The 67,811-nt window shown below is 35.5% G+C and overlaps 3 protein-coding genes across 4 annotated transcripts in view; 2 read left to right on the forward strand and 1 right to left on the reverse strand.

Annotated features, from left to right (window-relative positions):
- Positions 1 to 37,466: 37,466 nt before the first annotated feature.
- Positions 37,467 to 39,079, forward strand: LOC108984624 (epoxide hydrolase A-like). The gene is made up of 3 exons (XM_018956647.2): positions 37,467 to 38,002; positions 38,127 to 38,365; positions 38,628 to 39,079. Exons 1-3 carry the CDS (start codon positions 37,538 to 37,540, stop codon positions 38,872 to 38,874), a joined length of 951 nt encoding a protein of 316 aa, XP_018812192.2. The 5' UTR covers positions 37,467 to 37,537; the 3' UTR covers positions 38,875 to 39,079.
- Positions 39,080 to 50,729: 11,650 nt separating this feature from the next.
- LOC118349292 (epoxide hydrolase A-like) lies at positions 50,730 to 58,976 on the forward strand. Of its 2 annotated transcripts, XM_035693440.1 has the most exons (5): positions 50,730 to 51,194; positions 51,446 to 51,673; positions 55,132 to 55,147; positions 58,479 to 58,484; positions 58,741 to 58,976. In XM_035693440.1, exons 1-5 carry the CDS (start codon positions 50,730 to 50,732, stop codon positions 58,974 to 58,976), a joined length of 951 nt encoding a protein of 316 aa, XP_035549333.1. The 2 variants fall into 2 exon arrangements, with proteins under 2 accessions (XP_035549333.1, XP_035549332.1); XM_035693439.1 differs by lacking the exons at positions 55,132 to 55,147; positions 58,479 to 58,484 and adding an exon at positions 53,864 to 53,872 and having other exon boundaries at positions 51,446 to 51,684; positions 58,739 to 58,976.
- An 8,496-nt stretch (positions 58,977 to 67,472) lies between these two features.
- The window catches only part of LOC108980661 (60S ribosomal protein L18-2-like), a 2,884-nt gene continuing 2,545 nt past the window's right edge, over positions 67,473 to 67,811 (reverse strand). Inside the window, exon 5 of the mRNA XM_018951661.2 lies at positions 67,473 to 67,811. This exon is cut by the window's right edge and continues 162 nt beyond it. The gene's annotated coding sequence lies outside the window, so the exon portion shown is untranslated.

A 67,811-nucleotide genomic window follows, 5' to 3' on the forward strand; every position in this document is an offset into this window, starting at 1 on the left:
CTCGTAATGTCAGACTTGGTCTAGCAAGTGATAGGTTCAACCCATTCAATAACATGAGCAAACCGTACAGCATTTGGCCAGTGCTACTTGTGCCTTACAACTTGCCCCATTGGTCATGCATGAAAGATCCATACTTGATGATGTCATTGTTAATCCCCGGACCAAAAGCACCGGGAAATGATATTGATGTGTTCCTGCGTCCCCTAATAGATGAGTTGACAGAACTATGGGAAGAGGGAATTCGTACGTATGATGCAAACAAACGAGAATCGTTTCAATTGAGGGAAGCGTTGCTCTGGACCATCAATGATTTTCCTGCATATGCAAATCTTTTAGGCTGGAGCACAAAGGGTAAGATGGCATGCCCTACATGTAACTTAGAAACAGATTCACTATGGCTTGTGCATGGACGAAAACATTGCTATATGGGTCATCGTCGGTGGTTGGTGCCAGATCATAGTTGGAGAAGGAAAAAAAATCCTTTTAATGGTAAGGAGGAACACCGTCTCCAACCTAAAATGAAAGCGGGACAAGCCTTAATGGAGCAATTACATGAGGTCTCAAACGTGCAGTTTGGTAAATCAACAAAGAAGAGGAAACGTATGCCCAATGAACTTAATTGGACAAAAAAATGTATCTTCTTTGAGCTTTCTTACTGGTTAGATTTGGGATTGCAACATAACTTGGACGTCATGCATATTGAAAAAAATATTTGTGATTCAATCCTGGGAACCTTGATGAATATGGAAGGCAAAAGTAAAGACAGTGCCAATGCGCGTAGGGATTTGGAAGATCTTGGACTAAGAAAATAATTACATTTACAGCATGATGGTAATCATACTTCTATGAGTCTTGCATGTTACATGTTAAATGTAACTGAGCGAAGGAGTTTTTGTGCGCGTTTGTCAAAAGTCAAATTTCCATATGGTTTTGCCTCAAATATTGCCAGGTGTGTCAACATTACTGAAGGAAAAATCATGGGGATGAAGAGCCATGATTGTCATATCTTTATGTAATATTTGTTGCCAGTTGTTATTGGTGGGTACCAACGACCCAATATTAGGGGAGCTTTAATAGAGTTCTGCTCCTTTTTCAAAGAATTATGTTCACGAACACTAGACATAATAGTGTTGGAACGGCTTCAAGCTAATGTCCCCATCATTCTTTGCAAATTAGAAATGATATTCCCACCTGCATTTTTCGATATCATGGTGCATCTTGCCATTCATCTGCCAGATGAGGCATTACTAGCAGGACATGTTTAATACAGGTGGATGTACCCTTTCAAGAGGTATCTGGGTAAGTTCAAGTGATATGTCCGCAACAGAGCCCGTCCAGAAGGCTCAATTGCTGAGGCATATGTTCATGTCGAGTGCCTGACATTTTGCTCTATGTACCTTAATGATATCGAGACTAGATATAACTGAGAGGAACGGAACATTGACTTGCTTGGGCAAACATCTCAAGTGCCAAGTTTATCTGTTTTCTCCCAAAAGTTGCGCTCGTTAGGGGCAGCAAGAATGAAAAAATTACCCGATGCACTTTTGGCCAAGGCCGAGTGGTATGTCCTTAATAATTGCGCAGAGATTGAGGAGTATATAGAGTAAGTGCACCCTCTATATCCAATTCAGCATTTTATTTTGTTTTATTGTAAGTGGATAACTTATTAACACATTTAGTTTTTGTAGTGATCACTATAACAAAATGAAAGAAGAGGACCCCAGTAACATCGAGCGTAGGCACCAAAGTCAATTCCCAATGTGGTTCCAAACACGCGTAAGAATTCCCTTTTTCACTTATAAACATATCCCTTTATAGAACCTTCGAATTTCTTCCTTAATGTTCTCCTTTGTCAAATATCCATGTTAGATTGCTGAGTTGCATGCGAAGACTCCTCCCGAGGTGACCGATGACATATATGCATTAGCATGTGGTCCAGATCCATTAGTTGCATCATATGTTGGTTGTATAATGAATGGAATTCGGTTTCACATGAGGGATCTCGAAGGGCGTCACCGCACCCAAAACAGTGGGGTTGTTGTTCATGCCGACCATGAAGGATTGCCAATTGACTTCTACGGTGTGTTGCAGGACATCATAGAATTACGCTATATGGGTTGGCGTAAGTGTTTTTTGTTTAAATGTGATTGGTGGGACATTGGCGACACGAGACGGGGATACACATTAGGGATTATTGACACTTACTTCACGAGTGTCAATACTTCTAGGCAATAGTATAAAGATGAGCCTTTCCCTCTAGCATGCTAAGCGTTGCAAGTGTTTTACATAAAGACACGACTTTGGGGGGAAGTTGGCACGCGGTACACAAGATAACAAATAGGAATGTTTACAATATTTGCCACAAGACATCGGACTTGCATGAAGTTGATGATGATTCTGATGTTGTTGAAACAGAAGACGAGAGTGACACTGATATTAGGAACTATGGTAATGTTAATGAAACTAACCCAGGCATGCTCAATCCATTGACCCGAGTAAATGAAGACCACTTGCCCGTTGATCCATCAACGTTGTCACCAAAGCAATTGGCTGAAGAAAGTGACGATGAGGCCTTCACTGATGATGAAAACATTAATGACGCTTTTTGGATGGAGAACATAGATGAGGGGGATAGCGATGGTACTGAATAAAAACCTCATTTTCATTATTATAGAGATTGTTTCTGATGGTTTATCTTATCCTATTTTAATAATAATGGTTTCTCTAATTATATATAATGTTAATCACTTCCACATAGCTATTTCGGTTATTAAATGTTGTGCCTGACTTTCGATTCCACCATACATGCAAATAGATTCCTGAGGATTTCATATACGTATGTTTTTTATTATTCTATTTTACTACTATTAATTCAGCAGTAAGAGGGTATGTATTTACTTTTGGATTTATATTGTTGACAGACTTGGTTTAAATTTCATCTGTTTGCAGACAACGCCTGACTTTACTCACTGGGAGATCATCTCCACACTTTCAAGAAGTTGCGTATGTGAAGGCATTATTTCGATATAACATGGCCATAGTCTGTATGCTTTCTTTACTTTCACTTGCAATGCTGAAAATTGGTTCTCAACTACAACTGTTCCACCTGATATTCAGCATGTTTCCAAGATATGAAAGCCTTGCATTTTAGAAACCCAACGAGCTTTACTGAATTTAAATTATGAAAGAGTACTCCAACCATCACATTCTTTTAACAATTAATGTCTTTTACATGAGTAAAAGGGGAGCAGCCCTCTTTTACATGAGTAAAAGTGGAGCAGCCCAATACACATGATTGGGCTACTACATAGAGGTCACTACAACAAATCATCCAGATCACATAAGACCACCTAAATTCAAGTAATGAATTTAGTAAGGTACAGATCATGATAGTGCTAGTACTTGGGAAAAACTGAATACGATACAACAAAAAAATGGACTAATCATGCCACTTTATAATACTGACAAGGGAAGACAGATGCGTACAATTGTTCACAGTTTTAGCTGAATGTTAGTTTGCTTGAACTCTAGTCATGAATGGCAGTTAAATACAGCAAGGTATCTACAAATGGACCACATCGAGCAGTCCATACAAGTACTTTATTCACTCATTAACAAATTGAAAGCACCAGGAAAATTACCAAATTTAGTCACTTTTCAAATTGTGATTTTTATAATATTGTGCTTGGGTCTAAAATATACATGGTCGAATCAGACACGTCAATTTTATTTTTTATGATATTGGTGTGGATTTTTAGGCTGTCCATCAAATTCTTACATGAATCCAATGTAGATAATTCTCAATATTATGCTTTACTCTAAATAATTAATTGTCACATCTAGCTCAAAGAAATATATCTTCTCCTACAAATATTCACCATTCTAGTACATAGAAACAATTGTTGGGTTGGAGGACAGTTGCTTAACGTTAATTACACATCCACACCATTGCAAATGCATGCGTGGTGGTAAGGTAAATTTCATATTGTCCTTACCACCATTTTTCAGACCCAATATTTGCGCAGTTATGAATCCAGAGTATAAATGAATGGATACCGCATGTATGGCACATGATTTGAGGAAGCATTTAAAATACACATGAAAAATCTGGACTTACCACTTAAAATGGGATGGGTATCTTGATGATGGGATATTTAATTGAGTATAGGTCTATTTGTTGTCCAGGTGCAAACAGAGGTGGCCAATGTGTATGCACCCATGAACAGATAGGGGAAATACTATATATACTGATGGCCATATATAAACAGTTTTGTTCCCAACAAAACGAATTCTCACATATATGCTCCAAATTTTAATCTTTAACTTGAAAAATAAAGAGTGACACTGAAGTTTAAACTTTCCATACACAAATCTATACTTTGTGAGGAATTGATGTCAGCCATGTAATACCATTTTTATTGCTGTATTGGGCAATAATGATGGCCTAAATATTTCTGTAAGTAAGAGAGCTGTAGCAACTGAATGGGAATATAGAATGTCTAACTCCGTTTCTATAGTATCAAAGCAAAGACACATTCATGGATAAGGCTTTTGATATGGAAAGTTTTATACATGGAAAGTTGAAGTATTAAAGCAATGGTGATACACTTTTCATATTTTACGTGATGTATGGAAGGTTTGATGCCTATGCTATTTAGGAATAAGTTTACAATTTGTTCTAAGACAATGGTGGAATGTTATTTACCAACTTTGTCAAAGCAAAAGCCAAGTATAAGGCGGATTTCAAATATTTAATTCTGAAAATGTACATGCTTAGATCAAACTGTAGAATTGGAAGTGTGTATTCTTTACATGAAAATTGAAATTTTGAGTAGATGGTTTAATTTTATGTCAAGTACTTTGCACTCATAATTGCGTAAAATGGCATGAACGGGACATGTTAAAAGGAAGACATAAACCAATACAAGTAAGAGGCCACCAACGACGACATTCGAATCAAACTCTACAAAAAAATCTCTCACTCCAAGCGAATGACAGTATCGTAACCCATCAAGTAAAGCATAACAACTCGCTAATTGTGTTCGTTGCTTGGCTATAAAATTGAGAAAATCCTGCCAAAACTCTTCCCTATGCATCCCGAATAATTCCTGATCCACCACTCGACATCTCGGGATTACCACAAGATCCACCATCTACATTGACTTGTACGCATCTCACATCCGGCACCATCCATTTAATCAATTTCGAAACTATTACTAGAATTGGAACAATGGGTTTATAATATTTCCTTCATGCACTATAACAAATAGTTTGACTCCAAGTAATTTAGAACTACTGCAACATGCAGCAAGTGAATATCAAAGTGACTTTCACCAGTCAGATATGAATTCTCACATATTGAGTATTTTCCATGCGAAATGAACATCGAAAACGTCATAGTAAACAGGTAATCAAAATTGGAAGAACCCTCGAATCCATATATGTTTGGGGTACAAATCTCATTCACCGGTAATCTTTTTGCCAGATGAACACCCTATTTATATAATCTACCTTGAGAAAAAATTATAAATGTTTTTCATAGACTAATGTAGCTTGTGTCTATGAATTTAATAAAAATCTAGTGGATGCATTCAGTATAAAATACTAGCGTTTTATACTTTAAACACTAAGACATCAACAAAATTCTTTTATTGTAACTGTGACACGATTAAAAAGCTAATGGCCTAGAATGAGTAAAAAGCTTCCCCATTAATGATGATAATAAGATATTTTAACACGTTAGAATTAAAATATCTCATCCAAAACAGGCTGGCCATATGGTTATGAAATTGGGTCCCACTTTATTTTATTAATTTTTCCAATACTTCCCCACAGTTTGGACAATATTGTCCATGTTGGGTAGAGAACTCCAATTTATATGAACGTGCATGTTATATGAATGTGAAATTATTTTTTATTTGCATGTTGCTTTCTATCATATACTAACGTGTGTACCAAATAATGACAGCTATCTTCATTTATGTATTTATCAAAATTAAAGTAGTTCTTGTGATAATATGTTAATATACAATTCACAGTTGGCCCAACCCTTAACAACACATCTGATGCCCGATGTGCATCACAGAAAATTTGAGATATGACCACATGCTGGCTGAGGCATACGCGGGAAAGTAATATTTGGAAAAGGCGGAATTTTAAAGCCTGGAGATAATTGGGTGAACTGGCGCCAGTCTATGACCTCAGAAGTGACAGAAGTTGTCCATCAGTATTTCGTGGGTTCTAAAGGCCAGTTCATGTTGAGTGCTCTGGGTTTCAGAAGGCTAAGTGATTAAGCAAGGAGATTTAGAATCCAAGGTTCTGAATCTGCAGACCAAACTCCAAGTACGCACACCACAGTTTCTGATAATACTAAAGTACCACCACACTTTTGCATCTAGTTTGGCTAAAGAACTAACCAACAAAGACAAGAAAAGGTACAATTTTTTGTGTACCTACAATCATATTCTTGCCTTCATGCAAATAGACACTCTCTTTATGGTTATTCTGTGTGATATAACAATGGTCAAAATCTGAACTTTTTCCAGAGGCATATACTTTGCTAAATCTCTGAATGTTGATCTAAAGACTGTCAAAGTTCATAAATGGTAGGAACTTTGACAGATATTGAGGTATGAAAATTGACACTGGGGTTTAGGGGAAAATAGTACGAAGGATCATGCAGAAAGTTTAGATGAGTTAACATAGAAGTACCTTCTATGTACTTCAACCATGTTGCTAAGTGTATGTGAACCCAGGGAGAAGCATCATACCTGCTGGATGGTGTGTTGCAAACATTGTAATTTTACTTTATGTTTTTTTCTCAAAGTTAAATGTAACAGACTAGATGTTTATGTGATTCACATAATTTAAATGTGATAAGTCATCTGATTTTAACAAGAGAACAGATTGTGCTAACTCCAAAGTTTTTTAAATTCACTTCCTTTGATGATGAAGCCAGAATGTTATGGATATTGTGATTATTGAATGTGGTGATTGGGTTGCACATAAGTTAAAGTAAGAGTGTTCACTGGATTTGCATGTGATAAATGTGTATTAATTGGTGACTAGAGTCATATAGGTATATTTATGCCACCTGCCGGCTAAGATGGCATGTCATTACCAATTATTCAGAATAGAGTCCATATGGTGTGTTAGGGCCCTGGAAAATATGTAAGAATGTCGCTGTTTTTGTGAAAACGTGACTTTATGTTGGATTTTCAATATGTTTTATAACTTGAGGAAGCCATGTATATTTTCATTAACATTCACATTGTGATGTTAACTTAGACAATGATGTTGGTAGGAAATTAGGAGTATATAGTAATTATGCAAAAGCTAACACAACTTGGACTAGTGTTGATAACTAGTTATATGTGGTTATGTTATGGGTTCCATGTTGATTGTTGTATTATAATTACAGGAAATACAACAATGGTGATTAGAGGCAAAAGAGGCCGGGGTCTTCGACACAGACGTCCACTAATTGGTGCCTCCAACAAGGAGCCTAAGAGATGAGGAGGATCCCATAGTTGATGCCTCAACTGAAGCAGTACCAAAGGTGGGTGTAGAAGAGTCCAATCACGATGTACAACATGACAGCAATGAGGGGGATAACATCACAGGCTTGGCAGGTAAAGGTTATGATGTTCACCACAAAAATCTTGACTAGTTTTGCTGTTTATAATCCTTAGCCATGATTATATGACATTAACAAGTTTATTAATGTCATTAATACAGTTCCACCTATTAAAAAACGAGGTCGAGGGCCTGCGAAGGGTACATCATTTGAAAGGTTGAGAAAGTTTGGTAAGATCCCTTTAAACATAAAAGATGGGCATAGGGGTCCATCATGTGAAAATGCTACTATATTCAGTAGTTGAGTGAGCTAGATTATAAGAGTACATGCTGAAATGCAGCATGCTAGTTGGAGTGTGGTAGACGACAAGGAGAAGCACGAGCTCATCAATCGTGTTAGAGTAGGGGTTTAATATATATGCCTAGTCATGTTTATTTCTGATTATGCATGTGATTGATTTTTTCTGATGATATAACGTGTATGTGAACTTGTACAACGCTTTGCAGGGTGATTTTATCCTGGATTGGTCAAAAGACAATCATCGGGAGGCTGTAGTAAACGCACTCGCTGATAAGTACAATGCGTACCATTATGAACTACACAAGCACTACCTTAAATATGCATCACATGAGGAGGCACTAGCTGGTCGAAGATCGTCGGTGGAGCCACATGTTTAGGAGTGGCTATGTGATAGGTGGGCCAGCGGGACATTCAAGGTAAGTATGAATAGTGTTATATCCATGAAAACTACTTGCTGAGTATTGTTTTATTTTTCCTCTTATAGTTGTCATCTATATATATTGTGTGTTTTTTGAGGCATTGAACACCGATGTGTACGTGCATGACAATAAATATCTGGAATTCTTGCAGGAGCAGTCTCGTAGAAACACAAATAATAGGAAAAAATAGAAGGTCAAACATACTGGTGGAAGGAAATCTTTTGTCAGGATTATGGAAGAGAGGGTAAGATATAAAAGTGTTTAAGGTGAGTGTTCTGTATTTTCTGTCCATACAATGCTTTTGAACCTTAATTAACATAAATTGTAAATGAAGGGTGAGGAGGCACCGAATATGATTGCATTTTACAAAGAAACACACTGGTCTAAGGAGAATGGGAAATTCATCAATGCAGCAAGTGAACACAATTATGTGAGTCAGCTGAAAGCAAAGTTGGATGATTTCTAATTATTTACTTTGACTATGCATGGCTGACCTGCATGCAATGATGTTTTTCTTTATGAAATTTCAGAATCTGATGGTAGAGAGGTTGAATGAGAAAGACACTGAAGAGGCTCAAGATACTGATGCTGCTACTGATGTTTTCAAAGAGGTCTTAGGGTATAAATCTGGCTACGCACACGGGCAGGGCCACTCAGTCATTCCTGAGCCCTCCCTTTTTATACAAAAAAATAAGGCATTTAAACGATTGGCTGAGGAGAATGTACGAAACAAGACTTTTGTAGACATTTACAAGACTCAACTAGAGTCACTTTTGGGTGATATGGCTGATCTGCGCAAATAGTTTTCTGAGCATGAAAAACAACTAAACATGATAAACTCACAGTTGGAGTCAAATAGGGAGTCACACTTTTGTGTTTTTTGTTCCCCATATGGAAATGGAAGTTAGTTAAATGTCAATGGTTAAGATGTGTATTGTGGGCAGGTTAGGGTGTTTTGATATAAAGGGTGGGAGGTGGTTATATAAGTGAGCTTCTTGTTTTGGCCATCGGAACCTGGTTTCTTCATGGAAGTAGGTTTTTGCAAACGTTTGGTGATGATATGCATCAGGTAACGGTTTTCATCAACAATATCAGTGAGTATCTTCTCATATACAATGCTGATTATGGTTTGTAGGACTCTATATGTTCTTTACCTGAGTGGGATGGATTGACAATGATCAAGTTTTGTTTTTTTATTCAGGGATACTGTTGCATGCTTGTAGGTAGTTGCATAGTCTGAATGGTTCCAGCAGTGCACAGTTTTGTTAGTATATGACAACTGTCTCATCACAGTCTCCATGAGCTTGACAGTTCACAAAGAGAAGTGAAAAATGTAACTGGATAGGAGCTCCAGATCCAGTACTGATGGTATATACCTTCCTTTTATCTGTTCTTGTTTATTAGTACCCACATTCACATAGTGCATGATGTTAGCATATGGAAATTGGGATAGACCACATGTTTGTTTAAAATAGGTTGGATTTTGGTATTGACCGGTGTATTGAAAGAATAAGTAATTCTTAATTAATAGGTGGTTTTGATGTTGGTGGAAGATAAGAGTCAATTTTTGTAGTAAAATACTTGACGTGGTTCCCTTTTTAACATGGTGTGTATAGTATGTCAATTTTACATCTTTATACATTTTCGAGTTATATATAGGTGATCGAAACAAGAAAGGAAAAAGAATATAAAGTCATGAACTTAAGATCAGTTTGCTTTCAATATTTAAAATGAGGGTTGTGCAAGAAGCAAGTCTGGTCTTCCACGTGTATAGGAAAATAGAGGTGAATTCCATGATGGCCTTGCTACATGGTTGATGCGGTTGCAAGAAATTATATATTGAAGCTGTCATGCCTATTCATTGTTCACATATGAAGTAGTTTTATGTCATATTTCACACATAATTGATGCTGGTGACAATAGCTAATATATTGTTCATATATTAGCTAAACATGTGGTCAACACTTTAGCAGCCAAATGGTGTTCGTAAAGCAATGGTTCTGAATTTTTTTCTATCTTGAAACTGCACTCATAAATGCAGTTTGATCATGCTACAATGACCATAGGATTTTATCTTGCTTTAAGTCAGCCTCTCTGTTATTCATGTGGGAATCAATGATTTGTTGTTCAAATTTGAGATTGAAAACCAAAAAGTAAGTTGGAAATGGGCTAATATCCCTAGAACCATTGTATGATAAACATACTTGAATTATTTTTGCAATAATATTTTGAGTATGGTCAAGCATTTCTGTTTATGGACTATACAGAGTCATTTATTGATGTTTTTGTCAAGAAATTAGCGGACTAAGATATATATATATATATATGCCATCTAATGTGGATGACAATGTTATTGTATACTAATAATGAAGGAGGTGAAAACAGAATGTGAAATTGATATATTAGGATCTAGCTAGGGAAATAGTAAGTATTGGCATAATTATTATTTTTGTAGCTGTAGTTGGACAATTTATAAATTGCTGCAAGTATATATACATTTGCCAGCTTGCTGGAGGATTTTACAATGGTTTTTCCATAGGTTTAATATTGTAAATGCCCAAGTATATTAAGGGAGATGGTACGTGAGGAATTCTTAGTCAGATCACAGTCAGGAACTAATTCGTTGTAGTGTAATGCTTTTTTGGTTGAGGCAAGAGTTTGATGTGATGATAACATCATGTATGCTATCTGCTGGACAGGTCTTCTTCATTCAACATACGGGAATCTGATCTTGATATAGAGGCTGCATTGGTACATGTGGATGAGTGCAATGGAGATATGGGGAGATTTAAATTGGAGCAAAGTTCATCAGATGGATATATGTAGACAAGTTCATATAGTTGTTTTATGGGCTGGATACACAATAGTTGTAACAATCAAGCTGATGACCCTCTCTTGTCCCTCCCACACAGTGAACATTGATGTATTTCTATGCTTTTCCTTATATGAACAATATCAGGTGGTGAATTAAGTTATATATAAATGAACAGTACCAATTATTTTGTATGGCTGTGAGTGTATCTTATCCTATTTTGCCATGTCTCTCAACTAGGTATCAACCTATTTATTCACTCCTTAATTTCCAAGATTGAGGAAAAAATTTAGACAAATTTTAATGTTTTTTCTACGATCCCCTCTTGCTTGTTTTTCCCCAGGAGCAAGCAATCGTGGCAAAAAATTGATACCATATTTGCCAAAATGTTATTGCGACATGATTCCTCCATGGAAAATAACCCATTTGCCACGACCGTGGTTGTGGGATTTATGGACTAAATTGGTTTGATCTAAAATGCATTTCCTACAGACTTCCCTCATGGGAAATTCTACATTCCCTACAAGAGAGTTTTGGTGGGGAAAAGTATTTCATCATTAATGAAAAAGTATTTTCCACATTATCCCTTCATGGAAAGTAGGTTTTTGCCACCATCGATTTTCATGGGTAAGCTATCATGCATATTTAACAAATCCTTATTCCCCACAAACGGTAAGTGTGGGTAATAGTTTTACCCACCGATTGTGCTTGTGGGACATAATCCTTTTACCCACCATCACATTTCATGGGTAAACTGTCATGAATATTAACAGAACCCTATTTCCCACAAACGGTAAGGGTGGGTAATAAATTTACCAACCGATTGTGCTCGTGGGACGTAATCCTTTTACCCACCATCTCATTTAATGGGTAAATTGTCATGAATATGAACACTACCCTATTTCCCACAAACGGTAAGGGTGGGTAATAGTTTTACCTGCCGATTGTACTCGTGGGAGTTTCTCCTTTAACCACGAGCTCAATAGAACTTATATATCCTTGTGACACGAAAATTAAAGTTTTTTCCCATGAAATATGCCATGGAAAAACACAGGTATTATCCACGAGTATTAGTTCTCGTGGATAATAACACTTTTTGCAGCGAAGTATATGCCACGAGACTCCCACGGATAGATTTGGTGGGTAAAAGGTTTTTCCCAGGAGAAACCGCTCTTTTGCAAAGAATTTCCTCCGTGGGAAAACACAGTAATCTTTGTAGTGTTCCCTATCACTTTTCTATTGTATTAAAATAATATTTCCCTATCATCTATTTATTACTTTTTTTCTCTCCCTTTTATTTACATACTTGACTACTCACTCTTTTCTCTTTCTTTCTTATGTTTTCAACTACCTTCTACTTAATTTTGTCAACACAAATCCGATTTTTTTTCCCGGATACAATTTTGGACTTTTTCCTAATGGCTATATTTTTTTAAACGGTATAATTTTTGTGTATAAGTAAAAGGACTTTTGGTTCCATTCACATCTTTAGCAACCTAAGTCTCATTTCATCTTAAGAAAAATTTCTCATTCCAACCTCATTTTCCACTAGTTTCTTAAATGGATAGTTCGTTCTTCCGCAAATTGCTACTTAACTTACCCTCTAGAGATGAGTTTGAGGTTGTTCTTAATGAAGATGGAGGATCAATATCGACTCATCGTGGCAATCGTCAACGTCGTAAGTATATTCGGTGTGATCATATTCAAGGGCATGAACTGCTATTTCGCAACTATTTTGATAGAAGTACTAGTATATCCCTCGAATTGATTTCGTATGAGTCATACTCTATCTCTTCGTATTTAACATGAGGTTGAGGCTTACGAGCCCTATTTCACTTAACTTACTTAAGGGCATGTTCCTCCATTAAATTATTTACTTAATGGCAATAAATACACTATGGGGTACTACCTTGCCAATAGTATTTATCCGAAGTGATCAATCTTTGTGAAGACTGTTCCATCTCCACAAGGGAATAAGAAGAAATATATTGCAACAACAAAGAAATAAGTAAGAAAGGATGTAGAGTGTGCATTTGGTTTCCCTTCAACAACGTTTTGCAATCGTTCATGGAACTGCTCGAATGTTCAAGATCAAGGATCTAACAAATATAATAAAAGGATACATTATTCTACATAACATGATCATCGAAGACGAGCATGATGATAATGGGGGTCTCGAGTTCGAGTATGCATGATCAACTTGATGAGGATCTTCCTCAACTGTTGCACAGACCTACAACTAAATTTATGGAGTTCATTCAACGTCATCATGAAATTAGAGACACTTCGGCTCATCATCAACTCCAATCAAAACTAATTGAGCATCAATGGAAATTATTTTTCCAAAACTAGAATAGTTACAATTCACTAAAATTTATTATGTTATCAGTAGTGACTCAATATTCATACTTGTTCATTTTCATTCCCTAAAAAATGATGGCAGATCAACATTGGCCAAGTAAAGCTGTAATATTTCTTTACCTGTAATATTATAAGCATTTTTAATGTTTTGTTTATCATTTTCTATCCATGCCCAAAATCATTGTCCAAAATATTAAAATTTTCATCTAAAATAAGAATATGTTACAAAGTAAAAAATACTAATATCTCCTACCTGAGCCTCTTGTTCTCTTGTTGTATTTTATACCCCTCCCTTTTTAGATCATATTGCATCTTCTCCTCTTTTCAGACGAAAACACAATTTCTCCTGAGCATATGACTCTTCAAGAGTATACTTCATTTGCCTCTCCAGCTAAATAACATAATTGTCTAGAACATTCTCCACCTCAAGATCATTTACTGAATCTACAAATTTGCTGAGGTACGAGTCAAGATTGGGGTCATCGTCAATCTTCGCTTCGGACCTTCCTTTTAGCAACGCAGAATTCATTCTGGTCGGTCTTTCAACAGGTGCCAACAATCCTCGAATGAAAACAAGGTATTCTGTAGCAATTGGTACATAATCTTCACTTTGTCAAACTTCCAAAAAAGTGACAAACAAAAAATAATTACCAAACTCAATCCAAGATTATATAAGAATAGCAATCTACAAGAGGTTTAAAGTAGTGGATGGTTATACATTGTCTTGCTTGGTCATGCCACTTTGATTCAACCCTTTGACTTGGGCCGGTTTTGCACAAAATTTGTTGGTCACATTTTGAATGGCTGACCACCTATGTATTAAGGTCCCAACGTCCGCTCAGTTGTACTTTGTTTATACTCATTGAAACTAATTTTATCCTAAAGTTGGGCGTGTTTATGGTTTGTTCCCTAGATGGCATCTATGCTAGTATTCAGCCATGTCGAGACAAGTAACTTGTCTTCTTCTTCAGTGAAGTTCGTACCCCAAGCTGATTTTTTTACGGAAAGATTCTCTATTTGGGTTGGCGGTGGAGAGTCTTCAACTGTCACTGGAGATTATTGAGTTTGACTAAGGTAAGTGTGATCAATGCAAGGGTCCTGGCTGTGTAGGGTCGTGATTTACATATGTCCATGATCTTGGGAATCCATCTCTAGCAAATTCTAGACATAACAATTGGCAGACATGTTAGAAACTCAAGAACAATAGAGATGAGATTTTGCAGACCAGCTTAGGAAAGGAATGGAAACATATAGGAAGTGACAACATCTTGAATGGCTACAATAATCAGTTGCCAGTAGTGATTGGCAATCTGTATTACCTCGTCATGGAGTACATGCCAAATTTCTTATGTCCCATTCAACTTTGTCATCATCACAACAAAGGGAGATAGACAAGGAAAATGAAACTAAAGAAGAAACTAATCCAACCAAGAAAATAGAACACTGGACTCCCCTCCACCGTCTGACCCTTCTGAACCCTGGTACAGTCACGCAGTCTCAAACTCATCATCCACTCTCAATCACATCCTCAAGCACTACCCATTGATGTCGGTAAGTCCCTACATTGATTGAAATTTAGGGTTTCTTACATGTTATGTGACTAATTACATGTTATTTTAGTGTTCAAGTCAAGCAAGACTTGGTTGGTGCTCACTGTTCATGATAATACTTTAGATTCCATTGGGATAGACTCCTTTACATTTAGATTTTGAATAAATCCGTAGATAGCTATATGCTTTATCCTACCTTCTCAATTACCTTTTCTCTTGTCTGTTTTCACACTTTATCTCGAAATATGTGTTTGGATTTAACAGATGGCACGACTCTAACTATATATCCCTAATTTTGGTGAAGACTCAATTATACTTTCCTCCATGATATTATTTTCCAAGTCATGTTCATGTAGAGAAGCACATGATATTTTTCTTCCATGTCATCTAGAAGAACATGATATAAGAGACCACATATATTCCTAAATACAGACCCAAGTTCCTAATACAATATATACACATGAGAAAGAAGCCATTCATTTTATATCTCTGGTTTCAAAAAGGAGACTTGAACACAAGTCTTTGGAGTTTGGTATAACTACAAATTAAATTAATGCAGAGTCACAAAAACTTGTCGTACTTCCATGACAAGATTTAGTCACACTCTAAGTAAATAGAAATAAAAATAGAGGATGTTTCTTCAACAACTAGAAAGCTATTGAACGCATGTAAATGAAGGTGATAATAAAAAGTGTCTTCTTACCATATTGTGAGCTTTTAAAGTGGAAGTTTCCAAGAGGTTGGCAACCCCCCACACCTCCAACTACAAGTTATTTGACTCATTGGTAAGAGATTCTTTTCTTGCTCAAGTAACTCCAATTCCTTGCTTGACTCTTGATCAATGCATTTATGATCAGAGCCTTCTAAAAGAAAGGAAAAAAAAGCTTAGTCCTTAATCCTCCTGAAAGAGAAGGTTTATGATTGGGGAGGATTGACAAATATCATCCACACTTTGGGAAGCTATAAGTTTCATTGAGAATGACATGTAATGCTTGTAGGAACGATCAAAACAGTTGAAAAATCATTATTTGATCAACAAGGAAAAACAAAAAAAATAAAATAAATGTTTTTTCTAGTTGATCAGAGAATGATTTTCATCTATTTTGGTAGTTCCTATAAGCATTACATGCCATTCTTAATCTATGAAAGCATAACACTCTACCATCCTCCAGTGCTCTGTTCATTTTTTATTGATGATGTTTGTGCTAGTGAAATCGAACTATATTTAATAAGCTTTGTCAACATTCATGAATAATTATTTTTACGTAGCCATTGTGGCATCACATTTAAATTTTGGAGAAAACACATCATCTAATTTTTTGCTATATACCTCTCTGATTATGGGGCTGTTTTTGTGAGGATGTTTTGAAAGTTTTGTGGGGAGTTAATATTTATGTTGGGCTATGTTTATGTCATACTAAGTAAGTTTTGAATCCTTGGTTGTGAATCTAATCATGAAGCGTTTTTGTTCAGTTCTATTGTGTTTTAGTTTTAAATCATGAATGTTGAAGGTGCAAGCACTCCTACGTCCATCTTTGCATCATGTTCAAAAGGACCACAACAGCATATTGAGGCTTCCATTATCAAAGAGTCTAGTGAGCCATTAGACTCTTCGATTGGCACTCCTAATACCTATTGTTCTACCCCCCTCCCTCCACCAGGTAGTAAAACCCCCAAGAATAGGTCTGAGGTGTGGGATCACTTCACAAGAGTCCCTGACTACGATCCGAATGAACCTACAGCCACTTGTCACCATTGTGGGAGGTTGTGGAAATGTCATCCCAAGAGGCAGGGCACTTCAGCCTTGAAAGCACACATCTCCCTTTGTCCTAAAACCCGTAAGAGTAGATCAGACAAGGGTCAACAATGCTTGATTATGGAGGCAAGAGCTGAAGGCCAGGAGATGTAATGGCACTAAGGATGACGAAGTATAACCATAAACAAATTAAGGCTGCCCTTACTAGGATGGTGATAGTTGATGAGTTTCCTTTTACAGTTGTTAAGGGCCAAGGGTTTTGGGACTACACTAAAGCTCATTTTGGATTGAGAAACACTCTCAACCCATCTCATGCCATGTCATCTTATCATTACAACTTTCACAAATTCTCATATAAAATAATATAAATAATTCAAGTTTTTCAAATATCAAAACAATAATAATATTAAAAACTAATATTCTAACAATATTTTATTCAACTTTTAACTTTCATCTCAACCTAACTCATCTCATTTCAACTCACTATCCAAACCTAAGTTAGATCCCTTGATCCTAGGTTTCCTATTCATTCTCGTTTTACAGTAAGGAGGGATTGTATGAGGCTATTCTTGAGAGAGAATGATAGTCTGAAAAAATAAATTTGACTACTAATCAAACAGTGTGCTTGACATTTGATACTTAGACGTCTATCCAAAACATAAATTACATGTGTGCCTCTCATTTTATTGATAGTAGTTGGAAGTTGCATATGCGGATAATTTCATTTAATCGAATTGGTCATCACAAATGAGCAATGATTAGGAGGGCATTAGAAGAGTGTATGCTTGATGGGGGAATTGACAAAACTCTTACAATAACAACGAACAATGCTTCCTCTAACGACTCCGCAATTGATTGGTTGAGAACAGTTGAAGTTGGAAGATTGGAATGTGTTGCAGATCACGACTTTATTCACATGAGGTGTATTGTGCATATTTTAAACCTTATTGCCCAATAAGGTTTAAAAGAAGTTGATGAGTCAATTACAAAGATCCACACTCTGATTATGTATGTGAAGTCTTCTCCCCAAAGACTTGAAGTGGCAAGTTTTGTGTTGAGAGGTCAAAAGTTTCATATAATAGTTTCTTATGTCTTGAAGTACCTACTAGATGAAATTCGACTTTTCTTATTTCGGATGTGGCTGAGAAGTATAAAAAAGCCTTACAACTTTGGTTTGATGACGAACCATACTCACGGCTTTATTTGTTTGAAGATGGGCATGGGAGAAGAGGATTAGGAGCTCCCATACTTTATGATTGGGAGGCTATAAGAAACTTTTCGAAGTTTCTAGGATTATTTTATAATGTCACATTGCGCATTTCTGGTACATTATATGTCATTGCGAATCTGTATTTTCAAGAGCTCATTAATATTCATGCCAACTTGAATAGTTTTTGTGACAATAATAAACGACGCTTGAGTGCAATGGCCTTTAGAATGAAAACAAAATATGATAAATATTGGGGGGATCTCGGGAAGATAAACAAGTTGTTGTTTGTTGTTACCATCCTTGATCCATGGTACAAGTTGGTTACTCGAGTATATTGATTCAATGAAACATTGGGCGATGAAAAGCATGAGGAATTTGTTGAAATCCTTAAAAGGGATATGAAACTTGTGTATGAAAACAGTATGTTACGTTTTGTGGTGAGTACAAATATGAGTCTAAGTCAAGTATTTCTGACACTCATAATGAGAGTAGTATTTCTGACACTTCAATAGATCTCTAGTTTTTTTTAGAAACTTCTATAAAGAGCGGAAATCAGCAAACTTGATGGACTGTAAGTCAAAGCTAGAACGATATTTGTTGGAGGATATTGAGATCCCTATAGAGAGTTTTGATATTTTAATTTGGTGGATGGTCAACTCCACCGAATATCCAATTCTTGCTATAATGGCAAGAGATATCGTGGTCATTTTGATCACCATTGTAGCATTTGAGTCAGCATTTAGGACAGGAGGCCATGTCCTAGATCCGTTTCGAGTTCTTTGGCTCATATAACTGTGGAGGCTCTTGTATGTGCGCAAAATGGGTTGAAGTCTACTCCCATATGCTTGAATCAAAATTATTTGTATATAATTGATGATGCAGAGAACTATAAGTTAGACTCAGGTAATATATTTCAAATTTAATTAGTTTTGTTTTATATCTTGATTTGTCATTTGTTTACACTAATTTCTTATAATTTAACATCTTAATGTAGAATTGATGATGTGAAATTGTGTAATTTGTTGTTTGTTCAATTTCGTTTTCTTTGTTTTTATAAATTTATGTGGTATGTTATTTCCTCACTAATTTTGTTCTTTTTTCTTTAGGTACAGCTTGGAATGGCACTCACTTTATTGGTTCCTTTGTTGGAATGGGAACAACTTAGTTGTTTGTTTGTTTGTTTTTTTTTTTTTTTTTTTTTGTTGGAATGAGAACTTCTTGTTGATGGATGATGGGTTGGTTGGATAATTTAGGATGATAGATGATGGATGATGAATGGGTTCATGGATGGTAGATGATGGATGTTGTTGGCTTTGTTTGGTTTTGTTTGTTGTTGGAAATTGGAATGAGACAATAACATGGAATTTAAATTGTGTTATTGGTTGTAGTTGGGTTTTAGTTTTGGCTTGTAAGTTTGTGACTTCTTGTTGTAGTAAATTATTACTGATTAATTATAGATTTGGTTATGTTTTTTCAACTCGCAGTGAGTGAATGATTTAGTTTTATAATTTTGGTAATGTATTTTTAATTTGTATGAATGATTTAGCTTTGTAATTTTGGTTATATATTTTTAATTTTTATGAATTATTTATTTTCACAATTTTGTTATGTATGTTTACTTTGTATGAATTATTTATTTTTACAATTTTGGTTATGTTTTAATAAAATTGAAACTTGAAAAAATATTTTTAAAAAAACTAAAATATGGAAGCTCAAATCTGATTAGAAAGAACTCAAATTTGTCAAATTAAAATTCCAAATGGGCTAAGAAAAAAGACAAATAAAAAAGTTCAAATTCTACTTCACTCTGACAAGTCGCAGTCAAAGTCGGATCAAAGGCTATAAGACTCGGAGTTAGAGTCGGAGTTGGAGGTAGGGCACTCCGACTCCAAACATTAAAAATAAGAAAAAAGAAACATATTTTTATATGCAAAAACCAAGAATATAGCTAAAAATATTGCATATGCTATTAAAATGTGAAAAAAAAAACTTTTAAATATTCTAAAAAATACATTTCTAGTGGACACTTTCCCAACCATAATAGTGCCAATTTAAATATATAGTAAGCTCTGACTTCCAAATCAATTAAAAACAATAAAATGATTGTTCAACCATCTCATTGATGTACCAATCTCATTATGCGTGTGAGACATAGTTGACCTACACCCACTTGCGCACTCTTCACCAAGCATAACATACTATTCATACGAGAGCTTCATATCCCTCTTAAAGGTTTCAACAAATTCTTCGCCCTTTCCATTGCCAAATATTGGATTAAAACAATATGCTTGAGTAACCAACTTGTATCGTGGATCAAGATGGTGGCAATAAACAACAAGTTGTTTATCTTTTGAAGATCTCGCCAATATCTATCATACTCTGTTCCCATTCTATAAGCCATTGTACTTAAGCGTGGATCATTATTGTCACAAGATCTATTCAAATTTCCATGAATACTAATAAGCTATTGAAAATAAAAATTCAATGTGACATATAGTGTATCAGAAATACACAATATGACATTGTAAAATACATGTAGGAACTTCGTAAACTTTCTAATATTATCCCAATCATAAAAAAAGGAGCTCCTAATCCCTTTTTCCCAGACCTCCTAAGACAAATAGACATATAGGTATGGATCCTCATCATGCAGAAGTCGGAATGCCTTTTAATATTTCTCAGCCATGTCCAACATAAGATAAGTTGAGTTTCATATAGTAGGCACATCAAGATACAAGAAACTACAATATAGAACATTTGATAGATCAATACAAGACTTAAAAGTGGCAAATCTTTGGGGAGAAGGCTTCACATACCTAATCAGATTGTGGACCTTTATGATTAAGGTCTCGTTTGGGAACCCATCTCATTTCATCTATTTCCATCTCATCTCCTTCCTAAATATCACTAAAAAACAAACACTTTTTAATTTCAAATATTCAAATCTTTCATCTAATTATTGCAATTTTTCTAAGCTTCCAAATAAAACACAAAACACAATTCAAAATTTCAAATTCCAAAACAAAAATTATATTCAAAAATTATATTCTAACAATATTTTAATTTTATAATATTTTTATTCAACTTTTTTCTCTAATTTCCCAAAACCCAATAAAACATTTTAACATAAACTATTTCAATACCATTCAGAGATTTCTCAATTAATCTCATTTTCCAAACAAGGCCTAAGTCATCATGATATTTTAAACATTCACTCACAATAAGGTTTAAAATGTGTGCATTACAACCCATGTTTAAACTGGTGATCCCCTAACACAATCTTCACTTCCTATTTTCTTTTTTCTCAACCAAGCGGGGTCATTAAAGGTAGCATTGTCTACTGTAATTATAAGAATTTTTTGAATACCGCAATGAAGTATACACTCATCCAACTCCCTCCCAATCGTTGCTCCTTTGTGATTGATAATCTAAGTAAATAAAATGATCCACTTATGCAACTTCCAACTACTATCAAAACCCTTAAGTCTCAACAATCATAAACAGTAACTCATCCACTATCACCATCCTAACAAGGGTAACCCTTTTTTTTTTTCTCATTATACTTGGACATTCATAAATTCTCCTCCCCTTTTCCTCCTTCAACTCTTGTTTCCGAGACCAAGAATTGTTGACCCTTGTCCAATGCAATTTTAGACTTACATTTTTAGGACAAAGTTGGATGTATATTCTCATGGCTGAAGTGTCTTGCCTTTTGGGATGGCATTTTCACAACCTTCCACAATGGTGGCAAGTTGTTATAGTTCATCAGGACCACAACCAAGCACTCTTGTGAAGTGGTCCCATACCTCAAACTTATTCTTGGGATTTCTACCAGCTGGTGGAAGGTGGGAGGTAGAACGGAAGGTGGCGGGAGGTAGAATGGAAGGTAGCGGAAGCGCCTAACAAAGAGTCTAGTGGTTTACTAGGCTCTTCGGTTATAAGAGCCCTGACAAGGTATTATAGTTATGGTCCTTCTAGACAATATGCAGAGGTGGACATAAGAGTGTTTCTACCTTCAACATTCAAGATTTAAAAACTAAAACACTACACACAAACGACAAACAAAATAGCATGGTTAATCATACTACAACTCATTTCTTATTATCTAGCAACATATAAAATTATTTGGCATGCCAACCACCACAATAATTATAGATATCTCACTAGGATTGAACCTTTATCTTCATTTTTAAATAAGTAGACTAATTAATTAAATGGATGTGAAATTCTTCATAAAAGCCTTACACCACACATCTCCACCTAATAAACATGTGATTTATCATTTTTGTCCTTCTATCTTAATGCTTAAATATGTGTGTGTTTAAAAGAAATGACAAAAATGACAAATCACATATTGATTAGGTGAAGGTGTGTGGTGTAAGGCTTCCTTGTAGGATTTCTCTAAATGGATGGAGAAAGATTATCCATCCTTGTGTGTCCCATGTATCCATGACTGTGTTCCCAAACCAAAATAAAGTCCTAAAATGATTAAAATTCAAAAGCCAACATGTCCAATTTTTCCTTATATTCTTGAATAGAAGAAAGGAATAAAAAAGAAAAACAAAACAATAGAAGGTACATCTTGTGCAAAGTGGTTTCAAACTAAACAATATAGCTCGAACGCCAAAGATCTTCTTAAGCAAAGGAGTATAGAGAGGAGGTCACAAATTTGTTTAATTTTCCCAGGCCTTTTAACAAACTATCTAAGTATATTTCTCAGTAGTATAGTAGATATTGAAAAAATACCGAGAGGGGAGACGTTAGGGACGCCTGGATGAGAAGGAACCGACGATGAGTGGCAGTGGTGGCTGGCGACTAAATGGTGAGTACAACTTGGCTGAGGCAAAAGAGAGAGTCTATGAATGTGTAGAGAGATGAGATGAAAGGGAGAGGGAGAGAGAGAGAGAGAGGTGAGACAAGTCTGAAACTCTAAGGACGTCGTGCGTGGAGGGGGGGGTTAGAAGTTAAGGTTACATTTTAGCACTACTATAAACAATGCCCTTTTTCATCTAAAAATGACACCTTTTTACTTTAAATGGGTTGGGCAATGGATATATTGATCCAAACTACGCCGTTTAACCCTGAATTTGGGTGGGCTTCCATTGGGTTGTTGTGGTTTTAGGCTTCTAAACCCTCTTTGTTTTTCCTAAACCTTGTTTTGGGCTTTTATTTTTCTTTTCCATAAACCCTAAACCAAAACTTTTTTCTTATCCTTAATTTAATCTCAATCTTCGTTTTAACCTCAAGTATATTATTTCTATACCTGATTGTGTATTGTAGTGATACTATGATGTTTACATATACTAGACTATTAGTCTATTATATTATAGTATAAGTATACTATTTTATAATAATTACACATACTAATATAGTATTGAATTTAACTATATAAGTTCTAGTCTTTTTAAATGAGTAAACATGATCAATATATAAATAATACATATTCTTATAACCTATGTATACTAATAATAGAGTCGAAGGTATAAATACGAAGTTGTAGTCAGACTCGGAATTGGAGTTAGAGTCGAAGTCAAAGCAGAGTCAATCAGAAAACAACTTCAACTTCAACTCCGACTAAAAAAGCAATAAAAACATCGACTCCAACGGTAAAATCAGAGCAGAATCTAACTTAGACTCTGATTTTGGGATTTTTGCACAGCCCTAGCTTCTGCCCACTTTATCCACTACATTGGTGTCGTCTTCCTCTATTTCTTTGAGTATTGAAGATTCTAGCTTGTATCACTTGAAAACTGAAGATTCATCTAGTTATGTGTTGGTTTCTATGGTTCTTACAGGAGATAACTGTCATAGTCGGTGCAAATCAATGGAAATGACTTTAAAAGCCAAGAACAAAATGCGATTCATCAATAGAATGATAACTTAATAAGTCAACCTGTTGATGCAAATCCCTTGTAAGAAGTGTGGGAGCATTACAATAGTATGGTCTTGTCCTGGATTCATAATTCTATCTCTAAAGATATTTGAGGAAACTATCATCTATGCAAAAACAACAAGAGAAATGTGGGAAGATTTAAGAGATAAATTCTCTCAAGGAAATGGGCCACAAATATTCCACTTACAGAAGGAACTTTTATCTATAACTTTAGTTCAATTGTCAGTAAGTATCTACTATTGAAAATTAAGTGTTTGTGGGATGAGCTACTTAATTAAAATCAAATACCTATTTGTACATATGTAGAATGTAAAAGTTGTACTTGTGGTGATATGCATATGCTCTTGAAGTATCAACAATGTCAACATATCATACAATTTCTTACGGGGTTGAATGAGAACTTTTCACACATTAGGAGACAAATCTTGCTAATGGATTCATTACCACTAGGGGTGATTAACGGTCCGGTCGGACCGAACGGACCGACCGTTTCGGTCCGGACCGGACCGGACCGAGACTTAGACCGGTCCGGTCCGGTCCATATTTTAGAGGACCGAAATCATTCGGTCCAGTCCACGGTCCACAGCTTTTTCGGACCGGACCAAACCGGACCGGACCGAATGAAAAATTTAAAAAAAAAAATTATATATATTTTATATATAATAATTGTACAATTAACAATATAAATTTTTAAATATATTATTAATATTTGTTAATATTCTATAAATTAACAATATTTTATATATATCTTCATTTAACCTATCACTATTAACAATATAAAATTTTAAATATACTATTAACACTTGTTAATATTCTATGAATTAATAAATATATAATATCAATTAGTTAATTATATAGTAATTATATAAATTAATAATATAATTTTCATCTAATTTATTATCATTGACCATATAAAATATTTTTTTATTGAGTTTGTTACATAATCCACATTAATAAGTCACTTAATTTAATTTAGTATTTTAAATAAATTTTTTTATTAATTATTAAAAAAAAAAAAGGGCGGACCGACTGGACCGGACCGGACCGATAGCTATCGGTCCGGTCCGGTCCGGTCCGGAAAAATAATGGACCGAAAATTTTCGGTCCATCGCCGGACCGGACCGGACCGTTTGCAGCCCTAATTACCACCAATCACCAAAGTATTTTTTTAGTGATTCAAGAAGAAAAAGAGGGGGAAGTTGGGTCTATGAATGGAACTAGAATGGAGACTACAACTTTTATGAGCAAGAAAATAGAGAATCCAAGATCAAGTCTTGGAAGACAACAGAATAAAAAAGACAAGCTTTTGTGCACCCATTGTAGAATGACTAACCACATAGTGGATAAATGCTATAAACTACATGAATATTCTCCTAGTTTCAAGCAGAAGGGGAAAGTCCCATAAGCAAATCGAGTAATGGCCCAACCTGCAAGTACACTCGTTGAATTTCAAGGTTCCATACCTTTCTCTCAAGAAGAATATCACAAATTACTTCCTCTAATTTGCCCACAACCATCTAATATAAATGGTGTCAATCATCAAGCTACAAATTATTCTAGTTTCTCATACAACACGAGTTTCTAGATCTTTCTTCATCTACTTTTTATAACACATAGATCACCTAGATTATAGATATAGGTGCTATAGACCATATCATTCATTCGGTTAAATACTTCACTATAGTCACATAAATCCTAAACACATTTGTCAAACTTCCAAATGGTGATAATGTCTCTGTCGCACATCTTGAGACTGCTCAATTATATGATAGTTCAGACTTGAAGGAAATACTATACCCATTTTTCATATAATATTCTTTCAGTCACTAAAATTAATTTCACATCAAAAATATTGTTTTATTATTATGCCTGATATTTTTTATATTCAAGGCCTTGCCCCATGGAAGATGACTAGAAAGGGTACAAGAATAGTTGGGCTATATGTTTTGTAACAATCATAAGTTAGTGCAGTTAGTGACTTGGTTCTCTGGTTGTCAATTTTGTATCATATTCGAATTGTCAATCTTTGCCATAGTAGATTAGGGGTCATCCATCATTGTCTGGATTGTTTGTCCTTGTGAAGTTTGTTCTAGAAATTTTTGTTTCAAATAAAAATGCACATAATAATCTTTGTACGGTATGCCCATTAGCAAAACATAAATGTTTATCCTTTCAAGATCATTCATATAAAACCCACGTTTCCTTTGCATTTAGTTCACTATGATATATGAGGCCCTATTTCAACATCTACTCACGATGGTTTTAGCTATTTCCTTACAATTGTTGAAGGTCACTCTAGATCAACTTGGGTTTACTTGATGCAATCCAAATTAATTTAAGTGAAACCTATTTTCATCTTGTTTTATAATCTGATTGACACACAATTTCAGAAAAAAATACAATATGTTAGGACTGATAATGGTTTAGAATCCATAATGATAGATTTTCTTTTCTTCCAAGGGTATCATACACCAAACTTCTTGTGTAGAAACCCCTCAGCAAAACTCAATTGTTGAGCATAAAAGTTAACACTTACTTAATGTAGCAAGAGCCTTAAAATTTCAGTCCAATGTACCTTTTCAGTTATATGTTGAATGTATTCTTACAGCAACATACAGAATCAATTGTATTCCTTCTCACATCCTAAATAATAGATCACCACATGAGATTCTCTATGGTAATATTCCATCTGACAATCATTTTTGTTCGTTATCCCTTTGGAACTAAAGGATACAAGTTGTTTGATCTTGACTCACAAACATTTTTTGTTCCTCGGGACGTTATCTTTCATGAATATATATTCCTATTTCATTCTAAGACATAACCTCTTCTTCTTTACCATCTGATCTTGTTTTGCCCAAACCCATTCCAGATCTTTCTTCTAAGCCTCATAGTTCTTCCATCCATGTTCATTCTTCATTAGAGTCTTTATCTTCTTCATCTACTGGATCTACTATGTCTTCTTCATCTGAAGATAATATTCCTTCATTACAAGATAATGTTCATTTTCCTCCTCCTCGAAAGTCTAGTACATAACACAAAGCTTCTGGCTACTTGTAAGATTATCACTACAACCTAACATTCTACTTCTATCTTCAATGGGTCCAAAGTCTACACAGTTAGGTAACAAATATGATATTTCTGATTTCCAATCTTACACAAATCTATATTCCTTTCATCATCCCTTCAGTATATCCATTTCATCTCATATAGAACCTGAGTTTTATCACCAAGCATTTCAACATCCTCATTGGAGAGATGCTATGTTTGTTGAATTAGATACATTAGAATCCAATAAACACATGGATCTTCATTGACCTACCACCTAACAAAGTTCCCATTGGTTGTAAATGAGTCTATAAAACTAAGTTTAAAGTTGATGGGTCAATTGATAGCTATAAGGCAAGATTAGTTGCCAAAGGGTATACTCAAATGGAAGTCCTTGATACTAAGAAACATTTTCTCCTATTGCAAAAATGTTTACAATTTTATTTTCTTATCACTATAAACTATTTATAATTGGCACCTCATCAATTTAATTGTCAATAATGCTTTTCTGTATGGAGATTTGGAAGAAGATATCTATATGAAACTACCTCTTGGGTACCTAGACAGGGGGACACTAAAGTTTGAAAATTACAAAAATTTCTATATGGCTAATAGGCTTTTTGACAATGAAACTCAAAATTCACTTTAGTGTTGTTGGGTCTAGGTTATACTCAATCTAAGGCCCCATTTGGATGTTGGAAGCATCTAAGTGCAATTCAATTTTAAACCTACTTCAATATCCAAACACATGGCCAAACCTTCACTGAACCTCACTGAAGTTAAGACCAACCAAATCCACAGGACCCACAAATGACAAAAGTAGCACAGATGTTTGTAACTTTTTCTAACTCATTGTATGTTGTTCTATCTCTCTATTTATCTTTCCCTTAAAAAACCATCTCCTTCCCCAATCTCATTATCCCTAGCAAGCGCGCATAAAATTGAAAAAAATGTCCTCATGAAAGTGAGCAAGTTATTGTACACGCCAAACTTCTCTCTTGTACCAACCCAAGTGTGGGTGAGTTTTTTTTTTTTTTTTTCTCTCCAGTACAAAATTTTTTATACTAATTAAATAATATGTACACAAATAATGGAATAAAATGTGGGCATGATAATGTTGTCTTTTTCTTGATAATTGTTTTATTTTATTTTTTATATTTTGAGTAAGACCAAGAGGGTTGTTCATTTCGACTTTAAATAATCATTTCATGTGAATAGAGTTAGGTTTAGTCAAATATTTTTCAGGCCTAGGGATTGCTTGATCTAAAAAGGGCATTTCTTTATGTCAACGGAAGTATGCTTTAGAATTAATTTCAAATGTTTGTCTACTTGGTTGTAAACCTATAAGTTTTCCATTAATGGATTCTCACACAAAGTTTTAAATTTCATTCCGATGATCATTCCTATTTAAACATTGAAATGGAATATTTCAATACTGGAGAGTTCTAGTATACCATTTTAGGATTAACTATATATATTGTCATATGAATATATAAACTAATAACTAATAGAATAAATATATGTACATATAAGTGTTCATCATATATGTGTGTATATGTGGAAGAATTGACAATTTAAAAAATGAATATATATTGAAAAAATTAAGAAAGTAAAGATATTAGTGTCAAAATATAATATTATAAAAACCACAAACTTGAATTGAGACAAAAATAAAAAAATAAAGAAAAATAAAAGAGTAGACAAATTATTAAAAATAAAGATATTTAAAAAAAATAGAATGAGGGAACATATTTCAAGTTAAAAGAAATTAGGATTATATAAATACCTTTTAGATTTTAGAATTAATTAAATACCACCTAGATTTAAAATTTACAAAAATATCATCCAAACTCAAGAAAATTACAAAACTGCCATTGAAACAATTCGGATCGGAATAAGGTCCAGAATGCCAATTTTGGCTGGACATTGGCCGAAATAGACGAAACGTGTCAGAATTGGCTGGAATTTGAAATGAAACAAAAGGTATAGTGTACCTGGTACTACACCAAAATAGAAAATTCCAGCCGGAATCTCAAGAAAGAAAACGGAATTAAAAACTATGTTTCACTGCAAATTTTCTAAAGATGATGGTGAATTACTTGAAGATATATCCAATTACAGAAGACTCATTGGTACGTTATTATACCTCACCAATACTAGACCTGAGATTACATACTTAGTACATCATTTGAGTAAATTTCTCGATTACCCTCGAATCCTACATATGCAAACAACTTTTAGAATTTTGAAGTACATAAAGATGGCAAGACGATAGGGTCTGTTCTTTTCAGTCTCATCTCCAATCCATTTTAGGGCTATTGTTGATTCAGATTGGACTAGTTATCTTGACACAAGATGATCAGTTTCTAAATATTGCATCTTTCTTCGTAAGCCTTTCATATCCTGGAAGTCTAAGAAGCAAACGACAATATCTCAATCTTATGCTGAAGCAGAATATATATACATGGCATATGCAGTTTGCAAACTCACTTGGCTTCAATCTTTAATTTGAGATCTTCATCAACAACATTCTCAGCCTTCTTTCCTCTTTTGTGACAATAAAGCTACTCTCCACTTGAGAATATTGCCGGTGGACAAGATCGTCGGATGGTGATGGCGTCAATCTACCTGTATGGCAAGCAGATGTAGACGACTAGGGGTGTGGGCAGGGATGGGGTGCAAAGGTCGATTTACCCACCCCACCCAGGAGGGACGGGGTGCAAGAGGCACAGTTACCCTCTCGTATAGGGCAAATAACAGCCCTATATTTTTGTGTTAAACATTATGTAGATAAATTCAACCAAGTATTTCTTTTTTGAAAGAAAAAAAAAAAAAAGAGAATTAGCATTCAATAAAATTCCAATAAATTCAAAGAAGATATTTATTCATACACCGTTGATATAAAAGTGCTATTAATGGTGAGACATTGCCCTTGTCTTATATCTTTTTTTTTAAAAAAATGAAACATTTCCATTAATCATAAATCAACAAAGGTCAAGAATACAATTGGGAACATTCCCCACATTAACAAAAGAAATGGGGTTTAACAAAGCATCCCTAGCAAGCGCATGAGCAGCTTTGTCGCCTTATCTTCTAACATGTGAAACTAACCAATCCTAAAAAAAGCTCAACTGGTTCTTGAAATCTTCAATAATCCTACATGTAGCTGACCAGTTTTCACTACTACGAATAGCTGTTATGACGTCTTTTGAATCCCCTTCTAGTATGATCCTTATAATCCCCATCTGCAAGCCAAAACATGAAGCTTCCATTGCCCCAAGTATCCTTGATGTTGCCAAAGTCCTCCCACTCTAATCTCTGATAATTATGCCTATGTCAATCATGCACTGTACCTTGTCAACTTATGCATCCCAGTTGAGTTTATTGACATTCATAGGGGGGATTTCATGTAGTGATCACATTCTGCAGTAACCTTTGCTGATCTGATGCAACTGTCGAAGAGACCCTCAGCTCCTGCAGAGTATCCTTAGAAAATTTAGGTATTGAATTGGGGCACCTCAACTCTTGCTAGAATAAAGATTGGTTTCATCGCATCCAAACTCCCTTTGCAACCACTGCAAATTCCTCCACGAGTTCCTTACTACCTGCTGCATCCAATTCCACCATGAGGTCCCCAATGGCAGTTTTGAAAGAAGAACATTTCTAGAGTTTTCTTAAGCACTGGTGCCACACATCTTGAGAGGCAGGACAATTCCATTTAGCATGAATCACAGACTCTTCTTCCTTCAAGCAGATAGGGCATAAGGGCTTATCTACTACCTTCTTCTTATAAAGATTTTGGTAAGTTGGCAAACTTTCATGACAAGCTCTCCAAATGAACATTCTGTTTATAGGTGGAGTTTGTAATTGCCACATTTTTTTACCAAAACCTTCGTGGATTTGTGCTACTTGAAGCCTGGCCTCTATCAACATCCATAATCTCCATATGCAAGTGATAGGCACTTCTCACAAAGAATAACCCTTGAGTTGATCCTATCCAAATTAACTTATTTGCACTGTTATTGTAACTAATGGGAATCTGCTTGATCAACCTTGCTTGTTCGAGTGAGAACATTTCCTCCACCATACTAGTCTTCCACTGTCTTGTGGATGGATCAATTAAGATACTGATAGTAGCCTCAGGACCCAAACTACTCATTGGACTCTTAACTTTATAAGAAGATAGCCTTAGAATCCATTTATCCTTCCAAGTTTTAATACATTCACCATTCCCTACCCTCCATCTGGTGCCATTATTCAATAGCTCTCTTGTAGCCAAAATTCTTCTCTAAATAAAAGAAGATTTACTTCCCAATTTGGCCTGAAAGAAATCACCATGAGGGAAGTATTTTGTTTTCAGTACATGAGATGCTAGAGCTTGAGGGTGATGCAATAGTTTCCATCCTTGTTTAGCCAACATTGCAAGCTTAAAGCTATGTAAATCCCTAAAGCCTAGCCCACCTACGTCTTTAGACTTTCCCATGGAATTCCAAGAGATCCAATGGATCTTCCTTTCATTCTCAATCTAGCCCCACAAAAAATTCCTCATTACTTCATTTATTTCTTTCAAAAGGGACCAAGAGAGCTTGAAGACTACCATGCTATAGGTTGGCATTGCCTGCACCATTACTTTAAGAAATATTTCTTTTCCTGCTTGAGACAAAAGCTTAACTCTATTGCTGCTCAATCTTTGTCTAATTGTATCCAAAATGATCTTGAAAGACTAAAATCTTGACCTTCCTATTAAGGCAGGAAGGTCAAGATATTTCTCATAAGGTTGACTTGACCTCACCCCTGCAATACTCAAAATAATATCTTGATTCTCCTTTGAAGTGTTTCTACTAAACTGTATGGAAGTCTTCTCTTTATTCAAACGTTGTCCTAATGCACTTTCATATGTATTCAGCAAAAAAATCATTCTTACTCCATTCTACATAATTTGCTTTACAAAAAACGAGGCAATCATCTACAAAAAGCAGATGTTGATATGAATTTTGCCTCTTGCAATAAGATCACCCGAGATTACTTTGGTCCTTTCAGCCTGATTCAAAATTGAGCTCAAAACTTCTGCACAGAGGACGAAGAGGTATGAAGATAATGGATCTCCCTGCCTAATCCCTCTAGTAGGCTCAAAGCGTTCTTGAGGTATTCCATTAAGTAAGATGGAGGACACTGATTCCAGATACTTCATCACAAGCCTGATCCATTCCTTAGCAAACCCCATTTTTCTCATCACCACTCTCAGAAAAACCCATTCAATTCTATCATACGTCTTGCTCATATCCAACTTCAATGCCATGTAACCCTCTCTTCCTTTCATTCTGCTACTCGTGGAGTGTAGGGTCTCAAAGGCCACTATGATATTATCTAATATTAATTTACCTGAAACAAATGCAGATTGTGTAGGAGAAATAATGTCTTGTAGGATAAGCTTCAATCTATTTGCAATTGCTTTGGAAACAATCTTATACAAGACATTGCATAGGCTTATAGGTCGAAAGTCAGACACTTTTGAAGGACAATTGATCTTAGGAATGAGTGCAATAGGAGTAACATTTATATCATCAATCAGGCCATCAGAATTGAGAATGAAAAGGACAACTTCACATACCTCTTAACCAACTAATAAGCTCCAATGGTTTTGATAGAAAGCTAGAGAGAAACCATCTGGCCTTGGAGAACTCAGAGAGTTCATCCTAAAGATAGCTTCTTCAACTTCCTACCTCGTGAACTTTCTAAGAAGCTTGGAGTTCATGTCATCAGTAACCTTTCTGTCTAAATGCTATAAGCAAACTGGTATGTTATCAGGACAGGAAGTAGTGAATAGCTCCTTGAAAAAAGCCTGGAATTTTGCACTAATATCATCATTTGTCACTACCACAGCACTAGTCTCATCAGCTACCTTCCTTATGAAATTCCTCTTTCCTCTTTGAGTTGCACACTGATGGAAATACTTAGTATTCCTATCTCCCTCTCTCAACCATCTCTGCTTAGCCCTTTGGCTCCATTTTGTGTCATCCTCCCCTACAAGCTTATCTAACTCTTACTTTGTGACCCTAATTGCTTCTGTCAAGTCCCCATTGTTAGACTTTTACAAATTAGACAACTGATTCATGTTAGCTTGGATCACCTTTTTAGAGTCACCAACTGCTGCTTTACTCCAAACTCTAAGCTTATCTTGGCATCTAATCAAGCCTACCGTTGCCAGTTCCAATTTGTTCATGGCAATCCTTGGTCTTTTCCAGGCCTCTTCCACTACCTTGTGACACTCCTCCCTACTTGCCCAGCAAGCCTCATATCTAAAAGGCCTCTCCCATTTAACAAAAAACTGGCCCCCTGAGGAAATGGAAATGACTAAAGGTCTGTGATCAAATTTGTAGGCAACTTCTAATCTCACTAGGGTCCCCGAGAACATCTTAATCTATTTTGCATTGGCATAAGCCCTGTCCAACCTTTCTTTTGTGAAATGAGACCCTTGTCGATTATTGCACCAAGTGTACTTGTCTCCCTTGTAGCCCAGGTCACTCAAACCATTGATAATTAAAGCTTGTCTGAAAGCTTCCATTTTAGAGTAAGGTATGACCCCACCTCCAAACTTCTCTCCATTGTGCAAGATTTCATTGAAATCCCCTACACAAAACCATGGTAAGTTCTCCTCAGATTTGATTGCTTGTAAAAACTCCCAGCTATTTTTCCTCTATGAGGCCATCGGATGGCCATAGAAACCTGTTAGGATCCACTCTTCATTTCCTCCCTCTTGATTCATTTTGAGAGAAATGTGAAATTGAGAGTAAGATTCCAAAAACACATTAACTGCATCAGTCCACATGAAAGCCAGTCCACCACTAGCACCCTTGCAGTCCACCACAAAACAATGTTGCATGCCTAGCTTATGTTTCACTTTCTCCACCTTATACCTATTGCATTTAGTCTCAATTAAGAAAATGAGACTTGGGAACTTAGACTTCACCAAAAGATGAAGTTCGTGAATTGTCCAAGGGTTCTCAAGCCCTCGGCAGTTCCAGCTTATACAATTCATGGTTGTTGGTGGTGCTGCCTAGTAGCCACCACCAATTGTTCTTTCTTGACACCCCCCATTGAAGGCACATTAAGCTTCTTTTGTTTATGAAGTTCAAGAAAACCTTATACATCTTGAGCAGTATGAACCTCCCTCTTCAAAGGAGTTAAGACCTGACCCTTCTTTCTTTCGTCGCAGTCACTATCAACCAGTTGCAAGTGATGTTCCCTTTCCCTTCTCTTCGATTTTGAGTTCTTCTTAGCCAGAGATAACTGTTGAATTTTATGGGATATAAATTGGTTAAAAGAATTGACCTGAGAGGCTATCAAGGACCCAAGTGCGACTTTATGAGAATCTTTTTTACGACCACTAGATAGCATAACCACATCAGCAAAATCACCGAAGGGCCCACAACCCTTATTAGCAGCATTCAATCTTGTAACAGCTTCTCCCAAATTTCCTCCCTCAAAATATTCCTTCTCAATCACCTTTCCACTAATTGGGACCCTTCCTGAAAAATAGCAGAAAATGAAATCTCTGCAGTCTTATCCTTGAGGATTTCTTTATATGGAAAGTCAACTTGCCTTTTTTGTAAAGGAACCTCTTTGAAAACTGAACATTTTGGCTTAACAAAAGGAGATTCCTGATAATCAGAAAACTAATTAACATTGCCAAAAATGCCTTCCGCCTCTGCCTGTTCCTGTTGTTGTTGTTGTTGCGGCGGCTCAAAATTTCGGCCACCTCTCGCATACCTCTTGGTGGTAGTGCTGCCTGCCTTTGGTGGGATTAAGTCGAAGCCAAAGGCCATATTCATTGCTTCTTCCTTGAGGACCCTTCAAGTAGCCTCCATCCTTGTGTTTGATGACTTCACATTGAAAGCAAAAAGAGGGGAGTCTTTTGTACTTTATTGGCAACCAAATCTGCTTATTATCAATCTTCAACATCCTACCTCGAATTAGAGGCCTTGTGATATCCACCATCACTTTCATACGTAAGAAAGGTCCACATGCATTGCCAGTGCCATCAGTGTCTATCTCTAGCACTTTTCCAACTCCAAAATCAATTTGCATTCCAATGTCACGGGACATACTCACCCATTGCATATTGTGAACTTGGATCCAGAAAACCTCAGAAGAGAAGGCAATCTCTCTTGGTGCTATAGTCCCATCAAAATCCTCCATGCAAACCAAAAATATATCAAACATCCAAGGTCTTCCCAGAAGGACCTTAAACCTATCTGAATTGAATCCATCACACAGTGTTCCAAACCTTTGACATAGTCACGGGAAAAGCCTCTTTGTTGATCATTTTCTCAAAAATGACCAGTGCCATAATGCATAGTTTCCCTTTGCCTATTCCTCTGTCAGCATCAGTTTTTGGAACCTCCGCTTTGTCTCTCGTGATCAATTAACGAGAAGCCTTGCCACAACCTCTCCAGTTTTGTCTCCATTGATCACCACACCACTCTAGCCAAAGACTACCTTTGCTTTTGCAAAGACAATAGCTCACCCTCTAGCCGACCGAGAGGACCCAATTTCATGGCCCTGTCTTATAAAGCTCATAGTAATGATACTAAGGATCTTCTCACAACCAATCAAAATTCCGATATGCTTGTGCAACAAAAATAACACACACACACACACATATATATATATATAAGATCTTTAAAAAATAATGATCACAAAAAAAGATATAACATTTTAGATTTACTTTACATAAAAAGAACTTTATCATTTCATACACTACAATTAGATCAATTTTATATAAAATATATTTTTAAATTTATTGGGTCCTGATACAATTTTTTTTTCTTTTTATTTAGTGATTAAAGAAATATTTTTTAATGATGTTGTGATTTTTTTAAAATATTTAAAGGTATAAGGAAAAGGGTAATAGGGTTACTATTCATTTACTACTTATAGTTTATTTATTTATTTTTATCATTTTTTAAGTATTTTTTTAACATACTTAATCATTAAAAAAATTAAAAATATATATAATTTTATTAATAGTTATTTTTTAAAAAAAATTAAAAAAATAAATATAAAAATAATAATAAATAGATAGTAAAAAGATATATAAGAGCATTAGCATTGGTTTATGCATATGTATATGCAAAATTACCTCTTTTGCATATCCACTTTGTCATTCAAGCAAAATTTTCACATTGGCTTATGCATATTTGAAACAAAATAATAATAAAATATTATTATTTTATTATTATTACTTTTTTACTAAAATCTATTTTTTTATATATATTTTACAATTAACATCCACTACATACATTTGACATTAATAATACAAATATAATAATAAAAAATATAATTTTTTAATAATAATATATTAAAAATATAATAAAATGAAAAAAATATATATAATATATTATAATAATAAAATGAATATACAAGTGAATGTTTTTTTTGTTGTTGAAAGAGTGAGAAAATGAAAGGATTGTGTGAGAGAGAGTGGGAGGAGAGAATTAATTATTAAAATATAATATGTAAGGTGAATAGTTGTTTGTTCATAAGTAACCAAATTTATAGATATGTATAAGCTAATGTGGATGATTTTAAGATCTTATTATCTAAATATAACTTTAGATATGGATATGCATATACCAATGCCAATTCTCTGATAAGTCAAATAACCTTAGAATCGGGAGAACTAAAACGCCATCATCAGCAGCCGGCTCATTGTATGCAGGATCAGGAACCTTATCCTTCATAGACCGACAATGACAGGATGGGGAAAGAGTAAATTCACACTTCCACTCTGATACTCTCTTTGTATTCTATATTAAAAATTTAAGAGCTCTCGCCTCACAAGTCACAAGGGTTACTACTTAACTAACAGTCTAACATTGGGCACTGACTTGGTCCTAAATTGACATCATGAGTAACCCAATTCCTGCCGCCCCTCTAGTCTGTAGCCTTTGTCTGCTGGCGTGTAGCCTTGGAATTCCAAACTGTTTGCTGGCTATTTTTTGTCGCATTCCGAACTCAAGTTGTACGCTATTATAAGTTTTTGTCGCCTTCTTTTTCTATGGATTTAGTTGTTGTGTTTTTTGGCGGTAAGGCAAGCGATAGGCCTTCCGGTAATCGGACATTGGAATTCACGTTCGAACGTATAATATTTATATCTAGAGAAGTCTTTAAGATTTTTTTTATTTTTTTAAATATATTAAAAAAATATATAAAAAAAAAAAACACATTTTAAAAACAATAACGAGACAGGAGCTCTCAATGGTGAGAATAGCACCGTTCATAAAAAAAAAAAAAGGAGGAAGTCTAGCACGACTTTTTTTGATATAAGGAGGGAGATTCATCTTGATTCTTCAAGGAGAAATTAAAGTATTATTAATTGATTTAAAAATCTTGACAGCACGATTTTTATTGTTTATTATTCCTCTCAATCTTTTTATTAAGTAAAGATGGAACGACATAAATTTATATCTTTTCAATCCAAACGCGCCTTAATAAATTGGGTGGATTATCATGTGACCAGAGGCTTCTTTATTTAATGCAGAGCACAGCACAGACGTGTGTATTTTGCGTCTTGAACAAAGAAAGAGGTAAAGGTTATAAGAGTTCAGAAATGGAGAAAATAGAGCACACGATGGTCGCCACCAATGGCATAAACATGCACGTGGCTTCGATAGGGACAGGCCCGGTGGTGCTCTTCCTCCATGGCTTCCCTGAGCTCTGGTACTCGTGGCGACACCAACTTCTCTACCTCTCCTCCCTCGGATACCGCTGCATCGCCCCGGACCTCCGCGGCTATGGCGACACCGACGCCCCGCCCTCCCCTGCCTCTTACACAGCTTTCCACATTGTCGGAGACCTCGTCGCTCTTCTTGACCAGCTTGGCATCGAGCAGGTCTTCTTAGTCGGGCATGACTGGGGAGCTATGATGGCCTGGTACTTCTGTTGGTTCAGGCCGGATCGAATCAAAGCTGCGATTAACCTGAGCGTGCCATTTTTACCCAGGAACCCGGCGTCAGATTTTGCTCATGGATTCGGGGCTTTGTTTGGTAATGATTATTACTTTTGCAGGTTTCAGGTAATTAATTATCATCTCAACTCCATTTTTTTGGGCGATTTTCGTCTCTTTGATTCAATTTGACAATCGGAAAATACAACAAATAGTACCTTAGATCGCCGTAATTAAATTGTGGTGCCTGCAGGAACCTGGAGAAGCTGAAGAAGATTTTGCTTGTGTCGATACCGCAATACTAATGAAGAAGTTCTTTTCAATATTTGGTCCAAATCCTCTGATGATACCTAAAGAAGTGGGAGTTAGAGGATTGCCAACACCAGATGCATTGCCTTCTTGGTTGACAGAAGAAGATATTAATTATTATGCCACCAAATTTAAGCGGACAGGTTTCACCGGAGGATTGAACTATTATCGAGCTAGCCACCTGTAAGTTTCACCGGAGTATGGAACTATAATTCACAAATCTCAAGAAACCAACTTTGTGTCTTTATAAATATATTCATATAGTACAAATATACATATAAATTATATATATATACACGAGTTTATATATAGGAGTCGAGTTTGTGATCTAAATTAGTTTGTATAATGGCTTCTAATTGCTAGGGCTGTAAAGTTTTACTAAGAATATAGGTCCATCCGAGAATATTCTACTTACTAGGGACCGTAAATTTGTCTCAAATGGCAGAAATTGGGAGCTCACAGCGCCATGGACTGGATTACAAATCAAAGTGCCAGCCAAGTTCATAGTGGGAGACCAGGATATCGTCTACAATATCCCAGGTATCAAAGAATATATAAGCGATGGCGGCTTCAAGAGAGACGTCCCATGCTTGCAAGACGTGGTTTTGATGGAAGGAGTATTTCATTTTATCAATCAAGAAAAGGCAGATGAGATTAGCGCACACATATATGAATTTATCAACAAGTTCTGAGTGTGCGAGAAAGTATTTTCAGGTCGAGGACTATGAGTTGGGTCATGTTTTCTGTTTAGTTTCCATGGGTGAGTGTCCCATCTATGAAGCCAAATTAAGGGATTAAATAAGCATGTAATGTTGATTATGTGTACTGAGCAAATCAACAATGGTGTTATTTTATTATATTATTTATGCCTAACGAATTAAATAATATTGTAAAGTATCTGGTAGCTAGCTCGGCTCTGCTGGTGTTTCTCCAGAAAATGGCGAACTATTTCTGATAGCTGCTTGCAAGTATTTAATATATGATCAACATGATAGACTTTTTTAAACATTCAGCTCAACCTTCGATTTACGGAGAGATGTCAACATAATGGGCTGTTTCAGCTGTTTCCAAGGTGTTTAATAAAGTCCACATCTAATTCCAACATTGTAAACTAGTAAAACACTCTCAATGATGAATGAAATTTATTGGAAAGGACCAAAATACTTTTTAACAAAATGCAAAAGCATATATAATACAACTTCATTACAAATGGCCGGCGATCAGGGTTGTGGGCAAAATTCCGATGATTCCAACTCTTACTAGAGTCTGAAATTTTTGAGTTTGAAATCGGAATCGGGATTGAAAAAAATTGTAGGAATTAGAGTTAGGACAGGTTTGGAATACAAGATAAAATATAAAATTTTCATTTCATCTTATCATTACATATTTTTTAAATCTTCGTATAAAATATAATAAATAATTTAATTTTTTTAAATCTTCACAACCTTTTAATAATCTATACTTTATATTATTTTTATTTTTTATTTTTTTATCAAATATTTATTATATAAATAAAAAATAAAAAATTTTAAAAAAATTTTAAAAAATATAAAATATAAAATAAAACTCCTTCCGGTAATAGTACATTTGAACCCTAGACGCATCGATGAAACTTTGTGGTCTGTTCATTTACTGGGGAAGAGCCTCCCTCATCCAAGGTAAAGCGGAGTAATTTTTTTTGACATTCACAAGTCGGTAGAAAAGTCAACTCTGAGCAGTGTATCACAAATATTAATTAGTACTGTAGATTGATTTTACATTTTTATCGTTCACAGCTCAAACTTGCCGTGGACACCGTACACAAGAATATTTTTAAGGAAAGGGTGCGGCTATGAGCCTATTATGCCGCCCGCGTTGACCGCTGGCGTACTGCTCAATGTAAAATTTTTTTTAATATATTTAAATATTTAGAAAAATATATATTAATATATTTAAAATTATTTTTTTAATTATTAAATAAAAAAAAAGTCAGCCATATCAAATAGAGTGGATAAAATAAAGAGTTAAAATAGTGTTTTTCTTTAGGAAAAATACTAATTGTCCCGTTGGGCTTCTCCTGAAGCACTCGTTCGGCTCTAATATTTTTTTATATGTGTTTTTTTAATTTTTTTATATAGATATTTATAATAATTTTAAATATTTAAAAAAAATAAAATAAAAATTATAATATTATTAAAAAATATTTTTTTAATCACGAAATAAAATAAAAAATAATATTTATTCTATTTCGTGATTAAAGAAATATTTTTTAATATTTTTTTTATTTTCTGATTAAAGAAGTGTTTTTTAATGATATTTTAAATTTATTTTATTTTTTAAAAATATTTAAAAGTGTAAAAAAGTTTATATAAAAAATAAATTAAAAAAATACACATAAAAAAATATATACTAAGCCCAACGGGAGGCCCAACAGGACTGTAGCATGATCATTTTAAATATTTTTTTAAAAAAATCATAATATTATTAAAAAAATACTTTTTTAATTATGAAATAAAATAAAAAATTATAAAAAGTATTTTTTAATAATTTTTTATAATTTTTTATTTTACTTCGTGATTAAAAAAGTATTTGTTAATATATATTTTTTTTACTTTTTAATTAAGAAAATATTTTCTTAACGATGTTTTAAATTTATTTTATTTTTTAAAAATATTTTAAAATATTTAAAGATTACTTAATAAAATATATATAAAATAATATTACACCCTTAGTGAGAGCTCTCAGCAGTCAGCAGGAACCCAGCGGGGCTGTAGTATCACCCTATTTTTAAACAAAAAATCTACTCAACCTCCTACTATTCACACAACCTCCACACTCCACATTATTTTTAATTTTTATTATTTTTTTCTTTTATTAAATATTTATTATATGAATAATGAATAAAAAATTTGAAATAATTTAAAAAGAATAAACTCAAAAAAAAAATTTAAAAAAAATATTAAAAATTTAAAAAATTTAAAAAAGTGTGGAGTGTGGAGTGTGGTGGAGGTTGTGTAGCAAAGCTCATTTTTAAATATAGAAAACTTCCTACTCTATGAAATGGATAGAGATGCAGAGAATTGGCGTGGCTTCTACTATCCTTTCATTGGTTTTTATGAACAAATAAATAAATACATTTTTTTCTGTCCAAAGTGTTTCTACTCTCACTCCCTCTCTCTCTTTAATAATGCTACCATACTGTGGGGATCTCCTAATATCTAAAATAATAAATAGTTTGCAAACTTATCTTGGTAACATGATATTGGATCTTCCGAAACTTTCAATTAGGTTGAATGAATCAAATGACGTTAGCTCTATTTAATATTATGAAAAATACTGGAGGTAATTGCGGGAAGAAATCGAGCGTAACAGCATCTCACGTGGCATTAAATAGAAATGACAGTTCCATTTCTTCTATCTCAACACCATTCATTCTTATTTCCACATTTCGTCTCAACGTCTTCATCTTTCCCAACCATTCATTCATCACAAAATCGAACAAGCACATTTGTTCCTGCATCTTCCAGCTCATCTTCCAGCATAGAGGCTCCTTCGTCTTCTACATCAGAGGTGTTTACTTCAACGGGTTTATTCTCCTCTTTCTGAGATGGTGAGGAGTTAGGTTTTGGATTTTGCATCAATTTTCCCGACTCAAGCTCCATTATCTCAGGTTGGATTATTCTTTCATGTTCCTAAAGCTCTTAGATATATTCAATGGCATCTTTGATTATCGAAGTCTTATCCATCTGAATGTCAACCAAATGATATTTGTACTAATTAACATACCAAAAAGGGAAATTTTTCATTTTAAAAAAAGAAACAAAGCCTGTAATTCAATAAGTGAAGTGACGAACAGTAACAAAGCCCCCTTCGTCTTCCCCACGAGCCCAAACTAAATAAAAAAAATTCAATCTTGTTAGTGCTTAGCAACTCGGTATTCCATTTGTGGTTAACTAATTGTGAAAGAAGAGAAATCTTATGCAACAGATCGATATAAAGCAAGAAAAGGGACTAACCTCAACGAAGACTGTTTTCACATGCCTCCAAGAAAAAGCGGTGATGTTTGTTGTAATGATTTTGAGCTTCAAACATTCGAAGACCTCACAAAGTTTCACCATTGTATATGTTCTTTTACTCTGCATGTTAGACTCACCACCACAATTTTCTCTCCCAAGTAACTCGTTCTGAGTTGCACACCCACCAAATATTTGACCAAAATATCCATCTCCAAAAACGTATCAACTCGCCCTGGTAAGTCGATAAATCTTCTTCGGGTTTGTTGTGAGGATCATGGCTGGGCTGATGATGCAACAGAAGCTGCTACAGCAACTGGGATGACAACAAGAAGAGGGGGCCTAGGGTACAGTGAAACTGATAGAGAAATAAATGGGGGTATAGAGAACAACTTCTGAGTTTCCATTAACAGACAGAAAAATGAAAGAGAGAGAAAGAGGGAGGAAGAAAGATGGAAAAAAAAATTGGACCCAGCTGTGTCAGTCGGTTGCACGACAGTTGCACACACCGGTTGTACGTAGCAAAGTTGTAATATTATATATTCAAAATATTTCTTTATCTTTAAATTGTGTATGATGTACAATTATCTGCCAGATATAGATCTTCACCAATCATATTGGAATTGCACAACGCATCAAAAGAAACCATATCTCTTTATAAACCAAAATATGTATAAAATTTTATTAATGTAAAAGAAAGTTTAACAAGATATATTGAAAGATAAAAAACTCAACATAATGTGATTATATAATAATGAAATAAAACTAATTGTTATGGTCATATGCATCATTGATCAAAAGATCATTGTCTTTGTTTGGATCTACAATGAAATCAGAAATACCAAGATAAGTTAGATCCATCTTAGTAGGATGAGCAAAATAAATTAGATGATCTTCTAGATCCTTTTGGTCGGCAAAATTCATTTCGACTATTTTTTCCTTGACCTTCATAAATGCTTAATATAGGTTCACCAAATGTTTAGATGAACGATATATACATGACCAAATGTCCTTTTCATACCATACCAGTGACATTTAGCTTCATATTTCTTTATGAGTTTATTCTGCAATCCTTTATTTTTATCTTTGTTTATTATAATATGGTTCCACTTCTGGTGGAATGGAGCGTTTCTCTTTTGAAAGTCTTTGACTACACTCCCCTTGATATCAATAGTTTTTTCTACCATGCCCACACCCACAACCAAAATTTCCTTTATTGTAACGAAATGAGAAATGAGATTTTGATAAGTGTTATTTTTATGTGATTTTTATCACTATTTTATTTATTAAAAGTGCCATTTTCTATTCAATACTATTAATTATATTTTTTTTTCTACATATTTTTATTTCTTGGATTTGAATGAATGAAAAGATTTAGTGCAAAATGAGAGTATTTTGGTATAAAAGAAGAGACTACGGATCCAAACTGATGAGAGGTAGTGAGATTTGAAGAGAGCCAATGAGATTTGGGCGAGGAGCCTTGTCCCGTGGGCAGGAGGAAGATTTCTCTTGCCAAAGGTGAGAAGACTTACCTTTTGGTAGGCGAGGAAACTCGCAACCAGAAGGTTCGAAGATTTGGCAACAAGGCTCTAGGCGGTTAGATTGGGCGACTAGTCTAAACAACCAACTTGAACGACATCGTGGACAACAACTAGAAAAGACGAGAACAATCTTTCATCTTGGTCTGGAGTCTTTCCACTTGGTAGGCGAGGAGAGGGTTGTGTGATCTTTGTGACCTCTACGCCCGTTCATTTGTGACCTGCATGCCAGTTATATTTAACGCACACAGCATCTACTCAATGGGATAATTCATCCCGACTGAGATCAATCTACAGTTGACCACTAAATCCGAGTTCCGCAATCAATCTATTGGCGACCAAATCCTTCCAAGCTCCAATATTCAAGCCACATATCACTGAATCTTCCATTTTAGATAATCTCGTTATTCTTGAGATAATTCTTTTTTTGTTAACATTTATCTTTAGAAACTAATTTCTAAATCTTTAAGTTAGATAATAGCCGCAGTTATCTTGTTTTCAGATTTGAATTTCAACATCTATTTAATCTCGACTTGTGGGATGAATAGAGTTCTGAATCGGATTCGAAAGTTTTTATCTTTTAGAGTATAAATCTGAATTTAGAGTTCTAGAATTTATTCTCTAAGTATTCTTTCGAGAAGGCGAAACTGGAGGGCAGAGGCAAGAGCTGCATGCTTCATCAACTGACTTCAACGAAGAACTCTAGTTTTATTCTTTTTCTTTTTAATTCCATTATGAATTTTCTAGAGCTTCGATATAGTCTAGCATTGAACACACAATTTATATTCCAAGTTATTTTATTTTTAATATTTTCATGATTGAGTGTTTATTCCTTGTTCTTAATGCTTATAATTTTCTAGCTAACTATTGTTTGATTTTTTGGATTGCACTGAAACCGAAATGTGATTTGTGATTAAAGCTCTAGGATTAAACACCATTAGTTGAGCGAAAGCAGAATTGCTTTACCGCGACTAGTCATAGAGATATGGAGTTATTAGTTTAAGATATTTTTGGTATTGTTCGAGAGAAAATATTGAATAGTTAAGAGATTTTTATCATCAACTTAGGATAATTATGATTCTATAAAAAGGAAGAATAAATTGTGTGGGATTTGCTAGGTAAAGTCAAATGCTCTAGATCTATTCTTATTATTTTTAAAATCTTAATTTCAATGTTCTTTTCTTCAGTTTAATTTAGAAAAATTATTCTTCAAATTTCGGTTTTCCAAATAATAATTAATTTAGTCAATTTCAATATTCAATAGCATAATTATTTCATGTGAGTTCAATAACTGTTTTCTTTAAAACACTTTACTACTTGTTAAAATTTGTGCACTTGCAGATATATTTTTATGCGAACAAATTCCATTTAGTTTAGGGAATTGAGTAGAACCAGTTAGACGACACTAGTGAGGTTTCATTAATAACTCATTGTTTAGTCCAGTCACTAGTAAACAATATATTAGTTCAAAATACTTAGTGAACTTTCGCACTCGATATTGCTGTTGCAATATCACATTTGAGGCATTAATTTGTTATATGTTTCATTTCAAACGTATTCTCATTAGTAGCATTTTCTTTACACAATTTTAATAGTGAACTTATTCTTTTAAAAACAAAAAAAAAGTGCAAAGCTGTATTCACTAATAATCTTATAACTTCGTGTGCATCCAATCATAATGAGCTTTAAGGTACTTATATTTTCACAGAGATGGTGGCAAAAACAGTCGTTGCTTTAGCTAGATCCTAGAGGGATGCTTCATTTCCTTCCTTAATAGTATTTCCAAGATTTATTCCTCAAGATGAATCTCAACAACAAGGGTCCATGATAATAATTGTTGAAGAAACATCGAGGGGAACAAATTTTGGGTTTTATAAGATTTGACATAATCTATATAACAAATATATTAAGTATTGAATAAGAAAGAAATATTTAAAATCGAACTAACTTATAAAATACAAGAATATTCATCCTATTGATATGATAACATTATACACTATACATAAATCATATCAAGATTTTATAAAATTATTTATATTCCAATAAACGGATATCAATATTTATATAAGAGAAACTTACAATGGCCAAGAGATGTTTTCGAAAGTATCTTACCAAAGATCAAAAGCACATAACGGTTAGCTAAAGTCTGGTGCTGATAACATGTTGTGAAATTAAAGAGAAGTGGCAAGAGAATAGAATGATTGCAATATAACCTTAGCTATTCAGGCTCTCAGTATCATTCACTTCTAGCTTAATTCTTGTGTTATACAAATAATCCTCAAGGCATCCATCTTTTATAGGCATAGGAGGATACAAAATATGAAAGAGTTATATATGAATTAATGAGATACATTGATGAATTTAGAAATTCCAAAGGTTTATACATAAATGGGCTAGGATTCTAAGATATGGAATCTAAATGATCATCAACCAAGTTTATATATACATTTATAACAATTCTCAGTTTTTGGTCTACAGTCTAATTTGATTATACCTAAAGATCATGTAGGATTTAGTGGATTGCCAACTCCAAGTACCTTGCCCTTAGGGGGTTCTGAAGAAAGTATTCAGTATTATGCCATAGAATTTAAGTAGATAGGTTTTACCGGGCGAGTACTGAATCGAACTATGATCGAGCTAGCGACTTGTAAGTTGCAACCATATTTTTGTTGCTTCTTTTATAAGTACTATTGCGCAAGAATTGCTAAATTTGTTGATATTACAAATGAACTTATAAATTAACGTAATTTGATGCAAAATAATAAATATATTTACAATAAAAAAAGGCTTTTATAATTTGACGTCTTACATAAAGTCATGCATGTCAGTTTGTAAGTTCGGTACTTTTATAAGATTTTTGGATAGACCAAATATTTCTCTTATCTGATGCATATATAGCTATTGGAATTGGAAGTAGAGCGGCACTCCAGTCAAGTATTGAATTTTTAGATATATTCATTAAGTTTATTTTAACACATGCAATTAAACTTGAACTTATTATTAAGTTACATTTTATGTTCATGACTGATTAATTTGCTTATTTGATTTTGTTAATGAGTTTAAACTTGATCACTCTGAAATCATATAAGCAATCACTATTTACTAAGTAATTTTTTATTATTATTATTATTATTATTATTATTATTATTATTATTATTATTATTATTATTATTATTATTAATTTATTATTAATTAAACTTTATAAATGAAGTTATAAACATTAAATCCAAAAATATTGTATATTTTATTCATGTATACGAGTTTTTTTCATAAAAACATTATTAATACTACCATTCTTGTGATTACTTTATCTATAAATTAATTTTGAGAAATCATTTTTGAGCAGTAGAAAAATATATTTATATAGTACTACATCACTCACACACACATATATATTGTTCATATGTATCCAAATAAAGACTTGGCTACGTTTGGATAGTGAAGTGATCTCAAATAATCTGTAAATAGTAGTAAAAATATATCTGCCATGTATGTCTCAACATGAACTGCACAGACACAAAACATCTCCGCCATGTATGTCTCAGACATGAACTACACGGACGCAAAACATGTCCACCATATATGTCTCAGACATGAACTGCACAAACACAAAACATCTCAGCATGCATATCTCAGACATGAACTGAACGAACAGAAAATATTTTAGCCATGTATACCTCGGACTTACAACTGCACAGACAGAAATCGCTCAGAGAACAACTGCTCGGCCATTGCGGCCTCACCTCTCTCGATCACCTGCTCCACGCTTGCAACCTGCACCGTGCACGGTACATGCATGGGGCACACAAAGACACGCCTGGGACACACATGGTGGGCCTAGGGGCCCGCCACCTCTTCAGCCACAATGCTCCACAAGAAAAACAGAGAGAGAGAGAGAAGAAATAGCAACAAGCAGTGAGCTATTTCAATAAAACAAAATTGGCTACAGAAGCTAAAACACACTGGTTTGTCTCTTTTAAAACTTATGTATATTTCATTTGACTAACATAATTGATTCCTGTAACGCGAAACACCAGCTACACAGCCCCAATCGGGCAACACTCGTGAGTCTCAATGTGTCTCCATCGGAGTCAATTTCTTCGTATTAACATACACGCAGGCACCCCAGACCTTCGTCATTGCCGAAACCTGATTGACCACAGGCCTCGCTGGCGCGTCTCTGACCTTTGCCAAACTCCAGTAAAGCGATCTAGGTTTGCAAATTTCACACTTATGATTGGGGTATGTTTATGCTGACCGGTTTGGCTTCTGTAGCCTGGTTAAGTGCCCCAACTACTTACCTCCCTTATACCTACGATGGCCAACGAGGCGAGTCTAGTCTTACGAACTACTCGACATTCGACCGAGTTGCCTCACATTTACGAGAGCTAACGAGGCGAGTCCACTCTTATGAACTACTCGACTTCCGCCCGAGTTCCCTCACATTTATGAGGATCAATGAGGTGAATCAAGTCTTATGAATTGTTTGACCTCCCCTGAGTTCCCTCACATATACGAGGGTCAACGAGGCGAGTTCAGTCTTACGAACTGCTCGACCTCCTCCAGAATTCCCTCACTTCTACGAGGGTCACCGAGGCAAGTCCAGTCTTACGAAATGCTCGACTTCCTCAACTTTCCCCCACTTCTACGAGGGTCAACAATGTGATTTCAGTCTTACGAAGTGCTCAACCTCCGCCATGTCAACAAGGCTGGTTCAACCTTATGCACTGCCAATGTTACTCCTGGGACGACGTCTCCACCTATAAACGATGGGTGTCCGCACTCGTGCCATAACCGCTGCTAGCAAGTTACACTCAAGAATAAGTCAACGGGCTCTAAAACTATCTAAGGTGGACCCAGAGGGTCAACGGGCTCCTTAACCACGTTGCGTGGGATACTAAAAACAAATTCTAACTTTGAAGGCAAAATGGAAACGTTAACAGCAATTCACAACGAAAATGGAAAAGTCACCAACACCTTCAAAAACTAAAACGTCAGATGAATATACGCTTTTCGACAATAACAGATGTTCATACAGAAGATCTACTCGACTTCCCTCACCTCTACAAGGGTCAATGAGGCAAGTCCAATCTTAGAAACTGCTCAACCTCCCTCAAGGCAATAAGTTGAGTCTAGTCTTACGAACTGTTTGACCTCCCTCAAGTCTACGACGGCTAACAAGGTGAGTCCAGTCTTTCGGCTACCTAGCATATAACCACTTTCATAATGAGTCAATAAGTGGGAAATGTTAGGGACCGTCCGGCCTCCTAGGCACCCGAATAGGCGGGCAAGTCACTTGACTGCCCAACCAACCTCGCGCGCATAAAAGCCGAGCTTCGCGATAGCACCTTATGAGACTGTGTACATCTCTCGCCAAAGCCGAGCTCTATGCTCGCACCTTACGCGGTCGAACCTATCTCCCGCCTAGTCTTGTGCTTGAAAATCTTTATCACTTAAAGCAAGCGAAACAAAAAACTAGGGACCCACTCCCAAAATTTATTTTTTTATAGATTTCTACGGACTAGCTCTATCGCATATTTTATCTTGAAGATTCTCATGTCCTTCTTTCAGAGCAAATTGGCCATAACAGTAGCAGGCAACTGGATGAGATAAATATCTCAACCCATGATGGGTCTCCAAGCTCAACCCAAGGTGGGGGGACTCACCAGGAGAGAAGAAAGAGAGAATGAATAAGGGAACAAAAGGTTGAGGGAAGAAAATGTGTCAGGAGGGAAAAGATGAGATGTGACATAAATGAGAGGGGATGTGACATAAAGAAGACAAGGGGCATAGGATAAAGGAAAGAGACCAAACCACTTCAAATGGGACTTGGGAGAGCTTTTTCGAGAGGACATTTTGGGTGAGACTACGGCTTCAGCTTCTCCAACGACAACATCTCCCTCAGAAAATAGATCTCTGATCTCTATTGTATAGTGAGGATGAGAGACTGTAAAACAAGCATATTATAGTAGATTTCTCCTTCCTAAACGCCCCATGGACGTAGACCTTAACTACGTAAATCTGAGTATATCTCTCTCTTTGACTTTTCTTGCTTTTATTTTTTGTTCACTGTTATGGATGTACGCATGAACACCTTACAGCGGCATCGAACCACTGCCGGGGGCTCCAAACCACACCAATCGAGGCCCGAGTTGCTATAGCAGGTCGAGAATAACTCTGTCTCCCATTCTGGCTTGTTGTGCTATTTTTAGGCAGTAACAAGACTACTCATTTTATCAGTTTTATTTTGAAATACAAAATTTAAATTTTAAATTTCATAATTTCATAATTTTCATTATATCAATAACTAACATGCAGATAAATTTTTCTTAAATGAAATCACTAGATAGAAGCAATAATTGTAAGATGTGAGGTCCCGGCCGGCCAACTCTTTGTAGTAGTGGAATGTTTCGTAAGTCTTGGAACTTTGCTTATGAGGTCCATGGAGCTAGCCGCCATTGATGGCCAAATAGAACTCGCAATTGAAAAGTCTCATGTTCGGTAAAATTTGAAATATTAACAACAGTTTTATAATTTGATATATTTGTAAATATATTTTTATTTCATAAGTCATTAAGCTAGATTTAGCAAAACTTTATAATCCTAATTGATATATTATAAAATAAAATTTTGAAAAAGTTGATAATATTTAGCGAAACAACAGTTTTATATATAATTTGATATATATATCACAATTAGGTCTATTTTAAATAAAAATATATTTACAAAAATGATGTACCATAATAAACTACCTCCATTTATAAAGTTCTATATTATCAAATATCTTCGTCAATTATACAATTTCTTTTTCAAAAGCCATCAGCAGCCGCGGTTCAAACAGCATCGATCTGGAACCTTCATAGACCGTATAGACATGAATACGACAATTTCTGTTTTTTTTTTTTTTTTTAATTTTGTTTTTAAGTGGGAGATAAGAAGCGCAAAGCAAAGCCCAGACGTGTAATTTGTGGGATGGATTTGGATATTGAAGTGAGTTGAGTTGAGTTGAGTTCAGAAATGGAGAAAATAGAGCACACGACAGTCACCACCAATGGCATAAACATGCACGTGGCATCGATAGGGACATGCCCGGTGGTGCTCTTCCTCCATGGCTTCCCTGAGCTCTGGTACTCGTGGCGACACCAGCTTCTCTACCTCTCCTCCCTCGGCTACCGCTGCATTGCCCCCGACCTTCGCGGCTATGGTGACACCGACGCCCCACTCTCTCCTGCCTCTTACACAGCTTTCCACATCGTCGGAGACCTCATCGCCCTTCTTGACAAGCTTGGCATCGAGCAGGTCTTCTTGGTCGGCCATGACTGGGGAGCTATGATTGCCTGGTACTTCTGTTGGTTCAGGCTGGATAGAATCAAAGTTGTGATCAACCTGAGCGTGCCATTTTTTCCCAGGAACCCGACGTTAGATTTAGCGGAAGGCTTCAGGGCTTCGTTTGGTGATGATTATTACTTTTTGAGGTTTCAGGTAAATTATCATCTCAACTCAATTTTTGGGCGATTTTCATCTCTTTGATTCACTTTGACTATCGAAAACTTCTACAAATAGTTTAAATCGCCGTTATACAACAAATTCGAAACAGCTCAGATTAATTAAAGAGTAATTCTATATAAATCGTAAAGTATATAAACGTCATTTTTTTTAAAGTGATTATACAATAATTACATGATTTACGATTACAAATATTCTATCTTAATCAAATTTTGTGGTGCCTGCAGGAACCTGGAGAAGCTGAAGAAGATTTTGCTTGTGTCGATACCTCAATACTAATGAAGAAATTCTTTTCTATTTTTGGTCCAAATCCTCCGATGATACCTAAAGAAGTGGGAGTTAGAGGATTGCCAACACCAGATGCATTGCCTTCTTGGTTGTCAGAAGAAGATATTAATTATTATGCCACCAAATTTAAGCAGACAGGTTTCACCGGAGGATTGAACTATTACCGAGTTAGCCACCTGTAAGTTTCAAGCATCTTTAATTTGTGTCGATCGATTCCTTTATGAGTATTATCTAATGCATATCTACGGAAAGTTTATTCAAATATATTAATCATTATTGTTTATTCAAACTTATTCGTGTGTTTTTTTGTTCAAAACAAGTTCAAGTTTATTTATGTGTTGTGCTCGTCTTCTCCCGAGCTCCCGTCCATGGGGAGTTGCCATGAGCCCCCATGTCTCCTCTGGCAGTGCTGCTTGGACCTTCGCTTCTGTCGGTCCTGAGGTCGTCCCGGACCACCAGGGCAAGCACGGGAAGGACGGAGAAAGAGAGAGAAAGGGGGGAGGGGAGAGGCACGAGAGATGATGAGAAAGAAGAAAGCAAAAACTTCTCAATGAAACAATTAGAAAGAAGACAAAAGCGGCCGCGGGGGTGGGGGGTGGGGGACAGACGTGGCACCATGTGTAACGCTCTAATGGAAGACCCAAACCACATGACCTATACTCCAAAAGGACTAGTCAATGATATAATTAAAGCCTCATTAGAACCTTATAAAGAGCAAGAACTTCTCATTCTCAAGCAATGTGGGATCTCATACACTACCTACTATTATCCTTGTCATATGGGGTATCACAATCTACTCCCTTAAATTCTCGATGTCCTCATTGGGCTTGTTCATTCTAGGTAGTACGACTCAAGTCTAATATTTCTGGTTGGGATAGACTTTGATACCATTTGTAACGTTCCAATGGAAGGCCCAAACCACATGGCCTATACTCTAAAAGGATTAGTCAATGATACAATTGGAGTCCAATTGGAACTTTATAAAGCGCAAGAACTAATTCTCTTTCCCAAGTAATATGGAATCTCATATACCACCTATCATTATCCTTATCATATGGATTATCCGTATCACACCACATCAGTGTGTGGAATCATTTTGTGTCTATAGTGTTTTCCACATAAGATTTATGATTATCCCATTGCTTTTTGTCTACTAACAGGAGGAATAGGTTTTTCACTCTATATGAGCTGCATTTTTGTCTTCCCCGAGGAGAAATAGGTTTTTCACTCTGTATGAGTTGCATATGAATTATGGCTCCCCCACGGCTTCTTAGGGCGACGGAAAGGCCTCATACTCAGTAGTTCTAGAAATGTGAGACTAGCTCAACCGCTTATGCGTATCTTGGGATACCCACTCACTGAACTTCACTCCAAAAGGCTAGCTACCGTATATTACTGCATTTATGGAAGTAATGAAATTAAGAAATTATTGTCTTTATAATGAATAGGACCGGCCCAATGCAGGCAAGTTAGGAAATTGCCCAAGGCCCCTTACTATTCAATGCTTGCTCATCTTAAGAAAAATATGAGAATTATTACAGACACAAAGAGATTACATAAAAGAAAATCCACAAACTGATGTGGCTTCACGTGATGCGTTAGATCTCTTTACATTAAAGTAACCTTACAATCTAATGTATTATATCAATCCACATCAGTTTGTGAATTTATTTTTGTATAATCGTTTTGTGGCTAAAATATTTCTCTTTAGAAAATAATATTTGAAGGCCCCAAGAAAGAAATTCTCTAAAAGAATTAGAAAGACTGTTAAAAAATAAAAAGTTCTAAGAAAACTATTTCTGATTAATAATTATAAATAACTATATATTAACCTTGTTAATTTATATAAAAGAAGAATTTATTAACGTAATTAAGTAAAAAACTAAATGAGGAAAAACCGAAGCAATTACTATAGTGTAATTATTTAGCAAAAAATATAAATTAGTATTTGTATTAACATATAGTTTATTACATTATTGTATCGGAATTAAAAAGGTCTTCTAAAATTTTCACCTTAGTCCTCAATTTAAGTTGGGCTACCTAATAACGAAGCATATATATATGAGTGATCTTTATCACATAGAAATAATTTCTATCCAAAAATTTCAAGATACCAATTTTGGGTCTATATAAAATTATAAATATATTATATAGTACACATATACATTATTGATATATAAAGTTAAATATGAGCTGTTTATACAAGTCGAGATTGTCTACATTTTTTAAACTTAGTTTGTATATGAATAATACTACATACAGTCGTGATGTATAAATGACAGAAACTAGGACTACAAAATACAACTCCATCAGAGAATGTATTTACTTGGGACCGTAAACTTTGTATCAAATGGCAGAAACTGGGAGCTCACTATAAGGGAAGCATGCGTGGAAACCATTCAAGCAGAAAAACAGCACAAAAACAGCACATGATCAGCTCAATCTTCTGTCATAAATTCTGTATCAAAACTGATTTTATTTCCTTAGTTGTATATTGTAACAGTAGCTTAATTTCAGCATTCCCGTTACTTAGTTTCCAAAATAGTCTGTCAATTACTCTGTATATATTGGACAATCTCTATCAATGAAAAGTGTGGGAATTTATTCATTGAAATTCATTGCAGTATATTTTCTCTATATGGTATCAGAAGAGCCACCATCCAACGAGTCACCGATCCAAGTTACCACCATGTCTTCCTCCTCAGATCAAAACCCAAACTTCAACCTCAATACCCAACCTCCTTCCGCAGCAGAAAAACCTCTCATTGCTCTTAACATCACTGCACAAATCAATGAAAAGTTGACTCCCTCCACATTTCCTCAATGGCGTGCTCAATTTGAAGCACTCCTTATTGGCTATGCTTTACTAGATTATGCCGAAGGCACCCTTCAGTGCCCCACTTCGGCTGGCACCGCCGCTGATGAGCTGCGCAAGATCCATTGGATCCGACAGGATAAACTTATCCTAAGTGCCCTTCTAGCCTCTACAGCCCCGTCGATCACCCCACTCATTGCTACAGCAAAAACCTCCCATGAAGCTTGGAAAAAGCTCAACAATTTATATGCTAGTCGCTCACGCACTCGTGCTATGCAATTAAAGGAGGAACTCACCTTAATCCAGCGTGGAAATCGATCAATCACGGAGTACCTCCATGCGGTGAAAGCCTTGGCTGATGAAATCGCCATTATTGATCATCCAATTTCGGATGATGACCTAACCCTCTATGTATTAAATGGCTTAGGTCCGGATTTTCGGGAAATCGCAGCACCCATCCGAGCCCGAGAATCCTCTCTCGCCTTTGAAGAGCTGCACGATTTGCTGGTGGGTCATGAAGCGTATCTCAGACGCTTGGAAGCTGCAACGCAGCACCTGGTTGCTTCAGCCAATTTCACGAAGACGAAGCAGTCCGCGCAAGGGGGAAATTCCTCGTGGTCCTCCAAGAAATCTGATTCCTCTCGTGGGCCTCGCGGATCCAGCCCAGGTAATGGCACTCAACGCGATGGACGACGCTCCAACGCAAATTCTGGCAGGCCCAATAACTCCAGTTGCCGTTACCAGCCCAAATGCCAACTTTGTGATCAGTTGGGTCACATTGCCAAAGCCTGTCCACAATTTAATTCTCAGAATGTCTCTATCAATTGTGCCACAACCTCAAACGGAAAGGATAAAAATTGGTTGCTTGATTCGGCTGCTTCTCATAATATTACGGGTGATCTCTCCAATTTATCTCTTCATTCCGAATATGATGGAACTGATGAAGTTCTTCTTGGTGATGGTTCAGGTTTGGCAGTCTCACACATTGGTTCTTTGACCTTACAATCTCCCCATCGCACCTTTATATTGCGTGATACCCTTTGTGTTCCTAATCTTTGCAAAAATTTAATTTCCGTTCATCACCTCACTAAACAAAATAATGTCTTTGTTGAATTTCACCCTTTCTATTTTCTTGTGAAGGACAAGATCACGGGGGCGATTCTACTAAAAGGAGCATGTAACAATGGCATCTATACCTTCCCGGAATCAATGGTGCCGTCACAAAAAGTTGCTAATGTGCATGAACGGACTTCTATTGATGGATGGCACAAGCGTCTTGGGCATCCCTCTCTTAAAATTGTTCATCATCTTGTTAAGAATTTTTCTCTTCCTACTTCATCCAATAAAAAATTGTCGTCATTATGCTCTTCATGTTCTATTAATAAAGCCCATCAACAACCTTTTCGTGACACTAGTCTTCAAAGTAATGAGCCACTTGATCTTATTTACACCGATGTGTGGGGTCCCGCTAGTTATACCGGAATTGATGGCTCTCGATATTACCTTATATTTGTTGATCATTATACAAAATATATATGGTTTTATCCAATGGCCACTAAATCCGGTGTTTCTACTATTTTTCCTCACTTCAAAAAATTTGTTGAAAATCGCTTTCAAAAATCAATCAAAACCTTATACTCCGACAATGGTGGTGAGTTTATTGCTTTAAAATCCTATCTCTCGCTTCATGGCATAACTCACTACACCACGGCTCCCCATACCCCACAACAAAATGGTGTCTCTGAACGTCGTCATCGACATCTTGCTGAAACGGGCCTTACCCTTCTTCATGATGCAAATCTTGATTTCTCGTATTGGCCCTATGCTTTTCAAACAGCTTCTTACCTCATAAATCGACAACCCACGCCTCTTCTTCAAGGAAAATCTCCCTTTGAAGCCCTCTTTGGTCAAACACCAAATTATTTAAAATTAAAAAAATTTGGTTGTATTTGCTATCCTCTCACCCGAGCCTATAATTCAAACAAAATGCAGCCAAAATCAAAAGTATGTCTTTTCCTTGGCTATTCACCAACCCAAAACGCGTACAAGTGCTTTGAACCTCACACAAAAAAATTTTTTTCCTCAAGGCACGTGCTGTTCGACGAGACTCAGACCCTCTCCTCACTCCCTCAACCCGCGTCGTCCGTGCCAGCCCAAACACATCCAGAAAATTCCCAATCCCTAATTCCCCTTTTCGGTACCCAGCACCTTGAAGGCAGTTCATCAATGGAGTCCGGCGCACCTCCATCCTGGTCACCTCCGGAAGGTCCTCCTGCCATTGTTGCGTCCCCCTCAGGTAATTTCGGACCCTCTAGCTCTTCCTTTCACAATTCCTTGCATCATATTGATTCCAATTCCACTGATCCGAATTCTTACTTAGATGAAAATATGATTGCATCTCCATTAAACTTGCCGCCACACTCCACTGATGCTTGCGTCGAACCCATTCTCGAACCAAATCCCTTTTCATCCAACCCGAATGTCATAAACCCTCAACCCAATAATCCCTCCCAACGCACCCATACCATGACCACAAGATCCATGAATCAGATTTTCAAACCCAAACAAATCCATACTGTGTCCAAATATCCTCTCCCTGAGATCATAGAACCAACGAGTGTGAGTCAAGCCGTGTCGCAACCTCACTGGCGTGAGGCCATGTCCAATGAACTCACGGCTTTAATGAAACATGGGACTTGGGATCTTGTTTTACCTCCTTTAAACTGTAAACCAGTGGGCTGTAAGTGGGTTTTCCGTGTAAAAAGAAAAGCCGATGGGTCAGTGGACAGATTTAAGGCTCGCCTAGTTGCCAAGGGCTACAATCAACGTCCTGGTGTTGATTACAAAGAAACTTTTAGCCCTGTTATTAAACCAGCAACTATTAGAGCTGTGCTATCTATTGCTGTCATGAATGGATGGGATTTGAGACAAATGGATGTCAATAATGCCTTTCTAAATGGTGATTTAACTGAAACAGTTTTTATGACACAACCACCAGGGTTCAAAGACTTGTGCAAACCTCACCATGTTTGCCGACTGAGAAAGGCTATTTACGGGCTTAAACAAGCCCCACGGGCCTGGTACACAGCACTGAAAAGTGCTATTCTTCAGCTGGGATTTCATAATTCCAAAGCTGATTCCTCTCTCTTTATTTACAACCATGGCTCAAATCTCTGTTATTTCCTGGTTTATGTTGATGATCTTGTTATTACCGGAAATAATTCAATCCTTGTAGACAACATCATTAAACAGCTCGGTGACATGTTTTCTCTCAAGGATATGGGTTCACTTCATTTTTTTCTGGGGATTGAAGTGATCCCTACTCGGGCTGGGTTATTTCTCTCACAACACAAGTATGTTCGTGAGCTTTTAGCTAATACCAGTATGAGTGGTGCAAAGGATGTCTCAACACCTCTCTCTACCACCCAATCTCTCAAGTTGGTCGATGGTACTGCTGCTGTGGACAGCTCAGAATTTCGTCGCGTCATTGGCAGCCTTCAATATCTCTCTCTCACTCGTCCAGACATCTCATTTGCAGTCAACAAACTTTCTCAATTCATGCACAAGCCGACTACAAATCACTGGACAGCAACCAAGAGACTCATTCGTTACTTAAAACAAACCATTTTCTATGGTATTCAGATTCACAAAGCTGCATCTCCTGTTTTGAAGACATATTCTGATGCCGATTGGGCTGGAAATGTAGATGATCGCACATCCACTTCTGCCTATATTACCTTCTTGGGCTCTAATCCTATTTCTTGGAGCTCCAAGAAACAAAGAGCTGTCGCACGATCCACAACAGAAGCTGAATACCGGGCATTAGCTAATGCGGCTTCCGAGACAATGTGGCTGTCCACTCTTCTCAAAGAACTTGCATTTTCAGTAAAAGGACCTCCTCTACTGTTATGTGATAATCTTGGTGCCACCCATCTTAGCTTTAATCCAGTCAATCACTCGCGCATGAAACACATTCAAATCGACCTTCACTTTGTGCGTGACTTAGTGCAAAAAGGGAGTCTCCAAGTTCAGCATGTCCATACTCAAGATCAATTGGCTGATCTGTTAACAAAGCCTTTGTCAAAACAACGCACGGAATGGTTACGTAACAAGATTGGCCTTGCCAATGGAAGCACAATCTTGCGGGGGCGTATAAGGGAAGCATGCGTGGAAACCATTCAAGCAGAAAAACAGCACAAAAACAGCACATGATCAGCTCAATCTTCTGTCATAAATTCTGTATCAAAACTGATTTTATTTCCTTAGTTGTATATTGTAACAGTAGCTTAATTTCAGCATTCCCGTTACTTAGTTTCCAAAATAGTCTGTCAATTACTCTGTATATATTGGACAATCTCTATCAATGAAAAGTGTGGGAATTTATTCATTGAAATTCATTGCAGTATATTTTCTCTATACTCACAGCACCATGGACGGGACTACAAATCAAAGTGCCAGCCAAGTTCATAGTGGGAGACCAAGATATCGTCTACAACATCCCAGGTGTCAAGGAATATATAAGCGGCGGCGGTTTCAAGAGAGATGTGCCATGTTTGGAAGACGTAGTTGTGATGGAAGGAGTATCTCATTTCATCAATCAAGAAAAGGCAGATGAGGTTAGCGCACACATATATGAATTTATCAACAAGTTCTGATGAGTCATGTGCGAGAAATTAAAGCGTTTTCGAGTCGAGGGCTGTAGGGTCATGTTTAGTTTCCTTGGGTGAGTACTCTCCCATGATCTATGAAGCCAACCAATTAAATAAGCAAACTGCATGTAATGCTGATTATGTGTAATGAACATGAACGCCAACGCCAACTCTTGATCTACGTGCAAGTAAAATCATGCCATTTTAATTTCTCCATGCAGTCGACTTACAAATATTCATTTCATAGGTCATTCCTCGTCGTCCAATTTTGAGCATCTGATAGCTGTTTCTCATATTATAGTCATTTTGTCTCAAAATATATTTTGGGATGAAAAAAATTCGAACGGTTTCATTATTAAGGATAAAATATTTCATCTCTAACCATACCATTCGAATGGTATACATCTTCCGTCATTTTTTTGGCACGAAATATGAAATTCGTCCCTAAATCTTACTTTTTGGGATGATTTTCATTTCATTCCAAAACAAAATCGTCTCAAAAGGTTTTTTTTGTTATAGTGAAGACACATTTACCCAGTTGGAAGAAAAACAATTCTACTAAAATATATATATAAATCCTCCGTAGAGCAGATATATAATATTACAAAACAAATTAAAAAATATAATTATCACATCTAATATATATGGAAGACCGATGTATCTATTCTACAGTAAATATAGCGTAATGATATATATATGTGACAAGAATTTTGATTTTATTGGGTTACGGCCTGCTAGTATATAATGAACAAGAAAGTTCAAAAGGTATGCAAAACCGATCAATAAATTATTATTGGGCAATGTACATAAACATAAAACTAAATACCAGCAAACATTTATATGAATACATGGATGGATAAACTGAATATAGATTGTACTCGTAAGTATTGAGTTACACAGTAAAACGTTAAAATAGACTAGTAAACTTAGGGAATTCATATTATATAATAATTCTTCCTGGCAACAGCATATACCAGGCAAATGATTTTTTAAGTTAACAAAATGTTCTTTTTGCAGTTTGAGGGAAACACATACTTGGAGCTCGTGTTGTTGTTTCAATGACGGGATGGACGGACAGGACGTTGAATCTCTTATGCCGTTGTTGCTGGAATTCAACTAGTTCCACACCAAGGTGTATGATCCATTCTTTTTCTGAAGCCTGCACCACAATGGTTTGCATATACAGTAATTAATGTTCCTACATGAAATAAATCTAGAATCTTAGAATGGTCATTGTCCTTGTTTGGTGGGCTATGAGAAATAGTGTGATGAGAAGGTATAAAGTTAAACAATCAAAGCTCGTTACCTATACGAAATATTAAACGTTACTAAATTTAAAAAAAAAAATGTCGTAATACTCTACGTAATTAAATGCATATCATGAAATTTAATTTAATAAAATATTCAGATATATGCTAATATTAGTAACTACTATTATCATATAATTATTTAAATAGTAATATCATATATATATTTAGTCTTTCAATTATAATTATTAAGAAATATATTTTTATCTAAATCTATAAAATAACAGTAGAAACATTTGGTTCATAAAATAGACTTAATAATACTTAATATTAAAATCATTGTAGTTGATTAATACTTGGCATTCAGCAATATAAGTTGAATAATGCTACTATGATTTCTCATTTTGACCACTCATGCATTTAAATTTTTTTTAAATATTTTTTTCTTAATAGTTAAGGAAGTGATTAATAGTGTATTAGTATTTTTTTAATTTTTAAACATGTTTAAAAAATGTTTGAGGAGGCATAGTAGTACCACTTATATAAGTTATGAAAAAAATCTATTCATCATTCATTTTCTCATCATCCTCTCATCATCTTATGATGTGATATTAGATGATAGGTTCATAAGTAAAATATAATAAATAGTCTCTAATCATTTAATACTACATATACCCTTAATTATTTTCTGTAAAAATAAGGTGTATGGGCTAATATACTTATTCAAGTAAGATTTGCCCCCTAACTTAAAATTCGAACCCAGCCCAATTAGGGAAAATCAGTCCAGCTTACAACCAAAGCCCACAAGAAAGTCAGCCCACCTAAATATTAAAACAGTTTCTAAACACGATAAAATCAAAAAAAAAATCTTCACAACCTCCTAAAACTCTACACTTTATATTATTTTTAATTTTTATTATTTTTTTCTTTTATTAAATATTTATTATATAAATAATTAATAGAAAATTTGAAATAATTTAAAAAAAATTTTAAAAAAAAATATTAAAAATTTAAAAAATTTAAAAAAATGTAAAGTAAAAAATGTGGTGCAAGTTGTGTAGCAAAACTCTAAAACCAAACCTACGTGAAAATCAGTACCCCTGCCCCACTTAAGATAAGTCCAACAAAAGATCAAACCCAACGTAAGAATTAAGCCCACAAGCACAATCAGCGCCCTTGAATTAGTATAGGGCAATAAGGTAATTACACATAAAAGATGCTTCCAGAGGCTTTACAGAAATTAAGATTTATATAGTTTGGATATTGAGTTTAGATGAGATAAAAAAATTAAAGTTGAAAATATTTTTAAATTATTTTTATTTTAAAATTTTAAAAAAATTAAATTATTTATTATATTTTATTTTAAAATTTTAAAACTTGTAATGATGAGAATCTATGGTTTTAAGATAAAATCTATTCGTAATCGATTAGGGAAATCGTGAGAGAACAGCGTCCCACGTGGTAGAATTGCAAAACGACACTGTTTTCATTCTTTACCAAAATTGCGAATTTGTTTCCCCCATTTCAAACTTTCATGATTTCATTCATTCGTCTTTCCCCCATGCACAATTCCCCCATTTCTTCCGGTTACTCTATAGCTCTTCATTCTCCAGAACTCACAACAGCTCATACCCTTAAAACAAAGAAGAGCAAGGTGGTGTCGTCGGGCTGGAAGATCCAGCTTGCCTCCTTGGCGAGCTCCCGGAGGACCTCATTGATGTTGGAGTGAGGGGAGAGGTGGTAGCCTCCGTGCTTTCACAAGCCGTGAAAGATGGTGGTAATGACCCTCCTCTACCTCTCCCTCATCTTCGCCTTCTCCTTCTTGCTATCAGTCCTTCCCACTGTGCTTGGTTTCCAACATATCTCTTCATGATCCCAGTGTGGTCCTTTGTTGTGCCCCACCACTCGCGATGGGGGAAGGGGAGATGGCGTGAACGACTAGAGGAGAAGCAACCGTCGAAGATGGGCAGTGTTTGCCAGCGGTGAGGGGCAGGGACAGCCGCTAAAGAAAAGAGGCAATTTCTAAGATTGAGAGTGAGGGATAAGGATGAGGTATTCTAGCTTTGATGTTTGTGAAAATATGACAATGAAATGGTTTTGGAAAAATTCATTACCCATCTCGTTCGCAGCAAATAAAAGTCGAGTTTTAGGAAAAACTATTGCAGGATTGCAAATTATCGCGGCAGGTATGGGATGGCTTGTTCAGTTATGACGGTGGCTGGAATCAGACTCAGTTGGCTAATGCTGCCCAAGTGAAGAATAGGCATTCAAATGGACAAGGGCGCTGGCATGTGAAGGAAGAACCTGTCATCACCCTGCCATATCGAGTTGATCTTGTCTGAAAAGGAAGGACCTTTGAAGAAAGGGCCTGAGACCCGGTTGGCAACTAGAAAGTCTAAAAGCATTCTCGTTGGATTGACCAAATGCATATTCAAATTTTAGCTAATATCACATAAATTTAGATTTATCTATTCTATTTAAATTCAATCCACACACTACATTATCTATTTATTCTCTATATAATAATAAAATATTATTATTTTAATAATTAATTTTTTTAATTTTTATCACATTTTATAGTTCTACCAATTAAATGTTAATAATAATTATATTTTAAATGTTAAATGTTAATTATATTCTAATTAATTTAATTTGTTTGCTTTGAGTGAGAAACTAATATTTTAATATTTGATGAAGCAATTGTAGTTAGCTATATTTGATGAAGCATTGTAGTTAAAATCCAAATTGTTTTAGAGATGCCCAATTCAATGTGAGGTTTTTTTTACACAGATTATCTAAATTTTAGCTATCCTTCAACTTTGGTCAAACTAATGATGATGCTCTAAGAAGTCTCAAGCTTTACGTAGTGGTGCTTCATCTTGAGTGGCAGTTTTAGAACGAGCAATTGAACTGGCAGTTTTAGAACCTGTTATGTAGTTGATTTGGTTCGCATTTGTCTTATTTCAAATTATGGTTAGTTCAATCTTCAGTGATATTTTTGTTGGATATTTTTGGTTGAAAAGACTATTAATTCAAGAGTTCTATATACAAGACCTCTCTCTGCTTCTTTTCTCCTACCCACGTCGACGACCACTCTCTCTACTTTTTCCCTACATGAAGACGAAGATCTGTCTCATTTTTTCAACTCATGTTATTTCTTATGTTTGTTGTTTTGTGTTTTTTAAATGAGTTGAGGATAACTACAGTGGACTTGATGTTTTTAACTATAGGAAGAACCCGTTATTTCTTTGGTTTTTCAGCTCGTGTTATATCAGCTGATGTGTCAAGTCGATTCCCTCGGGGTTTCTTATGTCGATTGTACGTAGAAGAATTGTAGTTTTAATAAACAAACCAAACAGAATTGGTTGAAGGGCATCTTTTGTAATAACTAAAGACATGCATGTACTTTTTGGGAAACTATCGTGCAATACTAAAGGAGATTTCAATGGGGCTCACTAGAATAGTGGAGGACTGAAGGAAAGTGGTTGACCGACGGTTTCTATGAGTAAAGCTGAGCACTCCCAGCTCTCAATGGTGGTTGGCAATGGCAGTCATGTAGGGCTGTAATCTAGCCGAGCCGAGCCAATATTTGGCTTGTCGAGCTCAGCTCGACTCAAAATACTCGAACTCGAACTCAAGCCCAAGTTCAAGATCTTTTTTTTATTCTTGTTCAAACTCGATTCGATAAGCTAAACTCTCTACTCGAGCTCGTTCCACAAATGAGTTCCAGCCGAGTTCGAGCTCGAATTGTTTATGTTTTTATTTTTGAATAAGACTTCATAATTAATAAATAAAATAAAAGATCTAATATTGAATTTATACAACTAACAAGTAGAACATCTATTGAATTAGAAAATTTAAAAAAATTTATAAATAATTAATATCTAACTAGTTTATATTTATGCAAAATAACAATATATTATATGCTTACATATATTATTAATACATACACTTAATATGATAGCATATCTCTATTTCATATATAGTTCTCATATACTAGTATATGAAATTATTAAATTTTATCGACTAACTATTATACAAATTATAAAATATACGGTATACCTATGAAATATATTCACTATATAAACATAAGTAATTAGATTATATATTATATATTTAATTATAAAAGTGGTATGATTATATTATTAGCTAATACATATATGTGTGTGTGTGGGTGTATACATAGGTGTATATATATATTTATCAATATATGAATGAGTTTCAATCGAGTCAAGCTAATGAGTCGACTCGAGCATAAACGAGCGGGCCTTAACGAATCTTAGCGGAGTCGAGTCGAGTTTCGTTAGATATGTGTCATTTACAAATCGAGCAGGTATCTGCTTTTTACGAATGAGTTTTTTTTTTTCATGAGTCAAGTTCGATTTGAGTTTAACCGAGCGAGTACTAAACGGAATATCGAATAGACTGGTTCATTTACCTACAACCATGGAATACACAAAGGAATTTGTTACCAGAGAGAGAGAGAGAAAAGAGGACTTACCATCAGCTTGTTTTGTGTGGTTGCTGACAAGGTAAGTGCTTCGTTTGCTGTGGAGGGCTACGGGCTTTACTGTGTAGTAGAAAATTCGATTTTCACTTGTGAGAGGCACTGGCCATGAAGGCTTGTTGGCATGAAAGTGGAGATTTTGAGGAGGAAATAGAAAATTTATAGGTGAAGATTTCGGCAAAGAAGTCGCTTTCCACTTAGACATCACTATGGCGGTGAAAAAGGGCAACAAGGCATAGAGGGGCGGTAGATCAGTCAATTAGGGTTGATACGAGAAGTGAGATGAGATGAAAATTTTGTAAATAATAATTAAGATAGTTTGTGAATAGTAGTGAGATAGTTTGAATTGAATATTTTTTGAGTTTTGAAAAATGAGAAAAAAAGTTTAATAAAAACTTTTATAAATTGTTATAATATAGTTTTAGGATATTATTTTTGTCTAGTGATTTGAAAAAGTTAAATTATTTTTTATTTTTTATTTAAAAGTTTAGAAAAAAGTATAATCATTAATTTGAAAGTTTTATATTTAAATTATATTTGAAAAAGAGATCAGACAATATGAGATTATAATTTTGAGATGAAAGTTATTTCTAAACCTGCCTAAGTCTTACCCAAAAGAAAAATAAATGCCAGAAACGTCAGTGTCAGTCCCATAGGGTAAAGATGGTAAAAAATAAATAAATAAATAAATAATTATACCCTTCCTTACATCTCTTTACTACTATTTTATTAACTAGTTTTTTTTTTTTTCTCTTTTTACTATTTAAATTTGGATTAAGAATTTTAGAACATGATCTTTTTACATAATTTAGAAGAAAACAAATTCCATCAACTAACGTAATCATGTTATTTAATTAAGAATAAATTCAATTTTTTTTATAAAATTTACTCTAAAAATAAAAGAACGTCAATTTTTACAAAGGAAATTGACACGGAAGGCCAAGAAAAAAATAACTAGGTAGTAAAGGGAATGTAAGGTTATTATTAGCCAAAAAATACACACTAAGACACATAAGGACAAAAACATTAACCAAAAAAATACACTAAACTAAAAGTCACTAAACGACACAACTCTGTGACATAGAGACAAAACTGTAAGGAAAATACTAAACCAAAAAACATTATTATATTATATTATATATATATATATATATATATATATGTGTGTGTGTGGGAAAAGCTTGAAATCGGTCGGGTGTCCATTTCCTTTTTATATCCATCAATAAAATTGCAACACGTGGTAGACTTACTGGACTTACAGTGGGTGCACGTACATTCTCCCCTCTCCCTCTTCCCTTCTCTCTTCCCTCTTCTCCTCTCCCTCCAACCCATCTTCATCTCCTTCAAGAGATCCCAACAGAGAAACACAAAGGTAAATGAAGCAAATTGAGTGGGGGACCTTGAATGCATAGAAGCAGGTGCGCGTGGAGATTGATCAGATGGGACTATTCGACCAGTGAGGACGACTCGAGCTTGCACCGAACGAAAAATGAAGAAATCATTTGAAAAATTGAGAGCAGAGGGCATCGTTCACTCTGTGGCAATACGTGATGGATACAAATCTCGTGATTCAAGAACTGAAATTTCTGGCGATGTGTAAGGAACAAAGAATGTAGGAGACAAACGTATAGAAATATAAGTTTATTGGCCCCATCAAATTTGTTGTATTTATTGATTATTTTGCAGATTTTACCCCTTCCCGTGGCAACACTCCAGACCATCATAACTTCTCTACGGGGGACCTCTCGAGTCAACGAAGCGCATTTAGAAGACAGAATTTCTGGTTCCACTTCAGAGCCATCTCCCAAAAAGAAAATGTTGAACCTTTTTGACAGAGCATCCAGCAGGACCTAGATATGGAGGACCAAAACACCTGATAGACCTTCCAAAGTTAAACAAAGTGTACTTGACCTCCCTCCAAAGTCAGCACATGATAATCCTTATGGAACTAACTTTGTATGTAGTAGTGAAAGGACCCAAAATGGAGACCTTTTAATAGAAAAGGAGAAACCAATTATGCATGTGCAGTGTTGTCTTCCAAGCTTGATTTTATGCCGTAGCTTTAGCGAGAGGAAAAAGAAGATGGAGCCTGCTATAGCGATTATTGATTAACCTTAGTTTGCAATGACTATGGTACAAGATAAATGGAAGAATCCAGCTTCTTCAGTCTCTGGGACCATAACGTCTGAGCTCTTCTAACCTGAGTTTTTTCAGATATTGCAAAGTGTAAGAGATCAGATCTGTTAAATTGGAAACTGAAAATTTCATTCTATTTAATCTCATGCCGATGATGTACTGATCAAGTCTTGAGGCCGACAGGAGTGGGAAAGGAGAAGACAGACCGAAGGGAGTTTTTATTTTACACACACACAAAGAAAGACTGGGGGGAGAGAGATGGGGCACACAGAGATTACAAAAACGTGATCAACTGCATGCAGGTCTATTGTCTATTTTGTTGAAAATCAATACGTGACAGCTTCTCATTTGTCGGTGTAAAAATGGGTATAACACCCAACCGGCTGCAAGGATCTCCTAAATGAACCTGATTTAGACTTTTTTGAGGTTTAGCTCAACCTGTGATTTATGGAGGAATATTAACATAGACCATAATAGGCTGTTTCAGCTGCCTCCAAGGTTTCAACGTCCACATATCATCCAATGTGATGCACTACAGTCAGCACCATTGTAAACACTCTTTATGATGGAATGATTTCATGTATCGGAAGGACCAAAAGACCTGTTACCAAATGCAAAAACATATTTCATACAACTTCATTATAAATGGGGGCATCTGATCCGAACATTTAAAATCATAAATAGTTAACATATCTAGGTAACATCAGAGCTACAAAAGCATTGATTCATGACTCGGATGATGGAGAGCATGCAATACATAATAATGTCTGCTTAAAACTACTAAAAAATCCGACGGGTTTCATTTCTAAAAGGAAAAGATACCCATATCACAAGAAAGGAATCGAACAGAAAACCTGCCAGAGATGAATATAAAAATTAAGAGAACCAGGATTGTGACACATTTCTGCACAGCATCGGCAAGTGATTTTGTATTTTATGCATGAGATCGGC

The sequence above is a fragment of the Juglans regia genome, chromosome 8 (genome assembly GCF_001411555.2).
Source record: "Juglans regia cultivar Chandler chromosome 8, Walnut 2.0, whole genome shotgun sequence".
Classification (NCBI taxonomy): domain Eukaryota; kingdom Viridiplantae; phylum Streptophyta; class Magnoliopsida; order Fagales; family Juglandaceae; genus Juglans; species Juglans regia.

Coding starts and splice junctions, on each gene's coding strand:
- LOC118349292 (XM_035693439.1), top strand. CDS start 50,730: ATGGAGAAAATAGAGCACACGACAGTCACCACCAATGGCATAAACATG. Junction 51,195..51,445: donor ATTACTTTTTGAGGTTTCAG/GTAAATTATCAT, acceptor TGGTGCCTGCAG/GAACCTGGAGAAGCTGAAGA.
- LOC108984624 (XM_018956647.2), top strand. CDS start 37,538: ATGGAGAAAATAGAGCACACGATGGTCGCCACCAATGGCATAAACATG. Junction 38,003..38,126: donor ATTACTTTTGCAGGTTTCAG/GTAATTAATTAT, acceptor TGGTGCCTGCAG/GAACCTGGAGAAGCTGAAGA. Junction 38,366..38,627: donor TATTATCGAGCTAGCCACCT/GTAAGTTTCACC, acceptor CTCAAATGGCAG/AAATTGGGAGCTCACAGCGC.